Source organism: Ovis canadensis, chromosome 19 (genome assembly GCF_042477335.2).
Source record: "Ovis canadensis isolate MfBH-ARS-UI-01 breed Bighorn chromosome 19, ARS-UI_OviCan_v2, whole genome shotgun sequence".
NCBI lineage: Eukaryota > Metazoa > Chordata > Mammalia > Artiodactyla > Bovidae > Ovis > Ovis canadensis.
This window is the reverse complement of record NC_091263.1, coordinates 49428924-49497856: the sequence shown is the minus strand read 5'-3', so window position 1 is coordinate 49497856 and position 68933 is coordinate 49428924. Positions and strand designations below refer to the sequence as shown.

At 40.6% G+C, this 68933-nt stretch overlaps 1 long non-coding RNA gene across 1 annotated transcript; it reads left to right on the top strand.

The window, feature by feature from the left end:
- The first annotated feature begins 8929 nt into the window (after positions 1 to 8929).
- LOC138424719 (uncharacterized) lies at positions 8930 to 59315 on the top strand. Its single transcript, XR_011250950.1, has 5 exons — positions 8930 to 9000; positions 44565 to 44685; positions 44841 to 44906; positions 49304 to 49530; positions 59276 to 59315. It is a non-coding gene; the product is annotated as an uncharacterized lncRNA (long non-coding RNA).
- Positions 59316 to 68933: the final 9618 nt, after the last annotated feature.

Sequence of the window (68933 nt, the reverse complement as noted above, 5' to 3'; positions counted from 1 at the left end):
TTACCAAATAGGTAGCATTTATGCCTGCAGTTGTTTTAACAATTATATGAGTCTAAGAATTCTTGGGGAACTTGCTAAATGGCAGATTCCTGGGTCCCACTTCTAGGTAGTCATTGATTCAGCAGAGTCAGGGTGAGGCCTGGGAAACTGTTTATTTTTAACATGCAACTTGGTTCAATTTTAAGAATGCATAAGAGTACTTTTCAACTAGGAGTGATTTTTTGTTGTTGCTTCCATGGGACATTGGCAATAGAATGAGAAAATGTTGGTTGTGACAGCTGGGGTGTGTGTGTGTGTGCATGCATGTGTGTGTCTCTCACAGGGATCTAGTAAGTAGAGGCCAGGGGTGTGTGTGTGTGTGTGTGTGTGCGTGCGTGTGTGCGCACACATGCGTGTGTGTGTGTGTGTATCTCACAGGGATCCAGTAAGTAGAGGCCAGGGGTGTATGTGTGTGTGTGTGTGTGTGTGTGTGTCTCACAGGGATCTAGTAAGTAGAGGCCAGGTGTGTGTGTGCGCGTGTGTGTGTGCGTGTGTGTGTGCGTGTGTGTGCGCCCACACGCACGTGTGTGTGTGTGTGTCTCACAGGGATCCAGTAAGTAGAGGCCAGGTGTGTGTGTGCGTGTGCGTGTGTGTGCATGCGTGTGTGCGCGTGCATGTGCACGTTGTGTGTGTGTGTGTGTGTGTGTGTGTGTGTCTCACAGGGATCCAGTAAGTAGAGGCCAGGTGTGTGTGTGTGTGTGTGTGTATGTGTGTGTGTGTGTGAGTGACAGGGATCTTAGAAAGTAGAGGCCAGGGATGCTGCTCAACATCTTACAGCACAGAGGCCAGCCTCTGCAATGAAGAACATTCTGGCCCTAAATGTCAATAGTGCTGAGGTTGAGAAACCCTGCCTTGGGATTCACATCTCTTCTGCATCAATCTCCCTTTCTACTTACCTCAAAGAAAACTCCTTAGAACCCTCTTTAGAACTTCCATAGCTCCTCTCATGTTAAAAATGATCTTTCCGGTTGGTTCCTTTCCCTGGTAGAAGAAAACTTAACTTAGGCCAGGATCTCCGCTTCATTCATTTTTGAGTCTGGCCTCATCCTCATTCACTCCATGAATGTTTATGCCATTTCAAGCAAAATTCATTTACAATACCCTTGGGACTGACCACAAAATGGTTCTATGAGTGATAACCACAACTAGTGTTTACAGAGAGAAGGAAGACTCAGAGGCCTAATTTTCAATCTAAACATCTAATACAAATCTTTCAGGTTTCATTTAAGAAAATGGCTATGTATTTTTTTTTCCTCTTAACATTCACCAGATATCACAGTTGCGTCCGGACCTGCCTGGGGGTGTGCAGGTGAGTCAGCCATGCGAACATGAAGACCACCCATGGTGCTCCACCATCACACGAACAACCTCACTGGCTGTGTCCGCTGTAGTGTCTGGCTACCAGTTGGCAGCTCTGAGCAAACTAACTCAGTCCCTAAGCCAACTCTGAACTCCAGGAAATTAAAATCCAGCGAATAACTCTGTACAGATCTGAGAGGAAACTGAGCAAGGTAACAGCGCCCTCTAAAAATAGCCAGGCAATTACCTTTGAAGATCTTTCAAAAAGATTCACTTAACTGCACAGACTGAAGCAGCAAAGGGCTTATTTGTTTGTTGACAGAAGCTGTCTCTATGCAGTCAGCAGACTTCGGAATGTTGGATACCCAATCAATATTTGGATGCCATGGAGTTACTATGCTACTCAGCTGACCAGAGTTAAAAACAAGATACCAAGAGACTACCTTTGGTGAGGGTGATCTGGCCACAGTTTTTTACTCAGTTGATCATGTGAGTTTTCCTCACTTTGCTCCTTATTCCAGCTTTAGCACTTGGCATGAATATTGCGGGGAAATGCATTCATTGCTCTTTTACTTTACATGTTGGAGCAATCTATCAGCACCATCAATTGTGTAAAGACTCCTTTTAAAGGTATTCTACCTCCAGCAAGTTGGTGAATACAGAAATGATTATATCACAGATTGGTTATAAGTTCAACCAATTTAGCAATTTTCCTCTTGTGGTTAATTATCCACAGAATGTTTGCTCTTTTTCTTCTTCGTCATTTAATTTTCAGTCGTGGCAATCTGCGCTAAAGTGACTGGAAGTTATGAAAAGTATGAAAATGTGTCTGTTTCAAATAGTTGGCTCAGTTCTTCATCAGCTGGAGGCCCAGCACAGGTGTGAATATTTGTTTATAATCCAAACACAGCAAAGTAAACAGTTCTATTTTGTACCTTTTTTTCCTCCATACAATGATATGAATATTTCCTTTGTGATGGTCAGTGACTTTGTTTAACTTGAAAGAAAGCCTGAATGGAAAGGAAGGGCCGAGAGACTCGTAACTGTTTGAACAAGGGCCTGAAGTGACTGACGGCTCAACTAATCTGGGCGTATAGCCCTGACATTTTGTCAGCTCCCCTGAGGAGTCAGACGTGCTGTCCACGACACACCTGTCAACTGCTGATAGAAAAACAACTCTGTCACACATAGCCTTCAAGGCTACATATGTGACCCTTAACCCTGGAACCCCTTCTGGAGTTTTCCACTGGGTATCAAAAGCCTTTCAGTATTTCCAGCTGGACATCTCCATGAGCTGTAATGGCAGCTCAGCATTCTAGCGCTGGTGCTCATTGTTGAGGGAATCTCCCTCTCTCTGGTGGTTTTCTCTCCCACATGGGAAGGCCCAGTTCTGAATCTCTTTGGTAGCAAAAGAGAGGAGCTGCTCTCATCATCTAAAACTCAATCTTTGCCTCCCAGTGTGTCTTCCTGAAAGTGGGATATCTTTGAGGCCACTTAGATTCCTGTCTTCATCTCCAAGGTCTGAAACCCTTGAATGAGCCTGCAAGACAATAAACTTTTTCAGGCCATGGTGCTCAGTGTCTTCCAAGGGCTTGGCCTGGTTTCCCTTCTTACACAAGAGACAACAACAAACAGGAAGAAACAAAGACACCCCTGACGCCAGGGGTTGATGTTAAACAAACTAAGTAATGAATTTAAGACAATTTGCAACTCGTTGCTACTATCCTGATAGCCCCCAGTAAAGATTATGGGAAAAGAAAAAGAAATGATGAAAAAAATGGGAAAAGACCCAATATAGGAGGTATATCCAGGAGAACTGAATTCATAACTAAAGCAATAAATATCCTACAAGGGCAAAGATGCATCTTCATTCAGCATAACAGGAGAATAAGACAGCTGACTGGGTCTATTCAGAATAATTAATCAGTTTCAAGGAGGAAAACAAAACTACCTTCAAACTATGTCAGTTGAACTCCAACAGGGATCTCGGAATCCTTGGGTTGGTTACAGCTTTTCTTAACATAAACTAAAATGGCCTTGGACAGAGTATCCACAAACCAGCACATCAGCAACAGGCTAGTTTAAGCCAGAATATTTCCACAGCTTCTCCCAGGGATGGTTCCTTTTTTCTCTGGTTTTCCAGATTGTCAGACTAAAGGACCCCAAGCATTTGCTGAGCACATTAAAGCTCATATTCATAGTTCCTCTATAGAAATTTCCACCTAAACGAGCTAAAAATAACTAAATGAAAGGAAAATCATGGACTGGATCTTTAGACAGTATTAACATCATTTCCCTCATTTTATAGATGAAGAAACTGAGATCCAAAGAAGTGAAGTGCCTGTGCCCCCAGGTTACTAAACTAGTAAATGACAAACTCTCAAAGAAAACATCAGTTTTCTTCATTTCTTTAAAGCCTTGGGCACTGCTTATTTCTAAAGCTGAATGTACACGTTACTGTAGCTTATAGATACAAATTATTTTATAATGTGTCATTGTTTAGAAACAAACAAGTGGCTCATAATAATTACAGTTCAGGGAAAAATAAACTCTAAAAAATTATTATTGTTCTCAGGAATTTTATGCCATTCATGATAATGTCTCCTTAGGATAGGAATATTAATTCAGCTAGCCTCAGTGCCTGAAGCAGCTGAAGTCACTGTTTAACCAAATACCTCGCATGTTATATTTTTCAGACAGTCTTATTCCAGGACAACTCTGCCTGCAATAGGCTTTGTGACCCATCCAGCTTCCTTGGAAAGTAAGGTTAGCTCCCCTACCCTCTCTGATGGAGCTCAGTCTTAATCTTAAGGCATTTCCCTCAAATTTCCTTTAAATTTTTTAAAAAATTTTATATTGGAGCATAGTTGATTAACAATGTTGTGTTAGTGTCTGGTATACAGTAAAGTGATTCAGGTAAACATATATATTTACCGATTTTTTTTTTCAAATTCTGTTTCCATTTAATTTACTACAGAATACTGAGCTGAGTTTCCTGTGCTATATAGTAGGTTCTTTTGGCAATCTATTTTAAATAAAGCAGTGTGTACATGTCAATCCTAAACTCCCAGTCCATCTCATTTCCTTTTAAAAGACTTGTGTACCATCAGCCTAAGGTAGCTCAGCTTCCTCAGTTGCCAAAGCCCTCAGCAGATCAGCCTAGTTCTTGTCACCCTGTTCAGGGATTTACTTGGGCCGAAAGTCAACACAACTTTCTTGTAATAGAGCAGTGGTCTCTTACCTTGTTATTCAAAGACTTGAGTCTCAAGATCTGGGAAACTGTAAAGGAGTGGGAAGGATCAACCTCTGGAAGGAAGGAATGAGAGAAATGTGCACAGTCAAACAAAATTTTCTGTAGGTCTGTTGGTTTCTGAATACTTTTTCTGGAGATCACATAGTTTATCTTGAGAAATGCTGTTAAAATGTTGACTGCAAAGGATGGTGCACGATCTCACTGCTCCCTACACCTGCAGCACAGGCATCACTTGGGAGTCTGTTAGGAATGCAGTATCTTGGGCTGCAGACCCACTGAATTACAGTATGAATTTCAACAAGATCCCCAGGCAATTCAGGTGCACAGGAAACTTTGTGAAGAGCCCTGTGGTGAAGAGATCCATACAAGTCCCTCTTCATTTTTATCTCCTTTATTCCTGGCATTCAGAGTCACTGGCTAAGAGGTAAGCCTTTTCCAAACATTTCTCTTTTTTCCTCCACCTGCACCTGGCTCATTCTTCACCTCCTCTTTAAGATTCCTTGTTCTGCATGTCCCTCGCCAATCCTCTTCAACTTGAATCCTTAGAATACTATTTGTTTGACATAATATATCACTTTATATTAGTTCTTTTTCTAGAAATCTCTCACCTCTTAGAAATCTTCAAGTATAGGCCAGTCACTCATCCTTCTCTTTTTTTTTTCCTGATGGCCCTTTTCTATTCCTTTATTTTTAATATAAATTTATTTATTTTAATTAGAGGCTAATTACTTTACAATATTGTAGTGGTTTTGCCATACATTGACATCATCCTTCCTTTCTATAACCTATGACAAAAAGATTTCCCCTAACTTATCATGGATGCTTCTAGATCACATTCATTCTAGAACTTTTCTTTTGAGAATTTTTAAAATATGGCTTAGAGAAGCTTAATAAATTTGTCTGGGTTAAAATTAAGAAGATGGGTCAATCAAAGATAGCAAAAGCAAATGAAAAAACAGAAGTTTTCAGTGCATATATCACTCAGGATTAGTCTCTAGAATATATGATGAAATGCTATATATTAGTAAAGAAGTAAATCATACAATATAAAGAAAATGGGAATAAGATACACTGAAGCAATCCACAGACTAGGAAACATGAACATCACACCAAACATGAGGAGATGCTCAACTCCACTTCTAATTAGGGAAATACATGCCAGAACCTTAGTAAGTACCATTTCACACTCAATTAAGAAATTGGACAATACCAAGAGGGGATGGTAATCTAAAGTAATGGAAACTTAGACTCCTGGATGGAGTAGAAATGTTTATGACCACATCTGAGAACAATTTGGCAGTATCCAAGTCAGTTAAAAGAGCCCTTACTCTAGGACTCAACAGTTTCATTGCTAGGTGAGTCTAGAGCAACTCTCACCCAGATGCACAACAAGGTGTGTATAAACTGGGGCAAGACTGGAAATGACTAAAATTGGAAACAACTTAATGTTCACCAAAGAGAATGATAAATAAATTTTATATTCATATAGTGAAAAACTATGCAGTAGTTACATGTGAATGAACCTGAAATAGGTATATGTATATGTGGGTGTATATGTGTATGAGTGTACATATATATATATACTTATATATATATCTCAACTTGAGTGAATCTCACAATTCAATGTTGAATGAGTAAAAGGAAATTATAGAAAAATGTACAGTATCATTTCTGTAAAAGTTTAAAACATGGAAGTCAAAGTTTTAAGGATACATGTAAATTTAGCAAAGACACAAAGAATGATAGGCAATGATAAGACCTATTTAATAGTAGTTACCTTGGTAGGGGCAGGAGTGGGGATGAATCTATGAGGATTTACCTATGGGGCTACAATGGTATTGGTATAGAGCTTTATTTCTTAAGCTGAGTGATGGATACAAAGGTAATGATTGTATTTTCTTTGTAAACTTGTGAGAGTCTAAAATACTAATCAAGGTGAATTAAAACAAAATAACTTTTCTTTAAGACTATATTAACTCGGTCATGTCACCCTCTTCCCACTTTCGTTACCACAGTATACTGATGAACTATCATCACTCATATCCAGCCTACAATTTTCCTCTACATCCTCCCTACCATCAGCTGCATGATTTCAGCAGCCCTGTTGCTCCTGGTCCTCTTCTGCCCCAGCAATCTTGACCATCACTTGCCCTAGGAACTCACAAGATAGATTTTAGATCTTGTCACCCAGCACATCTCCAACCAACATTTCCTGATTATCTCTTCTGTGACATCTTTCATGCTCTTTCCAAGCCTATCTTCAGTCAAACCTCCTCGTGGGCTCAATGTTCTTGACCTACTTTATTCCTAAAATCCTCTCCTGAGTTTTCTTCTTTTTCAACAACCCTGGATCCATACATAGCCAACATCTTAGAGCTTTTATCACACCCATCTTGCCTAACTCTAACCATCTACTTTTTCTACTCCTAACCGAGGATGCTGAATAATGCTAACGGAAATCATGTAACGGTCCTGCCCTGCATCATTTCAAACCCATTTCCTCCAGAGAACCTGGCCTCCAGCCTGACACCAGTTTTTTTATTCACTCCTAGCTGAAATCATTCCCAGCCTTCAATACCAGCACTGGCTTCCCTTTGCCAGGAATGGAAAGTTAACTGTGTCCTGTACAGCCAGGGAGGTGCCTAGGAGGAGCTTAGGAGAAGTCTTCTCAGACCAGTTCAGGGTCCCCTTCCTCAGTTCAATCAGAAGGGTCTGCTTTAATCATTTAAAATATATCTTCTGAATAAGATTTCATTTAATTAAAAAAGGGCAGGGAGCTGTCCTGCTTTTTAAACCTTTGGCTTTCCATTACACTGGGTATAAAACACCAACCCCTTAGCCAGGTGTGCATGGGGCATGATTGCATCTCGCTCTGACCTGAGCTAGTACTACTCAGCCCTGCTTTCCCACCCTGCGGGCCCAGTGCCCTTCTGCTCTCACCTCTAGGCCCACGTGTGGTTCCACCTGCCAACATACCTGCCCCTTTGTCCTTTGTGTGCCTGACCCCTTACTTTCAAATTCCATTTTAAATGTCACCTCCCCTGGCACTTCTCCTTATTCTTTATCACACTACCTTCTTCATCTCTCTCATAGCACTTCTTGCACCTTTATTCAATTTGGGGTTTACTTTCTCATTTAGTGTCTGTTTCTTCCACCAGTAGACTGTAACTCCCTTGCCAGGAAACATCCTCTTTGTCATGGTTCACATTCAGGGGCAGGGCCAAAGTGGTGGCGTGGGGTGGGGGGTGGGCTTCAGACCCTCTTTAGGTCCTCAGAGAGGAAGCTGCACTTGAGACCACCCTGAATAAGCAGGTAATTGAAGGAGAAAACCTGGCTGTGCACCTCTGGCTTCCCAGAAAGGGTCCCAGCCCTCCCTTTTCCGGCCAGATGCCCCCAGGACCTCTGCCACAGAGAAGTCCAGGAGCTGCACCGGAGCCAGCACCTCCCTTGTGGATCCTGTTCCTGTGCATAGGAAGCAGGCAGGAAATTTTTTTTTTTTAGGAAATATTTTTTGATGAATCAATACAGTTGTGAAAGTTTGAGAAACACCAGGCTAGGGAAAAACAACAACAACAACAGAAAAAAAACACGTCAGCTACCTTAGACTGATAGGAACAAGAAAAGTAGGGAGGTAAACCTTCCCCATCCTCTCCATCACTGGCTACTTACCCATAACAGTCTATTTCAGGACAAAGGGCAATAAAGCCAGACCAGCCTTCTGAACCAGCCTGCCTTTCAGCATCTGTGCTACATAGAATCTTCAGATATGAAGATTGGGATACTTGCGGAGGTAAGTGTTGAAGGAGTTTAACTGCTTTTGTAACAAAATGATTATTTACTGAAGTATTTCTGGACGCAGCTTAAGCATCCTTGGTCCATATTAAAATAAGTGGCAAGTCTTTGAAAAGACTGTCATTATATGATGGCTGTCATTATAGCAAGAAGCAACGGCACTATGGGACACAGAACAGAAGTTAGTCACCTCAGATATATGAGACAGGTAGATGTGATTAGGAATAAAGGTTGTCAAACTCCTAACTGATAAATCTCAGTTATCCTCCTGTGTGTACCTGGGTTGCCATGGCTGCACCTTTGCTTGGCAAGTGTGTCCAAGTACTTTTTCTCCCTAAGCTGCTTTGCCTATTGTGCTTGTCCACAAGGCTTGAACAGAACACAGAGAGATAGCAAACATGTAGTCTGTGTGGGTGTATTTGTTCTTCTGTGCAAACATGATTGAGTTATTTAGAAGAAACACAGCAGGAGTTGATTTCAGGCAAAACACAGGGTGGTACAGTATGGGGGAGAGAAGCCGTGTGAAGGTGGGGGCATGGTGGCAGACACCAGGGCATGCAAGCCATCAATCTGGGAAAGCACAGAGCGGTGAGGCGGAGGCTACAGTAGGAGGGCAGGTGAGTGTGACGACTAAGTAGCTACTCTTCCTGAATAATCATCATAAACCAGGTACTGTGCATTTTACATAGAATTGATTGTTACTTTCATAAATACTATGAGACAGGTTGTTGTTTCTAGTTGCTATGTTGTGTCCAACTCTTTTGTGACCTTGTGGACTGCAGCCGGCCAGGCTCCTCTGTCCACAGGATTTCCCAGGCGAGAATACTGGAGTGGGTTGCCATTTCCTTCTCCAGGGGATCTTCGTGAGCCAGGGATGGAATTCATGTCTCCTGCCTTAGCAGGCAGATTCTTTACTATTGAGCTACCTGGGAAGCTCATGAGATAGGTACCTTTTTTAATAACCACTTTTTAAATTGATGTATATTTAATTTACAATATTGTGCTAGCTTCAGGTGTACAGCAATGTGATTCTGTTATACATATATACATATAGCTCTTTTTTTAATATATATACTCTCTTATGCATATATACTCTTTTCCAGATTCTTTTCCACTATAGGTTATTACATGATATTGAATATACTTCCTATGCTATATAGTAGGTTCTTGCTATTTATTTTATATATATAGTTATTATATATATATATATATATACATATACACACACACATATAAAATCCCAAACTCCTAATTTATCTACTTTCCCTGCTATCCCCTTTGGTAATCATGAATTTGTTACCTATGTCTGGGAGTCTATTTCTGCTTTGTAAATAAGTTCATTTATATTATTTTTTAAATTCCACATGTGAGTAATAACATATGACATTTGTCTTTCTCTGCCTGACTTCACTTAATATGGTAATTTCTAGGTTCATTCATATGGCTGCAGATGACTTTGTTTCATTCTTCTTTATGGGTTAGTAATGTTTTATTGCATATATGTACCACATTTTCTTTATCCATCCATTTGTTAAAGGACATTTAGATTGCTTCCATGTCTTGGCTACTGTAAATGGTGCTGCTATGAACATGTATCTCTTCAAGTTAGAGTTTTTCTCTGGATATATGTTCAAGAGTGGGACTGCGGGATCATACGGTAATTCTATTTTTAGTTTTTGAAAGAACTTCCATATTCCTCTTCATAAGGGCTGCACCAGCTTACATTCCAACCAACAGTGTTGTAGACTCCTTTCTCTCTACACCCTCTTGAGATAGGTACCTTTATTATTTCTCTTTCACCTCTAATACCTCAGTGAAGACACTGAGGCTCAGAGAGGTTAAGCAATTTGCATAGGGTCACAGAGTTCACATGAGAGCCTGGATTGTAATCTAGGTTTATCTATCTCTGAAGTCTGGGGTTATAACCACCATTCCATGCTTTGCTGCCAGTTGGCAGAATAGCCTGGAGTCCAAGAGAGGGGTTAAGCTTAGAGCTGTAATTACAGGGAAAATTTCTTAGAAGGTAACAAAGGGAACAAAGAAAGAGCCAATCTCTGGCAGCATCACTAAAAAAGGAAAGGACTGAGCAGCAGATAAAAAACCCAGATAAAAAACAAGATAAAAAACCCAGGTTTTTTTTTTATGGGCGAAAGATGTTCTACTATTGCTTAATTTGAGGACAGAAAAAGGAAAAAACTGTATATCTGAGGCTGTGGTAAAGAAAAGAATAATAAAGGACACAGAAAACAGATCAAAAAGGAAAAAATACTTTAAAAATTACTTTCAGCACCCATCTATGATAGCAACTCTTCAAAAAATGGGCATAGAAGGAATCTACCTCAACATAATAAAGGCCATATATAATAAACCCACAGCAAACATTATTCTCAATGGTGAAAAACAAAGCATTTCCTCTAAGATCAGGAACAAGACAAGGGTGTCCAGTCTCACCACAATTATTCAACATAGTTTTGGAAGTCCGAGCTGTGGCAATCAGAGAACAAAAAGAAATAAAATAAATCTAGACTGGAAAAGAAGTAAAACTCTCACTGTTTGCAGACAACATGATACTATACACAGAAAATCCTAAAGATACTATCAGAAAATTACTAAAGCTAATCAGTGAATTCTGAATTTAGTAAAGTTGCAGGATACAAAATCAATATGCAGAAATCACTTGCATTCCTATACACTAACAGTGAAAAATCAGAAAGAAAAATTAAGGAATTAATCCCACTTATCATTGCAATAGAAAGAATAAAATATCTAGGAATAAACCTACCTAAGGAGACAAAAGAACTATACAGAGAAAGCTATAGGACCCTGATGAAAGAAGTCAAAGATAATATAATGTCTTTGATGAAGAGATATTCCATGTTCCTGGGTTGGAAGGATCAATATATTGTAAAAATGATCAATATTGTAAAAATGCAATCTACAGATTCAGAGCAATCCCTAACAAATCACCAATGGCATTTTTCATAGAACTAAAATAAAAATTTTCAAGATTTGTAATGAAACACAAAAGATCCTGCATAGCCAAAGCAATCTTGAGAAAGAATGGAGCTGGAGGAATCAACCTTCTTGTCTTCAGACTATACCACAAAGCTACAGTCATCAAGACAGTATAGTATTGGCACAAAAACAAAAATATAAATCAATGGAAGAAGATAAAAAACCCAGAGATAAACCCACACACCTATGGACACTTTATCTTTGACAAAGGAGGCAGGAATATAAAATGGAGTACAGATAATCTCTTCAGTAAGTGGTGCCAGGAAAACTGGGCAGCTACATGTAAAAGAATGAAACTAGAACACTTCCTAATATCATACGCGAAAATAAACTCAAAGTGGATTAAAGACCTGAATGTAAGACCAGAAACTATAAAACTCTTAGAGGAAAACATAGGCAAAATACTCTAAGATATAAATCACAGCAAGATCCTCTATGACCTACCTCCTAGAGTAATGGAAATAAAAACAAAAATAAACAAGTGGGACCTAATTAAACTTAAAAGCTTTTGCACAGTGAAGGGAACTATAAAAAGGTGAAAAGACAGCCCTCAGACTGGGAGAATATAATAGCAAATGAAACAACTGAAAAAGGATTAATTTCCAAAATATACCAGCAGCTCATGAATGTTTAAACTACTGCACAATTGTACTCATCTCACACGCTAGCAAAGTAATGCTCAAAATCCTCCAAGCCAGGCTTCAACAGTACGTGAACCGGGAACTTCCAGATGTTCAAGCTGGATTTAGAAAAGGCAGAAGAACCAGAGATCAAATTGCCAACATCTGTTGGACCATCAAAAAAGCAAGAGAGTTCCAGAAAAAACATCTACTTCTGCTTTATCAACTACACCAAAGCCTTTGACTGCATGGATCAGAGTCAAAACTGTGGAAAATTTTTCAAGAAATGGAAATACCAGACTACCTCACCTGCTTCCTGATAAAATCTGTGTGCAGGTCAAGAAGAAACAGTTAGAACTGGACATGGAACAACAGACTGGTTCCAAATAGGAAAAGGAGTATGTCAAGGCTGTATATTGTCACCCTGCTTATTTAACTTATATGCAGAGTACCTCATGAGAAACACTGGGCTGGATGAAGCACAAGCTGGAATCAAGATTGCCAGGAGAAATATCAATAACCTCAGATAGGCAGATGATACCACCCTTATGGCAGAAATTGAAGAACTAAAGAGCCTCTTGATGAAAGTGAAAGAGGAGAGTGAAAAAGGTGGCTTAAAATTCAACATTCAGAAAACTAAGATCATGGCATCTGGTCCCATCACTTCATGGCAAATAGAGGGGGAAAGAATGGCTTACTTTATTTTGGGGGGCTCCAAAATCACTGCAGATGGTGACTGCAGCCATGAAATTAAAAGATGCTTGCTCCTTGGAAGGAAAGTTATGACCAACCTAGATGGCATATTAAAGAGCAGAGACATTACTTTGCCAATAAAGGTCCCTCTAGACAAAGCTATGGTTTTTCCAGTAGTCACGTATGGTTACGAGAGTTGGACTATAAAGAAAGCTGAGTGCCAAAGAATTGATGCTTTGAACTGTGGTGTTGGAGAAGACTGTTGTGAGTCCCTTGTACTGCAAGGAGATCCAACCAGTCCATCCTAAAGGAAATCAGTCCTGAATATTCATTGGAAAGCTGAAACTCCAATACTTTGGCCACCTGATGTGAAGACCTACTCATTTGAAAAGACCCTGAATCTGGGAAAGACTGAAGGCAGGAAGAGAAGGGGATCACAAAGGATGAGATGGCTGGATGGTATCACCGACTCAACTGACACAAGTTGAGTAAGCTCCGGGAGTTGGTGATGGACAGGGAGGCCTGGTGTGCTACAGTCCATGGGGTCGCAAAGAGTCGGACATGACTGAGTGACTGAATTGAACTGAACATGCAACTCAATACCAGAAAAACAAACAACCCAATCAAAAAGAGAGCAAAAGACTTAAACAGACATTTCTCTGAAGCAGACAAAAAGATGGCAATAAACACTGACCAGTTTACCGAAAGACTAGAATTGCTGAGGCTGAGTTTTGAAGTGACTTGCTTCTTACATGGGCAACACCATGGTCCAAGGTGGGTTGCTTAAGGAATGTATGTATTTAGTGAAGATATTCCTGTGCAGGAAAGAGATCAGCTGGTTCTTCATAAAAGAGCAGTCAGGAAATATCAACATAATGTGATACACATGCCTCACTATGGGTAAAATGGAAACTTCATTATAACCAATGTAATTTTTACCTCTAGAGCTTTGCTACTCAAAGTGTGATCAATAAGCCATCACCTGAGAGTGTCACGCAGATTCACTGAAACAGAACTTGCATTTTATTAATAGGATCCCCAAGTGATTGTATCATACATGCATTAAAGCTTGAGAAATGCTTCCCTGCCATCTTGGTAATTTGGTGAACTTCTATTCATCCTTCAAAGTCCAACTCAGATATCATGTCTTTCTTAAAACTTCTCCTACCAGAGTTAATCACTTCTTCCTCTCTGCTATTTCTGTGGACCGCTTACTTATCTTCATCCTGTTTGCATCACATTATGTTGTTGATATATTCTTGAGGAAATGGGTATCTTTGTGTTCTTACTTTTGCAGTCTAGTGGCAGTTAACCATGTTATCTCTATAGATACATCTCTGTATCTCTAAGATAGATTCTAAGGAGTATTCAATTACTCACTTTAGTTGCTCAGTTTAAATCATTCTGGGAAAAAAGTTTTACAATTTTCCCATGCACAAAAATCACCTAATAAGCTTATTAACCTGGGGACTGTGGATCTCTCTGCCATAAAATCTGATTCTGCACTTCTTAGCTGGGCTCCAGGAATCTGCATTTTTAGCTAGTAGCCTAATGATTTCTGATGCATATGGTCAATGTAAAATTCTGGTTTAGAAATATTTCTAAATTGGAGCCTAGGATGCCGAGTCCTGTCTGGTGGGCTGCTACTGTCCTGCTCATTGCACCGGTCTCTATGTCCTCTAAATACCAAAATCATGGACCAAATACATCAGTGAGGGAGCCACCCAAGTTCATTTGGACTATGTTTTTGTAAGGATGCCTCTATAGAGAAATGAAAATGTGCTCAATTTCAGGCCAGATCAGTCTGAGTTACTCAATACTGATGAGCAACTCCACCAGCAAGAAGATCTCCTGGGACTTCCCTGGTCGTCCAGTGGCTGAGACTCTGCAATACCAATGTAGAGGGCCTGAGCTTGATCCCAGGTCATGGAGCTGGATTCCACATGCTACAATTAAGAGCTGTCACAGATCTAGCACAGTCAAATAAATAGTTTATTTTTTTTTAGAAAGGATCTCCCTCATGAAATTGATCCACTGACTCTTAGGATCCATTCCAGTATTTTGGAAACGCATGATGTTATCCACATGCATAGCTCTGATTGTGTGAATCCTGCTATGGCAGGCAATAGATAATTTTCCATTTGATTCACACAATACTAGAAGGCAAAGGACACTATCACCTTTTAATGATAAGGTCATTGAGCCTCAGTGACATTTTGTGACTTTCTTAGTCACAGAATTAGGAAAGGGCTGAGCCAGGAGTCAAAGTCTGATTTGTCTGCTTCCAAAGCTATTGCTTGCTTCCTCTTTGTCAGACTGTCTGTTTCTTTAGCTACATTTTCCACACAATAATCCCCCAGGGGCTGGCACAGCTAGGGATGGTGAGAGCCCTTCAAAACATCCATTCACTGCACTCCTGTTCCAAGTGGTGCATATACCATTCATATACCCATTTATCTCCAGCTGTAGAGTACATCTATACCAATAGAATGCCTGGAAACCCAAGGAAGTGATCTGGCTCTCTCCCTAAAGGAACTTTTAACTAGTTTGACTTTTCCCTTAACCAGTGCTCTGGAGTCAGTGCATACCTCCATGGAGTAAGAGAATCATGGACACATAGTTTCAAGTTGTTACAATAACTTAATCAAATCATTACAGAGTATTTTTGCAGTTGGTTGGGAAGACAAGAAATTGAATGGATGGCACGTATTTAGTTAACTGTCTAAAGCTCTCAGAGCACAAAGCAGTTTTTTTCTTGAGAAGGGTTATTATTTTAGCGGTAGGAGGAAAGAATAGGTTAACTAAATTATGATATATTCATAAAAGAAGACTTTTATGCTGAATATTTTCAGTCTACTACAGCTAGGGCAAAAAATGATCACAGCACATATATTCCCTGCCTCACAGAACTGATTGTATACTTGATGAAGGAGAATAATCTAGATCTATACATTATATCAGTGATTCACAAAATGTAAAAATGCAATATGTGATCTGCAGAGAGTACATAAAAAATTAAAATGCTAAAAAAACGTATGTGTGTATATAAATGATTTTGTCAGAGGGTTGTACACAGTGTTATTCATAGCAGTTATCTTTGTAGACTTAGGAAAGAGTTTGGGTTGGGATGGAGGAATGGATGGGAATGGTGGACTTAATAATGCATTTTTTGTGACAGGGAGACAACTGCCTACCCTCAAATCCCTTCTTCAGTCAAAAAAAAAAAAAAAAAAAAACACAAAACCCAGAATCTTTCCTAGACTCCTAGTGGCTCAGTGTAGGCATGCGACTAAGTTTTGGGCAAGCTGTAGACTAGAAGTAGTTGTGTAGGACACCTAGGAAGCCTCGTTAAAAGGGAAGGGACTAGCCCTTTTGTCTATATTCCTCCCTGCTGCCTGGAATGTGGATTCACGGTATGGCTTCAACAGCCATCTTGGACCATGAGGACATCTTGAGCGTAGAAGCCACAAGCAGGAGGATATTCAAACCCACCACTCCTCTGCTGTCTACTATGGGAGCCATGAGCCGCATGTGAATGTCTTAGTAGATTAATCAAAATTACATAAAATTTTTAAAAGTTCAGTTCCTCAGCCCAAGTAGCTACACTTCAAACACTCAATAATGACCCAGTGCTGACCAGTGGCTACCAAATTGGACAAAATGGATTTTCATCACAGCAGAAAGTTTTGTTGGCTAGTGCTGCTCTACTGCTTGTTTCTAGACTCTAGAGAATAAATCCCCCCAAATTTATGTCTTTTTTACCTGTATTTCAACACACCCTATTCATGTTTTTATGTACCAATTTTATGATATAAAATGAATAGAATTTTAAATATACAATTGGACATCAACATGGATTAAAACAGACAAAGATATACTATAAATAATCTGGTATGATTATTTAAAAATAGAAAAACATTGTATCAAAAATAGATTTTAAAAAACACTAGGTACATGAGAGGTCTGGAAAACTATAAACTTTTAGATTTGCCTCTTTGTTCTGAACTAAAAGGCTGGGCACCTAAAGTTTATACAACCTTCACTTTGAGTTGACAAAGACCACACACCAGGTAGGCACACACATTTCTACAGAGTTGTTGTCTACACACTGAGCCACGGAGCATATTAAGAATTTTCTGAGAGATACAGTTAACATTCATGGGAGACACTTTTATAAGGCTAAGATATGGTCTGGTGCTCTTTAGCTATTTATCAAACTCTCTGCTGTTTGCATTTTGAAAATATACACTGCCATTACATTTTAAATACACTGCATTATATTGTGCTCTCTTTGAACCTGCAGCAAAATTATGATTCCATTGTGTATTTTTAAAGATTAAATATTTCTCATATTTTTGCACTATAGCAAGCAAACTGAAGGCTTTTAGCATTCCAGGTCATGTAGATGATTTCAACAAGGTTGTTTATTCTTTGTTCAACGTGTGTGGGATTTAGGAGAATCATTTGCATTCTTACAAGAAGGTGCCACCCAGGTAATCTTTGGCAAATGATTGTCAGTGCATATTCTGATCTGCCTGGAAAATATGGTATATAACACCCAGGCCAAGGGAACCAAGGGAAGAGAAAGCAAGATTCTGTGGGGGATGTTTATCTCAAAGCAGAATAACCTTAACCTTTCTATCAATGGGGTACCAAATATACTAAGTCTCGAAGCCCCTCACCTGGTACTCTGCCAGCACAAACCAAGGACATGGACCTTCTTCCCCCTCCCCTTCGTGTGTGTGTGTTTATGTATGTGTATTTATCCTGTAGGTCATAATGATATGACATATACGCTGTTTGTGCACATTTTAATTTTCTAATTCCACTGAAAGTCTCAGAGGCTTCTTCAGATGAGAACTGAAAGTCAGGTGAGTATATTCTTGGTGGGCAATTGGTGCTGTTACAGAATCCCTTTTTCACCTTACTAGGAAAGAAGTGGTTTAAAAGGTGGGCATTCTCTGATCGCCATGTCCTTTTTACCTTTGTCTGAGGGATGAAGGGATGAAAGCAAAGAGTAAAGCTGGCTGAGGGGCATGACTGGGAGAGAGGGTTCCAGATACCATTCCTCATACTGACAACATTTCTGAGTGTTGTGTATTTCCTTCTAGTTCCCTCAGCACAAGTGATTTTTAGCGTACACTTTAGGATGATGGGCTACTGTTCATTCAACAGAAAACCAAGTATGACATCCAAAGAATATTAATGAACCACTTAAATTTTTACTGAAGTCTCCTGAAATGTCACAAAAAGGGGATTACATTCCCAACCCACATAAACTTTGGACAGTCCTCTTTCCCCTCTTTGTCCCACTGTCTCTGAAGTACTGCCAACTCTTGCAGCATCCCCCAGAACCCCAAGCTTTACAAACTACCATGAGCCTGGGTCTTCTCTGAGATCTGTCCCTCAGCTTTCACGAGGGTCTTAGTCTTTTCTAACATAAATATTTCTAGATTTTCTGGCTATCTTTCAATTCTCCTTTTGCTATTATTAGCAATAACACAACCGAAGGCCTTAGAGGGTGAGCAGGCAAATACAAAAGCTCCCTGGGAAGTGGTGGGAAGGGGAGAGCCTGAGGAACTTGCCTGCTGATTTTGATATTTTTGGATCTTGATTACAAAAACTCTGAAGACCCTTCTAACTCATTCCCTCTTCTTCCAAACTCCTTGCCCCCTTAACTTTAGCTGATCTTCAACTTCACTAGTTCTTTCACAACCCCACTTGTCACTTGTTCCCTCTTTCTCTCCCAGATCCCTCTACTATGTGACCTTGAGCTAGTCATTCCCATGCTAAACGCTTGGTCCCCTCTCTTACACTGCTGGTGGGAATGTAAGTTGGTACAGCCACTATAGAAAACAGTGTAGAGGTTCTTCAGAAAACTAAAAATAGAATTACCACATGATCCAGCAATCCCACTTCTGCGCATATACCTGGACAAAACTCTAATTCAAAGATACACACACTCCTAAGTTCATAGCAGCACTATTCACAATATCCAAGACATGGAAACAACCTAACTGTCCACTGACAAATGAGTGGAAAAAGAAGATGTCTCACACACACACAATGGAATACTACTCAGCCAGAAAAAGAATGGAATAATGCCATTTGCAGCTATGTGGAGGCAGCTGGAGATTATCATGCTAAGTAACTTCAGAATGGACTGGTTGGATCTCCTTGCAGTCCAAGGGACTCTCAAGAGTCTTCTCCAACACCACAGTTCAAAAGCATCAATTCTTCGGCGCTCAGCTTTCTTCACAGTCCAACTCTCACATCCATACATGACCACTGGAAAAACCATAGCCTTGACTAGACGGACCTTTGTTGGCAAAGTAATGTTTCTGCTTTTCAACATGCTATCTAGGTTGGTCATAACTTTTCTTCCAAGGAGTAAGCGTCTTTTAATTTCATGGCTGCAGTCACCATCTGCAGTGATTTTGGAGCCCCAAAAAATACTGCAAGGGGATCCAACCAGTCCATTCTGAAGGAGATCAACCCTGGGATTTCTTTGGAAGGAATGATGCTAAAGCTGAAACTCCAGTACTTTGGCCAACTCATGCGAAGAGTTGACTCCTTGGAAAAGACTCTGATGCTGGGAGGGATTGGGGGCAGGAGGAGAAGGGGACGACAGAGGATGAGATGGCTGGATGGCATCACTGACTCGATGAATGTGAGTCTGAGTGAACTCTGGGTGTTGGTGATAGACAGGGAGGCCTGGCATGCTGTGATTCATGGGGTCACCAAGTGTCGGACATGACTGAGCGGCTGAACTGAACTGAAGTCAGAAAGAGAAAGACAAATAACATATAACTTTAATGTGGAATCAAAAATATGGCACAAAAGAACCTATCTACAAAACAGAAACAGATTCACAGACAGACAGCAGATGTACAGGTGCCAACGGGGAGTTGGTGGAGGTGGAAGGGTCCAGGAGCTTGTGATTAGCATGTAAAAAATTATATATAGGATGAATAAACAACAAGGTCTACTATACAGCACAGTGAACTATATTCAATGTCCTGTGGTAAACCAGAATGGAAAAGAATATGTAAAAAAAGGAATATCTCTGTGTGTATAACTGGGTCTTGTTCTGATGGGCGGGGCCATGCTAAGTAAATCTTTAATCTTTACGTTTCCCCCTCAGTCAGTCTCTCCCATCAGGAAGCTTCCATAAGCCTCTTATCCTTATCCATCAGATGGCAGACAGACTGAAAATCACAGTCACAGAAAACTAACCAATCTGATTACATGGACCACAGCCTTGCCTAACTCATGCCATGTAGGGCCACCCAAGACGGACGGGTCACGGCGGAGAGTTCTGACAAAAATCGTGTCCACAGGAGAAGAGAATGGCAAACTGCTTCAGTATTCTTGCCTTGAGAATCCCATGAACAGTATGAAAAGGCAAAAAGATAGGACACTGAAAGATGAACTCCCCAGGTCAGTAGGTGCCCAAAATGCTACTGAAGATCAGTGGAGAACTAACTCCAGAAATGAGGAGACGGAGCCAAAGCAAAACCAACACTCAATTGTGGATGTGACTAGTGATGGAAGTAAAGTCTGCTGTAAAGAGCAATATTGCATAGGAACCTGGAATGTTAGGTCCATGAATCAAGACAAATTGAAAGTGGTCAAACAGGCGATGGCAAGAGTGAACATTGACATTTTAGGAATCAGCGAACTAAAATAGACAGGAATGGGTGAATTTAACTCAGATGACAATACATCTACTAGTTTGGGCAAGAATTCCTTAGAAGAAATGGAGTAGCCATCATGGTCAACAAGAGTCCGAAATGCAGTACTTGGATGCAATCTCAAAAACGACAGAATGATATCTGTTCCTTTCCAAGACAAACCATTTAGTATCACAGTAATCCAAGTCTATGCCCTGAGCAGTAATGCTGAAGAAGTGGAAGTTGAATGGTTCTATGAAGACCTCAAGATATTCTAGAACTAACACCCAAAACAGATGCCCTTTTCATTATAGGGGACTGGAATGCAAAAGTAGGAAGTCAAGAAATACTTAGAGTAACAGGCAAATTTGGCCTTGGAATACAGAATGAAGCAGGGCAAAGGCTAACAGAGTTTTGCCAAGAGAATGCATTGGTCATAGCAAACACCCTCTTCCAACAATACAAGAGAAGACTCTACACATGGACATCACCAGATGGTCAATACTGAAATCAGATTGATTACATTCTTTGCAGCCAAAGATGGAGAAGTTCTATATAGTCAGCAAAAACAAGACTGGGAGATGACTGGCTCAGATCATGAACACCTTATTGCCAAATTCAGACTTAAATTGAAGAAAATAGGGAAAACACTAGACCTAAATCAAATCCCTAACGATTATCCAGTGGAAGTGACAAATAGATTCAAGGGAATAGATCTGATAGACAGAGTGCCTGAAGAACTATGGACAGAAGTTTGTGCCATTGTACAGGAGACAGGGATAAAGACCATTTCCAAGAAAAATAAATGCAAAAAGGCAAAATGGTTATCTGAGGAGGCCTTGCAAATAGTTATGAAAAGAAAAGAAGTGAAAGGGAAAGGAGAAGAGGAAAGATACACCCACTTGAATGCAGAGTTCAAAAGAATAGCAAGGAGAGATAAGAAAGACTTCCTCAGCGATCAATGCAAAGAAATAGAGGAAAACAACAGAATGGGAAAGAGTAGAGATCTCTCTTCAAGAAAATTAGAGATACCAAGGGAACATTTCATGCAAAGATGGGCACAATAAAGGACAGAAATGCTATGGACCTAACAGAAGCAGAATATATTAAGAAGAGGTGGAAAGAATACACAGAACAACTGTACAAAAGAAAGATCTTCATGACCCAGATAATCACGATGGTGTGATCACTGACCTAGGGCCAGGCATCCTGGAAGGTGAAGTCAAGTGGGCCTTAGGAAGCATCACTACGAACAAAGCTAGTGGAAGTGATGGAATTCCAGTTGAGCTGTTTCAAATCCTGAAAGATGATGCTGTGCAAGTGCTGCACTCAATATGCCAGCACATTTGGAAAACTCAGCAGTGGCCACAGGACTGGAAAAGGTCCATTTTCATTCCAGTCCCAAAGAAAGGCAATGCCAAAAAATGCTCAAACTATCACACGATTGCACTCATCTCACATGCTAGTAAAGTAATGCTCAAAATTCTCCAAGCCAGGCTTCACCAGTATGTAAACCATGAACTTTCTGATGTTCAAGCTGGTTTTTAAAAAGGCAGAGGAACCAGAGATCAAACTGCCAGCATCCTCTGGATCATCAGGAAAGCTAGAGAGTTCCAGAAAAACATCTACTTCTGCCTTATTGACCATGCCAAAGACTTTGACTGTAGATCATAACAAACTGTGGAAAATTCTTCAAGAGATGGGAATACCAGACCACCTGACCTGCCTCTTGAGGAATCTGTATGCAGGTCTGGAAGCAACAGTTAGAACTGGACATGGAACAACAGACTGGTTCCAAATCAGGAAAGGAGTACATCAAGGCTGTATTTTGTCATCCTGCTTATTTAACTTATACGCAGAATATATCATGAGGAATGCCAGACTGGATGAAGCACAAGCTGGAATCAAGATTTCCAGGAGAAATATCAATAACCTCAGATATGCAGATGATACCACCCTTATGGCAGAAAGCAAAGAACTGAAGAGCCTCTTAAGGAAAGTGAAAGAGGAGAGTGAAAAAGTTGGCTTAATGCTCAACATTCAGAAAACTAAGATCACGGCATCTGGTCCCATCACTTCATGGCAAACACTTCATGGCAAATAGATGGGGAAACAGTGGAAACATGAGAGACTATTTTTGAGGCTCCAAAATCACTGCAGATGGTGACTATAGCCATGCAATTAAAAGATGCCCGCACCTTCAAAGAAAAGTTATGACCAACCTAGACAGAGACATTACTTTGCCATCTTAGGTCCATCTAGTCAAAGCTATGGTTTTTCCAGCAGTCATGTATGGATGTGAGAGGTGGACTATAAAGAAATCTGAGCAATGAAGAACTGATGCTTTTGAACTGTGGTGTTGGAGAAGACTCTTGAGAGTCCCTTGGACTGCAAGGAGATCCAACCAGTCAATCCTAAAGGAAATAAGTCCTGAATATGCACTTGAAGGACTGAGGCTGAAACTCCAACACTTTGGCCACCTGATTCAAAGAATTAACTCGTTTGAAAAGACCCTCATGCTGGGAAAGATTGATGGCAGGAGAAGAATGGGATAACAGAGGATGAGATGGTTGGATGGTATCACTGACTCAATGGACATGAGTTTGAGTAAACTCAGGAGCTGGTGATGGACAGGGAGTCCTGGTGTGCTGTTGTCCATGGGGTCACAAAGATTCAGACATGACTGAGCAACTGAACTGAACTGATGTGTATAACTGAGTCACTATGCTGTACAGCAAAGACTGGCACAGCGTTGTGTATCAACTATACTTCAGTTAAAAAACATGAAAACTAAACCACTGGTTCGCTCAGCTGAGACAAGGGACCTGTTCTGGAAGGTCTCTCACAGCATGTATATTCTGAGGTTGAAGATTCAGGTTGTGCTGCTTAAGAAAAACACATCTGACTTGATTAAAAGTGAGCACGTGAGCACAGGTTATCCTTTTACCTTTAAACTATTTTTTAATCACGCAAATGACAGATGAGTATTTATTCCTGTACAAAATCAAAACAGAATTAAGACTCAAATGGTTCCTACCTCCTACCCAAACCCTATCACCTCCATGCTTTAGGATAAAAGAAACACAAACAGACACACACACAACCCCAAATTTTATTCACTTCACTTCTTTAGGGGTTTGATCTGTCCTTTTCCTGGTGATTTCCTGCTTTTATACACATACAAATATCCAAAGAAACTGTATAGTATTGTTTTGTGAGGTTTTAAAAAATGAACAGATGCTGTTTCTGCACATTTTAATTTTCATACTCTATTGAATGTCAGAAGCTCATCAAAATGAGAGTCGAAAGCTGGGCAACTGTATTCGTGGTAAGCACTTTGGTGCTGCTATGAATTTAATTATAAAAGTTTAAATGGAATACTGTGTTTAGTGCCTTTCACTTGTTTTTGTCCTTAATATCAGCTGCTACAGAAAAACCATAGATCATTCTTTGTAACAGCTGTATAGTATTCCCTGTAATAATAATAATTACAATTTATTGACTTGACATTTTGCCAAGAATTGTTCTTACTTAATCCTCATGAAACTTCATGAAATAAGCAGCCAATATTGTTCCCACTTCACAAACAAGAAATCTTGGAACCCACATAAAAATGCCATGCTTTATTTCATCTGCTGCTAGATGTTTATGATGTTTCCAATTCCCTACTATAACAAACATGCTACCAAATCTCCTTGTCCAGGTGTAGGTAGGATGAATAGGAGCAGGCAAGAGCTGAGGGGGAAGGTATGTGCATTCTTAGGTTTAAGACATACTCCAAACTGTGATGGGGTATGGAATGGGGAGTGTGCTGGCAGGATGGCCAGAAAGGGGGTGGCTGCAGGGACAACCCAGATTCCAAATTCATCCACTTTTCAATTGTTCCTAAGAACAATCCTGGGTAGAAGAAGGAATTTGTCAGTATTTATCCTAAGTCCCCTAAGCCCCAGGGCATCATCTCACTTCTCTTCTTTCTCCCCAGCCCTGAGGACCTTCCACCCACCCAGCTGGTGCATCTGGGCACCAGCTGTGCCAGCTTTGTTAGGCTTAGGAGAGATGTCAAGCCCTTCAGTATTTACTTTATCCCAAGAACATTAAGGAAGGTAGACAGGCCTCCATCCCTGTGTACCATTTATACAGATGTCAGGCTGGGGATGTGGGTTCATTTTTCATTCTTTAATCCGCAGGTATGAATTAAACCATAACTTGCCTCACTGACACCATGGCATCAATATTTTCTCAGACTGGAACACGGTCTCCCTGTTCTTGCCCACTCTTTAAAAATAAACTTAACATATGGCGTTTGTCTTATGGCAAATCTTATGGCAAAGGAATGCAATGTGTTTTTCTTGACATGTGACTCAATTCAAACACTCAGGAAAACTTTGATATTTCAGAGGAAGTTTGCATTTGGAGGGAATATGCTTGCTACCTTCCCCATTAAACAGGGTCATTCCTGGAACACAAGATGTCCCAAGTTTCTCAGATAACTGAGTACCTTAAATCATCATACATGTCATGTAGACCCTAAAGTAGTGCTGTAGACTCCATGTGATGTCTTAAAATAGTCAGAAACTAACAGGTAAAATGCATCCAGTTTGAGAACAACCCTGATGATGTTTATACAATTTTCTCAATGACTGTACAATGCCTGACCAATCATCAAACACACCCCAATGTCACAACACACAGCACACAGTAAAAGCTTGAAGGCAGAGACAACATTAAAATACAAACAGAACAATGATTTTTTAAAGTGACTGAACAATCATATTGGGCACAATGCTTAATTGCTACTAGAGCCTTTCTGGGTCTTTGAGTCAGTTTCTCTGAGCTCCCTGCTCCTTTCTCCTCACTGAAAAGTATATGGTATATGCATGTGATGTTGATCGAAGGCTTACATAAAGAAAAAGCAAAATTATTTTGATAATTTAAGATGCTTTTTATCATCTTCAGAAAGGGTAACACCATAATGTAAGCCAGCACTTCATGGGCCTTGTCTTGAGCAGTATCACACTGAAAGAAACCAGAAGTTTAAGTCAATCTAATGTTAACTCACATCTCTTGAGAAAGCTTAAAGAAGATTTACTTCCTAAGTGAAAGCAGCATTTCCTCACAGATGCTAACTTTCTCACAACTTCAAGCTGGCTCATAATTTCCTTCTTCCTAACACACACTCTCTACTTTCTCCCCAGACTCTTCTTTGATATTCTCAAGTGGTAGCTCAGTCTTTTCTGCCTTCACTCTTTGCTCTTCCAAGTGAGTTTTTCTTTGTTTGTTTGTTTGTTTGTTTTCCCCTCTCTGGAATTGGCTCTCAGAGCTCTCAAAGACAAATCCTCACTGAGTCTTTCTTCCTGTTGATTAGCTTATGGTTTCTTCACTAATGACACTTGGGTCCATACAATTCCTCATTGCGGGGATGTCTTATGCATTGAAGGATGTTTGTCAGCATCCCTGGCCTCCACCCATTCGATGCCAGTAGCACTGCCCCTTAGCTGTGAAACCAAAACCGTCTTCAGACACTGCTCAATATCTCCTGGGTGGTAAAAAGCAATCCCAGTTAAGAAAGAGTGGATTACTCCAATCTGTGTATTAAAAGCCCTGGGAGATTGGGGAGGAGTGGCCTTGCCAGAGCACTGGCTAATGCCAGAGCTTTTCATGGTGGGAGGGGAAGGGAAATAAAATAAAAACATATTTAATAATGTGTGTCTTTATTAGAGTACATGATCCGATACTGTGGTCAGGAAATGAAAATGACTCAAATATGAGTGAAAATCACGAATTCTCAGTCATCAAGACAGTATGGTACTGGCACAAAGACAGAAATACAGGTCAATGGAACAAAACAGAAAGCCCAGAGATAAATCCACACACCTATGGTCACCTTATCTTCGACAAAGGAGGCAAGAGTATACAACAGAGAAAAGACAGTCTCTTTAACAAGTGGTGCTGGGAAAACTGGTCAACCACTTGTAAAAAAATGAAACTAGAACACTTGCTAACACCATACACAAAAATAAACTCAAAATGGATTAAAGATCTAAATGTAAGGCCAGAAACTATAAAACTCCTAGAGGAAGACATAGGCAAAACACTCTCTGACATAAATCACAGCAGGATCCTCTATGACCCACCTCCCAGACTATTGGAAATAAAAGCAAAAATAAACAAATGGGACCTAATTAAAATTAAAAGCTTCTGCACAACAAAGGAAACTATAAGCAAGGTGAAAAGACAGCCTTCAGAATGGGAGAAAATAATAGCAAATGAAGCAACTGACAAAGAATTAATCTCAAAAATATACAAGCAACTCCTGCAGCTCAATTCCAGAAAAATAAATGACTCAATCAAACAATGGGCCAAAGAACTAAACAGACATTTCTCCAAAGAAGACATACAGATGGCTAACAAACACATGAAAAGATGCTCAACATCACTCATTATTAGAGAAATGCAAATCAAAACCACAATGAGGTACCATTTCATGCCAGTCAGAATGGCTGCAATCCAAAAGTCTACAAGCAATAAATGCTGGAGAGGGTGTAGAGAAAAGGGAACCCTCTTACACTGCTGGTGGGAATGCAAACTAGTACAGCCACTATGGAGAACACTGTGGAGATTCCTTAAAAAACTGGAAATAGAACTGCCTTATGACAATCCCACTGCTGGGCATACACACAGAGGAAACCAGACTTGAAAGAGACACATGTACCCCAGTGTTCATCGCAGCACTGTTTATAATAGCCAGGACATGGAAGCAACCTTGATGTCCATCAGCAGATGAATGGATAAGAAAGCTGTGGTACATATACACAATGGAGTATTACTCAGCCATTAGAAAGAATACATTTGAATCAGTTCTAATGAGGTGGATGAAACTGGAGCCTATTATACAGAGTGAAGTAAGCCAGAAAGAAAAACACCAATACAGTACTGCTGCTGCTGCTGCTAAGTCACTTCAGTCGTGTCCGACTCTGTGTGACCCCATAGACGGCAGCCCACCAGGTTCCCCCGTCCTTGGTACATTAACGCATATATATGGAATTTAGAAAGATGGTAACGATAACCCTGTATGTGAAACAGCAAAAGAGACACAGATGTATAGAAATCTTTTGGACTCTGTGGGAGAGGGTGAGGGTGGGATGGTTTGGGAGAATGGCATTGAAACGTATATTATCCTATGTGAAAAGGATCGCCAGTCCAGGTTCGATGCATGAGACAGGGTGCTCAGGGCTGGTGCACTGGGATGACCCAGAGGGATGGGATGGGGAGGGAGGTGAGAGGGGGGTTCAGGATGGGGAACACATGTACACCCGTGGCGGATTCATGTCAATGTATGGCAAAACCAATACAATATTGTAAAGTAATTAGCATCCAAAAAATAAATAAATTAATTAAAAAAAAAAACCAGCCCTGGAAGGACAAATTACCTGGTCAGTCATTCCCAGTGTGTTAAAGTATCATCTATAGCACTGTCTTTTCAAACTATGGCATGCAAGTCAAATCCAGTCAGCCATTTGTTTTTGTAAGGTCTGCAAGCTTAGAAAGCTCATTATATCTTTTTGTGATTTTTTAAACCAAAAGAGTATTTACTAACACGTGAAAATTATATAAAATTCCAATGTAAACGTTCATAAATAAAGTTTTATTGGAGTAAAAAAAAAATCATGTGTTCTGGGCTCCGTGTGAGAAAAGCATGTGAAGCTAACCTAGGGTTATCACCTGGTCCTATATAACAACCAGGGACCTTGGGTTCAGGTCGGAGAGCTGTCAATGAGCAGGTGTGGGCTGGGTCTTGGGCATGAGTACTTGAAAAGGCACATTAGGTGTTTCTGATGTGCACCTCTGTTTAAGAACTTCACTTCAAAGGACTCAATAAATGGAGGCAGCTACGGCGCAAAGCATGTTAGAATGCAGGATCTCTATCAGGTGGATCACTAAATGACCTTGACAAAGGCACCTCACCCTCTGGGACTCATTTTTCTCATCATCTAAACAAGGGTGTTAGACCAAATCAGTGTTTCTTCAAGTGTGGTTCAGGATCACCTTGGCTGTTGGTCAAAATGAAGGTACTAAACTTCAATGAACACTGAAACTGGAACTGCTCAAGGTGAGGACCTAGAGATCTATATTTTTAAAATGCACCCTAAATTGTTCCTATGATAAGGCACTTAGAGATTATTTATAGGTATCAGATTGTATAAGCTTTGTTGTCATTATACTTACCTATGATGTAAAGTGTTATGTCCACGTGACAGATGCAGGAACTAAGAGTCACAGTGAGTAAGTGATTCTTTCAAGGCATAGTCACTGTGGGGAGCCAAGTACCAATCCAAGCAGAACTCCAGCTGCTGCAATGAATGCTCTGTCTCTCTTGAACACTGATGTTTCACAGCCTCTGGGTCCTAACAATTTCTAAGGATCCTGATACCTTGCAAATTTAAAGACTAATTAAAATTCTTTCCAGTGACCTGTCTCTACTGTAAGCACTGATAGATTAATGAAAAGGCAATGGGGGGGGGTGATGAAGAGGATTTACTAACATAAACATGAGAAGAATGTGGATTCTAAATATGCACAGTTTTTCTTATTAACCACCTTTCTTCAGGCCATCATGGCTAATTCATTGCCATATTTCATTATAGAAACTAACTGAAAGGTTATGAGCAAATGCTTTTCAGTCAGAGGTTGCAGTTATTTTCAACTTCAATACTTATTAATATTTCTGACTTAATGCTGATGGATGGTGAAATTCCAAGAAGTCACATGGAGACTGGTTCACAGTTTTATACTCATGCCCATCCTCTCTCCCATTTCAAACAGCTTTATTGGAGAGTCCAGCAGAGGCATTTGTTTTGATTTCCCTCATTAATGTTTTCTCCTTTTAGGATAAATCACAGAGAATGCATACCAGGCTGAACATTTGCAAGCAGAATCCACAAAATAAAGTCAAACTCAGGAATAATTTGGTTATATCTATTCATCATGTCTAGTATTACTGACAATATTCAGACAATGTAATTCCTATTACACCTGCTTTCAGAAAAAAACCTAGTCAGTAACCCTAAATTAAATTAACATTTTTAGTGTATATAATTTGTAGTTCAGAATGAGCTATAATTATCATTTAGGGAAACCATATGGAAAACATTACCAGCCTTTACTAAGTCTTGGGTTTTAACAGTGATCCATGACTCAGAATGTTTTATCCAAACAGGTTGTAAATTCTAAGACAAGCAAGATGCATTTCAGTCATTTTTATATTAATTCCAAATGAAGAATTCATTGTCTTTTCAAATTATAATAAATTGGAGAGCAATTTCCCGCTAAGCAAATCAAGGAAATTGAAAAATTACTTCTCTGGGAGCTGTTTTCTATATCCTTTTTCTTTTTTAAAGGCTCTTTAAAAGACCTACTTTTATTATTCTTGATGTGTATAGTAATAGGCATTCGCATTGCCACAACAATTTTCTTCCCCTTCTTTAAACTGGAACGTACACTCTGAATAATGTTTAATGTTCAATGTAATTTCATTCTGGGGGGAGTCTGGAGCCTGCAATGAGAGCTCACATTTAAGAACCTCAATTAATATGTAGAAAATGAGCTTCCAAAGCTACTGCCCTTCTCTCTCAATGATGCACTTTACTTCTTGCGGAACCACAGAACTGGTAGTGTCACGGTGAGGCCAAGGATTCACCAAAGCTGTGCCTTGTGGGCACTCAGGTGTCCTTGAAATTCTTGGGATTGTTAAAAATGAATCTGAGGTTTAGAATCTTGTACATAATAATCCCTCAAAATAGAAAGGAAATGGTAACAAACAAAGGACACTACTGAAAACCAAAATGGGGAGAAGAAAGAAAATACAAGAAACAGTGTTGTTGCATAGAAGACCACCGAAAGCAAATAAAACAACCCTTAAAAATGAGGTTTGCTTTGCCTTTTGAAAATCTATTCCTGCCCCTGCTCTCCTCCACCCTCTGTACCTGCTCTGTATAGAAACATGGGAAGATTCTCTGATGAGAAGAGAAGGGGGCATGTCTACAGACTGATAGTTTTTGCTCACCCGGCAGAACATTTTGCTTTACTCAAGATAGATGTGATCTCTGTTTAGGTTATCTGGACCCAGAACTCTCTGTACAAGGCCTATTTTAGATGAACACTGACACGGATTCTTCTGACTTAGTTTCATAGGGTTTTTAAAATGAGTCAGGAGCTTTCCATCCTACAGCCTGCAGTTTCTGCACAGAGACTGGTTGGTGAGTCAGGACCAACCAGAGCGCTCTTACTCTAAAGAAGAGTTTGTTCAGGAGCCGGTGGGGGTGGTGGGGTGGGGGGTCTCTTGTGGTAGGAGGAGCTTATCAAATTTTAAAGATCTCTTCTGAAGGTTTCGTGTGGTTTCTCTGAAGGCTGCCCTGTTGGCAGGATTTGGGCTTGGGTTAGTCACTGAATACTGGAATTTTTTTTAAACTTGTTGGTTCCCAACTCAGCACAAATCAAGAACAGGATATCAAACTACTGAATGACTATTGTCCTGTTTCTGTAGTATAAAATACTCGTATTTCATTTTGTTTTTATACTGTGGAGTTGGATAAAGAAGGGAGAAAACTAAGAATAATTTTTATACAGTAATGAAGTGATAGTCACCATTGTGAAAAAATTTCCTCATTGTTTCATCATTCACATCAATTCTCCCAATACTTGTGGCCAATACATACACAGACACAAACTTTGTAGGTGTAATGGTCAAAGTCACCTCAATCCTCTCCATTTGTGCCAATACAAATACAGACATAAACTTTGTAGATGTAATGGTCAAAGTCACCAATATACCAAGGGCAACTAAGTCCAAAGCCAAGTCACAAACTATCTTAAAGATCAGTTGAAGAACAATATTGTCTCCCAAACTCAATTCCAGAAGGAAGCCAAAGAGAGTTGGCCTCAGCTAAGCACAAACATGGCCTCATGCTAGCAGATGCTCCCGGTAGGATTCTATGCAGTTTGGAGAAAGATCATGAAAAAGTTCATTGTAGATCTTTACCAAGCACAAAGAAGAAGATATCCTTTCCTAATCTTTTTCCTTTCTTGCCTCCTTTCCTTCCTCCCTTTCTCTTTTTCTATTCTTCCACATATTAAGCACAGTTTACTTATAGTACAAATTTAGAATCACTGGAAAAATGTTGAACATTTTCCTCTTGATGATTCTCAGAATAGAGATTCATCCAAAGATTCCATCCTATTTCTTTTCTGTCTATATATAAAGTAGATCGGTGCCTGCTACATAGCAAGTATTAGAAATATGTTTATTATTTTAATGATTACTGTGAAAAATAAATGAGATGATGTATGCAAATCCGTTGGCTAAATGCCAGCCATATAGAATGTGTTCAGTAAAGGGTACTGGATACAGATACAGTTACAAATTATATAATAAAAATATAAACATATTATTACTATTGTTTTCACTTGGCAAGCTTCAACTTACCCCTAAAACCCCAACCTGAGTTCAACCTTCTCATCACTTCAAAATAGACCTGATTATTCTATCTTCTACAGCATTCAGGTGCTTACATATTAGGAACTTATTCTATTGTATTATAGTGAGTTGTCACTGGTGTGTCCCCTTTGCTAGGTCATGTGGTCCTTGAAGACAAGGATTCCATCCTTCTCAGCATCAGACTTCTACAGCCCACAGCGCAGTGTCTGGCCACGTGGCAGGTGCTCACTGACATCTGTTAAACTCAACAACAGTACTGGCTAGAGACAAAGGGAATGTTCCCCTCTTCATGCCCAAATGAAGATGGGAATGTAGAGAATGTTTTTCTTCGCAAAAAGAAATCTCAGGGGCTTACATGAAAATAGGTTCAGTGCTTACAGAAATGAGTGCCAAAAGCAACGCATAAGCAACTCAGCCTGGTGCAGCCCCAGTGCTAGAAACTATCCCAGCTTCTTTCTTTGCCTCAGCAGCTGCAACACAGATGGGGAAGAGTGTGTCTCAGTCACGCTGCCACTGGGCTGGGGAGAAGGGGCCAGATTCCAAAAGGAAAAGAATATTTTCTCCCACATGTTCATTTGAAAATACAACTTTTTTAAAGATCACAGTGCCTGTATCAACATGATTCCATGTGAGTTTGGGGCTCATGGGGTGGAGGGAGAATGAAGAGTCTCCTGAGTGCCGAAATGATCTCCACATCCCCTCACAGCAGCTGTGAGGCTGCCATGGAAGCCATCTTACCTAAAGATGTCCTTTCATCTTCCCCAAGGTCTTCCATTTTCTTCAACCCACAGAGTGACGTGATGGGGACAACTGTAGTCAGAGTGGCGGGAAGCATCTGAGCAGAGAGCTGTGAGCCAGAAATGTCCATTTATGGGGCTGAGTCTGCAAAAAGTGCAATAGCTTGGCCCCACATGACTGCTACACGGGCAAAATTCTGAGCAGCTGTGTGTGGTATGCCCTATGCCTACTGCCTCCCAGGCTGAGAGAATGGTCTTCATCTCTACTGCCTGGCTGCAAGAAAATTCTCCAAGTCAGCTGGCTGATGTTACCCACATCTTCATGAGTTCCATCCCCAGTCCACAAAACAAAGGGCAGCTTTTCTTCTTTCTCTGAGTAATGAACTAGGTGATGCATTCACTCAACATTAACAGGGGTGACCATCAGGCCAACAGGTTCAAATAATTACTGACAGGGCACAGGAAGAAGAATTCTGTCTATTCTCCTGCTGAATTGGTTAAGATGAGGGTCTTTGGTCCACTGGCAGCCTCTGAAGGTCATTAATACCAAGTATGGATTTTAGAAGAAGAATTTAGTATCAGTGGAAACCATTTTTTTTTTACAAACTGTTCAAACAGCCAACAATGATCTGACATGTCTCAGAGAAATAACTTGTTTACACTGAGTTTTTCCTTATAAAAATGGGTGGGTTGTTTACTAGATTTTAATGGTATTTGTCTAATATCACGATAGCCTTAATTGCCTCCAGGTATTGGGCATCTACACACATGGTTCCAGTCAAGAAAAAATTCTGTATGATAACCATGTTCTTATGCCTCCCATTCCTTGAATAGTCCAGCAAAAAGCATCTAAGCTTGGCAGTCCATCTCCACACTTTCTGGATGGCCATTTACTCTAGCACTGTGAAGGTGTTTCAGGCACTGTGAAAAATGTTTCCCTTGGGAAGCTGATAGTGAGGGCAGAGGAAATTCAAGATAGTTGGTAAGAAGAATGGGTTGTCTTGACCTCCAAACACAAACTCTGCTAATATCACAAGGGGAAAGAGGAAGATAGAAAATGGTCCACGGATAGAGGAGTTTGGGAACCTAGTCTAACCTCTCGGTTGGCCTCAAACTATAATGGGTTTGTGACCACTGCAGATTATTGTGTCCCTGAGAAGTTCTGATTTGTGTCCATTGCAGTCTTTATATTGAAGCATCTTTTAGGACAAATATATCCATGGGCAGTAAGAATCATCTTTTATAGAAACTGCAGTGATAAAATAGGATGTTACCATGCCTTTGTTTTGTTTCTGTGTCTTATCAAAAAAAACCTTTTCAGATGCTCAGCATCAACAATCATCAGGAAAATGCAAATCAAAACCACTGTGAGCTATCATCTCACACTTGTCAGAATGGTTATCATCAGAAAGAAAACAAACAACAAATGTTGGTGAGGATGCAGAGAAAAGGGAACACTGGTACCCTGTTGGTGGGAACGTAAATTGGTGTAGACACTGTAGAAAACAGTATGGAGATTTCACAAAAAGCTAACAATAGAGTTACCATATGATCCAGCAATTCCACTCCTGGCTATATATCCAGAAACCCCCCAAAACACTAATTTGAAAAGATACGTGCAACCCAGTGTTCACAACAGCATTAGATAGGGAAGTAACCTAAATGCCCATTAACAGACAAATGTACAAAGAGAGGTGGTGTACATATATAAAATGGAATATGACTGAGCCATAAAAAAGAATGGAATTTTTGTCAGCTGCATCAACACGGATGGACTTGAAGGGTATTATGTTAAAGTGAAAAAAGTCAGAAAGAGAAAGACAAATACTGTATGGTATCACTTAGATGTGGAATCTAAAAAAATGCAATCAACTAGTGAACATAACAAAAAGGAATCAGACCCATAGGTAAAGAGAACAAACTGGTAGCAGTTACCAGTGGGGAGCAAGTGGGGAGGCAAGAAAGGGGTAGAAGGTATAAAGTACTGAGTGTTAACATAGGCTCAAGGGTGTATTGTACAACGTGGGGAATGGAGCTAATAGTTTTTACTAACTGTAAATGGAGAGTAATCTTTGAAAATTGTACATATTAAAACTCTCTTTACCAAGGATACAGAGGTGGGTAGGAAGGAGTAAGACAGCTGGAAAGAGAGCGCAGAGAGAGGGACAATCAAAAGGAGAGGGAAACTGGAGGTGGTGAGAAGGAACAAAAATGCCACATTTACCCAAATGTATTACACGGTAATCTTGCCAGAGCAAAATACTGTAGCCACAAGGATGGTCCTTTTCCAAAAACACAGCCAAGAACCTGGGGGAATTAGATATAATTTTCCCAGCGGACACATGGTCTAGTTTCTGTCCCTGTAAGAACAGCTCATAATGTGGCTTCTCATTCTCTCACTAGAAATTTTAACCTTCAAAGACTACTTCACTTGAATTATATATTTATGCCAAAGTGTGTCCTTAAGCTCAGTGAAATTCTGCATCAGTCTTCAATTACAGAACCTAGTTTGCTAGTGGAGAAAATATAGGGTGGGAAAGTTGAGAGAATGTCTCTTTTAGGGGATTCCAGAAAAATAGTGTCCTGAGCATACTGTAAACCATCCCTAGCACTGTCTCTCTGGCCTTTGCTTTTCCTTCAGCAGAGATGTTAAATTAGAGGGACCTCTATGTCAGATATAACCTATCTGAATTTAACCAATTCAAATTACTATGTTGCAGAGATAATCCATAAAGAGCAAAAAAATATTTCCAAGCTTCAGCCATTGGTCTATTTACTTAAAACAATATTACATAAAATAAAATTCTTGCGCAAGAAAAGGATTCCCACAAGAACATCTGAGGTAATTTCAATAGGATTTCTGGGCCCTGGCAAGTTTGAATGGTCCGTGTATATCAAGAGAGACATTTCAAAGAAGAATTTTGTTTTAGTCACAGCAGTGACTCACTGTGAGAACAAGCAGGGACAATGGTAACCCAAGAACCTAGCAGTTATCACAGCAAGGAAGGGACATTTTGACACACAAAATCCTTTCATGATAATCTCAACAATGTAATCTATACATGTGTGTGGTACTCCACCTCGGAGACAGTGTGCCAAGTTTAGGGGCTGCCCAGAGGATGTGCTGGCTCCAGAACTCTGTAGGTCACACACTTTTATTTTTTCACCAAATTTCTGCCTCTAAAGATGAACAAGGAAATTTCTCATCCAGATGACATTTTGCAAAATCTTCCTTAAACTTCAGAAATAGCAACAAATATTGGAAAAGAAAGCTTATTGTTGGAAAATACTGCAATATTGTATGGACCCTTCTAGCAGCCCTATCAGTGGTTGAAATTTCTTTTCTATTCTCAGTTCAGTCACTCAGTCGTGCCCAACTCTTTGCAACCCCATGAATCGCAGCACGCCAGGCCTCCCGTCCACCACCAACTCCCGGAGTTCACTCAAACTCATGTCCATCGAGTCGGTGATGCCATTCAGCCATCTAATCCTCTGTCGTCCCCTTCTCCTCCTGCCTTCAATCTTTCCCAATATCAGGGTCTTTTCAAATGAGTCAGCTCTTTGCATCAGGTGGCCAAAATACTGGAGTTTCAGCTTCAACATCAGTCCTTCCAAAGAACACCCAGGACTGATCTCCTTTAGAATGGACTGATTGGATCTCTTTGCAGTCCAAGGGACTCTCAAGAGTCTTCTCGAACACCACAGTTCAAAAGCATCAATTCTTCGGCGCTCAGCTTTCTTTATAGTCCAACTCTCACATCCATACATGACCACTGGAAAAACCATAGCCTTGACTAGATGGACCTTTGTTGACAAAGTAATGTCTCTGCTTTTTAATACGCTGTCTAGGTTGGTCATAACTTTCCTTCCAAAGAGTAAATGTCTTTTAATTTCATGGCTGCAATCACCATCTGCAGTGATTGTAGCCCTGTTAATTATTTTTCAAGTAAACTTTATATATACGGGAGACCTGTGCAAAACATAATTGCTTGGCTCAAATTTTTAGCAAAGCGAAAACACAAAATTAGCTGGTATCAAGATAAAAAAGCATTACTATCACCCTAGAAATTGCCCTGTGGGCCACTCCCTGCTACCCCCCACTCTTCTAACATTGTGGATTGCTTTGTATAGGATGCTCAACTCAGGGTGACCTTCCCCCCCAGGGTATTTGGCAATGTCTGGACACACTATTGGCTATCAAAACTGGGGAATGGGTGCCACTGGCATTAGTAAGCACAGAGATGTTGCTACACATCCTACAATGCACAGCACAGCCCCCAACAACAAAGAAACACCTGACTTCAAATGTCAAATGTCAGTATTGTCAAGGTTGAGAAACCCTGGTTTACAAATAGAATCATACCATATGCTTTCTTTTGTATCTGGTTTCTTTTGTTCACCATGATTTCTGTGAAACTCACCCCAATGGTCATGTGGATCATGAGCGCATTTATTCTCATGCTTCCAGGTAGTCCCTCACTCACTCTTTACATGGTCCCTCCACCTCCACATTTTCACTTGAAGATATTCTTCAAAATATGCCAGTCTTTTTAAAAATTGCAAATCTTCATTTTATGCTTTGCTTTTCAGTTCAGTTCAGTTCAGTTCAGTCGCTCAGTCGTGTCCGACTCTTTGCAACCCCATGAATTGCAGCACGCCAGGCAATAGCACCCCACTCCAGTACTCTTGCCTGGAGAATCCCATGAATGGAGGGGCCTGGTGGGCTGCAGTCCATGGGGTCGCTGGGAGTCGGACACGACTGAGTGGCTTCACTTTCACTTTAATGCACTGGAGAAGGAAATGGCAACCCACTCCAATGTTCTTGCCTGGAGAATCCCAGGGACGGGGGAGCCTGGTTGGCTGCGGTCTATGGGGTCACACAGAGTCGGACACGACTGAAGTGACTTAGCAGCAGCAGCAAGCCTCCCTGTCCATCACCAACTTCTGGAGTTCACTCAGACTCATGTCCATCGAGTCAGTGATGCCATCCAGCTATCTCATCCTCTGTCGTCCCCTTCTCCTCCTGCCCCCAATCCCTCCCAGCATCAGTCTTTTCCAATCAATCAACTATTCGCATAAGGTGGCCAAAGTACTGGAGTTTCAGCTTTAGCATCATTCCTTCCAAAGAAATTCCAGGGCTGATCTCCTTTAGAATGGACTGGTTGGATCTCCTTGCAGTCCAAGGGACTCTCAAGAGTCTTCTCCAACACCACAGTTCAAAAGCATCAATTCTTCGGCACTCAGTGTTCTTCACAGTCCAACTCTCACATCCATACATGACCACTGGAAAAACCATAGCCTTGACTAGACGGACCTTAGTCGGTAAAGTAATTTCTCTGCTTTTGAATATGCTATATAGGTTGGTCATAACTTTTCTTCCAAGGAGTTAAGCATCTTTTAATTTCATGGCTGCAGTCACCATCTGCAGTTATTCTGGAGCCCCCAAAAATAAAGTCTGACACTGTTTCCACTGTTAGGCACCTTAAAAAAATTAAGTCCTAGTATATTTTGCCATAATATTAATACACTGCTTGACTGCTTGTTTGGCTTAGTGACTGATTCACTTGTTCTTTTGTTTTTTCCATTTAATCAATAACCAATAAAAAGCCATTCTATGTCAGGCTGGAGGAAATAGAGATGACTAAAGAAGTTACATCTTTAGGCCAACAACAGTACTCTCAAGTGCTAGGATCGGGGAAATCATGCTTGGGAGAAGAGCAGGGTGGTGTTGGTGGCTGGTAAGCATGTAAAAAGGATGCCACCCTTGGTTACCTTCTCAAGATAACATGAGTTTATTTTCACATGGTTTCCTCTTACATCTTCATTATTATCTTACATACCACCTTAAAACTATTGAAAAGACAACACTTTTGGAGTATATACTGAGGGAAAAGCATCACTTCCCAGAAGATACTTTCTACTCCCTGGCCACATGCTTTTGAATCTATACAATGGATTTTACCTGATAGGCAAAATAATGAAGTTCATTGGGTCCTTCAGTCTCTAGATGACCAGAGGGGATGCCAAATTAACTGTCTGTGTTTAAGTTTTATGTGAATTCTTAAAGCAAATTGCATTGCTGTGATGTTCTAGACCTGGGTTTCTTGACCTCAGCACTACTGACACTTTGGGCCACTGAATCATCCACTGTGGGGAGCTGTTCTGCACAATGTGGGATAGTAGCATTATCCCTGGCCTCTACCCACTAAATGCCATTAAGATCGCCTCCTGTACCTACTTGTAACAACCAGAAATGTCTCCAGACACTGCCCAATAACCCCTGGGTAGGCGGGGCAAAATCAAGCCCCATTGAGAACTACTGCCCTAGCGGACGGGACACATTTCTTTGCCAAACAAAAATTCCCATTATTATTCTACTAGTAAATAGTCAGCTTAATAAAATTTTGGGCTTCAAATGCCAGCAGAGGGAGTATCTTTAGTATTCATTCTCTTTAAGACACAAAGCAGATTTAGGAACTGGAATAAACACACTAATCAATGAAATTATCATCTGGAGATCAGAGTTGGAACAGCTATGGCCTGGCTCCATGGTTGTTTTCTTCCATGGGCCTTTGGAATGTTTAAAGGTCAGCTTTGGAAGATAAACCTTTCAATTCTTAGCCTCTGTTTTGGCTTGGACTCAGGTTGAGTCTGGGATGGCTGGAAGCCTGATATCTGAGGACACTTCCCTTTCACTTAACATTTTGGCAGAGAGCATTCCTATTATGCTTGAATATTGCATCCTAGGGACATGGTTTTCAATGCGCAGGCTAGTGACCTTCATAACACTGGGGGAAATCATCTCTTCGTAGATAGGGAAGAAAAGAGCTAAAGTTTATTGAATAGTTACTATCTTCCTGACACTGTGCTCATCACTTCATATGCTTAACTGATTTAATCCTCAAAGCAGTCTAAAGGAGTAAATATTATTATATGTGCATTATTCCTAACAAGGGAACTGAGGTTAAACAATTTTTAAGGAGAAAGAGTTAGCACATGGTAGAGCTAGAGGCTGAACCTAAGTGTGGTGGATTCAAGGAGACTGCATAAAACAAACGCTCACAGACTTACAGAACAAAGTTACTTGGGAGTGGGATGGGGAGGGGAAAAAAGCCAAAAGCTCACCTGACACCTCCCCACACCACACATAGCCAAACAGGTGGTTCATAACAGAGTGGGGCAAGAATCCTCCTGCACTAATTCTTGCTCCTGCAGAACTTGTCACTTGGCACCACAGACACTTCACCTTGTGGATTAGGAGTATCCAGCACTGGTTGTATTCTGAAATGGACCCCATGCAGGAGACTCCTTCGCCCACTACAGCAATCTGTCCACCAGTCACACACAGCTACAAGTGAAACAGCCCTTCTTCTTCCATGCAGAACCTGATCCCTGATGGTTATCTGTGCAATGTCTGCCAGGTCATACTGGATTTTGCAACACGTTGGCCAGTCATGCCCTTAGTCCTCCAGCAAAACTAGCTGCTTTAGGGGAAAAAAATGAATATACAGACAAATTTTGTGTTTTATACATGTATACACACATATATAATTTTTTCAGTTGATTTGCCTATAAAGTACATGAAGTAGAGAAATCACAGTCTTTCCGTGTAAAGGCTTCTGAAGAACTTATTTTCTAATGGTACCACACCTTCTTAGGAATGCACTGTCCTTTGGTATCCAGGGGCCAGCCCCTCAACAAAGAATTGTCCAGCCCCAAATGTCAACAGTACTGTGGTTGAGAAACCGTGATATAGATCAACTATTTTGAAACACATATATTCCACATATATATATACATTTCATAAGTATATAGATAGATAAGTTCTACTATATAAAATAGAACTTATAATTCATTTCCAATAAAGATCCCTGAACACACATAGGATAGAAGTGGAGCTTCTAGCATGTAAAAACTGTTTAATGAATATGATTACGAAGTTGAAAAGATTTCTTAAAACAAAAGATACTAAAATTATTAATTCAGATAATAAGACGGAAGATATGTACAGCTGCAAACAAACTGCTATATAGTAATAGTCATGCTGTATGTGAACAATGTTTTCATGTTATTGTGCTGAATTTCCCAATAATCTGATCACAAAGAAAATGAGAACCACATATTTAGATAACCAAAGACCTACTGGTTCCATAACATTGGAACACCACCATTGCATATTCTGGGGAGCTGAAATTATGAAGTCCAATTTCTGTAAAATCAAGGAATCTCTGTAGGTAAAACTGATAACTCAGTAAGACAGTGGCATAGCTGATTCTACTGTTTTCTTTTTCAAGTAAAGAGAGAAAGTGGAACTGAGGTTATCATCCTGGTCCTTGCAACTATGACCCTGTGGGCCATCTGGTTACCAAGGATGGGGTTGTTAACCAGGGCTCGGTGCAACAGCTTTCTCAGGCCAGGACCCTTAAGAAGTGGCTGGCCCAGCCGAATTTTTCTTTTTCACTGTAACATGCCAAGTTTTTTTCTTAATTACAAATTTTGAGATGTTCATGAACTCCCATGGAAACAATGAGCAGGAAATTAAATAATAAGGAATCAGCAGCTGGGAATAAATTTTAACTTATTTACATTCAGAAACATGCATGACTGTAGATAAGTTATTTCCTCTCTTTGGCCCTTAATCTCCTCATAGATAAAATGAGAGAGGTGGATTAGATGCCTTACATGTGCATGCTAAGTCCTATGCATCACATGCTGACAGAATAAATTATATTTATTGTGATTTAGAAGTGATCAGGATGATCCCTCTTCCTCCTCACACTCTTCCTCTGCTTGATTTTAAAGAATTTGTTTAAAAACCAAGTAACTTTTATTTATATGTTTTTATTGAAGTGTAGTTGATGTATCAATGCTGTGTTAGTTTTAGGTGTAGAGCAAAGTGAATTGATTCAGTTATACATATACATGTTTACAGTAGATACATGGATATCTACTCTTTTTCAGATGTTTTTCCATTAGAGGTTACTGCAAGATATTGAGTACAGTTCCTTGTGCTATATAATACGTCTTTGTTATTTATCTCTTATATACATAGTAGTGTGTATCTGTTAATCCCACATTCCCTAATTTATCCTCTTCCCTCCTTCCCCTTTGGTAACCACGTTTGTTTTCTATATCTGTGAGTCTATTTCTATTTTGTAAATAGACTAGAGAGTTCCAGAAAAACATCTATTTCTGCTTTACTGACTATGCCAAAGTCTTTGACTGTGTGGATCACAATAAACTGTGGAAAATTCTTCAAGAGATGGGAATACCAGACCACTTTACCTGCCTCCTGAAAAATCTGTATGCAGGTCAGGAAGCAACAGTTAGAACTGGATATGGAACAACAGACTGGTTCCAAATAGGAAAAGGAGTACGTCAAGGCTGTATATTGTCACCCTGCTTATTTAACTTCTATGCAGAGTATATCATGAGAATCACTGGGCTGGAAGAAGCACAAGCTGGAATCAAGATTTCCAGGAGAAATATCAATAACCTCAGATATGCAGATGACACCACCCTTATGGCAGAAAGTGAAGAGGAACTAAAAAGCTTCTGATGAAAGTGAAAGAGGAGAGTGAAAAAGTTGGCTTAATGCTCAACATTCAGAAAACGAAGATTATGGCATCTGGTCCCATCACTTCATGGGAAATAGATGGGGAAACAGTGGAAACAGTGTCAGACTTCATTTTTTCGGGCTCCAAAATCACTGCAGATGGTGACTGTAGCCATGAAATTAAAAGACGCTTACTCCTTGGAAGGAAAGTTATGATCAACCTAGATGGCATATTCAAAAGCAGAGACATTACTTTGTCAACAAAGGTCTGTCTAGTCAAGGCTATGGTTTTTCCAGTGGTCATGTATGTGAGAGTTGGACTGTGAAGAAAGGTGAGTGCCGAAGAATTGATGCTTTTGAGCTGTGGTGTTGGAGAAGACTCTTGAGAGTCCCGTGGACTGCAAGGAGATCCAACCAGTCCCTTCTAAAGGAGATCAGTCCTGGGTGTTCTTTGGAAGGAATGATGCTAAAGCTGAAACTCCAGTACTATGGCCACCTCATGTGAAGAGTTGACTCATTGGAAAAGACTCTGATGCTGGGAGGGATTAGGGGCAGGAGGAGAAGGGGATGACAGAGGATTAGATGGCTGGATAGCATCATCGACTTGATGGACGTGAGTTTGAGTGAACTCCGGGAGTTGGTGATGGACAGGGAGGCCTGGCATGCTGCAGTTCATGGGGTCGCAAAGAGTCAGACACGACTGAGCGACTGAACTGAACTGAAATAGACTCTATTTTGTAAATTTATTTATACAAATAAATTCATTTGTATAATTTTTTAGATTCCATATATAAATGATACCATATTTGTCTTTGTCTGACTTATTCCACTTAGTATGATAGTCTTGAGATAAGGTTTTTAATAAAATGAACAATTTCTTTGGAAAAAGCAGGCTGACAGCACTAGGTTAGAGGAGCTCTTTGGGTCAAGTGCTAAAATCAAAATCAACAAAAATATATAAAGAAAAAAAGCTGAGAGTTCATAAAACAAGGCCAGGGGTTGTGCCCCTATCTTATTTTACTCTGTTTATAGTCAAGGTTGCTCTTTTTCACAAGTGAGGGTTAAGAAAATTGCACTGAGGGTACTGTTCAATCCCTTTACCATGACTTGAGAATCACTTGAAGACCCTCTAAGTGGAGCCGTGTTCATCACCCATCAGGGGAAGAGGCTGTGGGTCAGCAGAGAGGCACATTCAAGTTCTACCCGGAAGAGTTCTCTTCGCTTAGGTGTTTGTGTTTTTGCTTATAGCTGGTTGATGTTGTTGCTTTATGAAGGTGTGTGTGTTTGGCATGGGGCTCAAATCCAAATCAGCAACTTCTGTTCATGGAATTCCAATCTGTATGTTTTTTTCCTGGGGAATTTTTTCCAACTCAACTGAAGTTCTAAGGAGATTTCAAAAAATGACCACCAAGTTCAAGAGGAAAGATGCTGTCACTGTGTCTGCTGGAGGTGACAGGGGTTCCTCCTTGCATGTAAGGAAGTGTCCTGGCCAGTAATGGCCTCCCCTAGTCGCACCAGTGTGAGTACAGGAGGTGGGACATCCTTTGGGACATTCTTCGTGTTCAGGGCCCTGGGTTTGTTGCCCCACAGCTGAATTCCAGAGCCTTGGTTCTCATATCCTCATTGAGGTCTGGAGAATTTCCTGGAGGAGTTCTTCCAGCAGAACAAAGGTTATTGCTTGTCCAGATGGTGTTTCTATCAGTCTCCAGACCAAAGCAGTAAGGAAGCAACTCTCACTTTAAAAATTAATGAGGAAAATAAAGTTTGCCTTTCCTGGGGAAGGAATATAATAGGCAATTTATCATCCAACAATAAGGCCCAGGTAAATAAATACCAGTCATGAGCCTATGACTCTTAAAGAACCAGGTCACGTGAACTCCATGCTCCAAGTAACCCCCAAACCAGGTGATTCCAGCTTTTTAGGCTCCTTTCCCAAAATCTGGTACATCAGCTTCCTGGAGCTGGCTGGAAGGAGCTGAGACTGTTGGAATTTGGCCTGGGTTTGTAAATCTTTAGCTAATTGGGGCCTATTTTCATATTTCTTTAAAAATTTGGAGAGATAATGAGTATTATTTTAAATTACCATGGCAACGTTTTTGACTTCTCACTTTCCCTGTAGAAGACCTTGGTTTTCCGCACCATCTGTGGCACCTTTGTAGGTGAGCTGTGGAAGGTGGCCATGCCTTTAAAATAAGGTCTTATTGTTTGAGTCTCTCATCCTTGTCTTTCAACATGCTAATGTGCTCTGGCTATACTTTTGGAAACTGGCAGCCTTAGGGAGGAATTTGTGACCTGTATTATGATTTTTGCTGTGTTTGCCAGTCCTCCCCTGATTCTAGTCGAGTCAGTCCTGTTGGGTCTTGATGCTTATTCTTTTTTTGTTTACTCCACAGGGGATTTCATCACAGGGCCTCAGGGCATGGACTGCATATGATTTCTCTATATATGATGAGACTCAGCCTCAAAGTGGATTCCAAGTATTGGGCAATCTCTCTTCAACCGCCTTCCCAAATGGTACGTTTACTCTACTTTTTACCTGAGTTCAATGGTAGGTTTCACTTTCTTGCATATAAAAGAAGCTTATGGTGAATTTTTTAGCCCTGAATTGAGAATGATTGTGTGGAGGGCTGGAAAGTGACTTTCTGAGTTTTTTTTTTTTCTTTTTTCAGGTCATTCTTTGAGTTGCTTTCATCATGAAGAATCTAGTGTTGTGACCAACTTGAGAAGTAACCACTGTAATTTAATGGTTGGGCTCAAGCACTATAGATTTGGTAGAATAAGGACTGTAGGCTGACTCTTGGATTAGATCCATCTAAACTGGTTATCACAAAAGCTGGTATCTTTTTCTATTGTGACCTTCTCCTTCATGACAAACTATAACCAATCCACAGATCATAGCACCTGAAGATGGGGGATTTTTCTTTTACTCATAGGAACAGAACAGAGAGACCTTTTTATCATTCATCAACATCAAGTGTACTTTGGGAAGTCCCAGTTGGTATTTCTGGGCTCACAAAAACCAAGACTGGGCTAACTCCAAACCCCAAAGGATCTTGCAACAAGAATGCTTCAGCCTATTTGAAATACTTTCCAGGAATCTGAAGCGTGCCCTCAGTTCAGTTCGGTCTTCATTTCCTGAGTATGATGAAGGCATTAAGATTGATATTGTGGACTTAGCTCTCTGTCTTATTTTTCCTCTTCTATTCCTACTCTTCCTTTTAGAGAGATTTAAGTCTTCTTATATGGCTTTGGAAACAATCATGAGCTCAGGTTACTTCTTCCTTTTAGCTCCAAAATGTAATACATAAAAGTGAATTCACAGGGTGAAAATTCCTAAAACATGTCAACAGTCGCTGTTCTGTTATTATGCTGCTCCAAATTCCTCAGTGCTTCCCTGCTTCACTCAGGGTAAAAGCTACAGTCCTTACAGGGGTGTCAAGGCTCAAGGCTTTTGACCATGTTATGCCTTCTGACCTCAATTTCTTTTCTGGTTCATTCCTTGCTCTTCCTTGAACATCCTAGGCAGGTGCCTGCCTTACAGGCTGTGCCTTAGCTCTTCCCTCTGCCCCACTCACATAGTTCACTTCATGTCTCCTCCAAGGCTTTATTAACATCTCACTGTCTCAAGGAGCCCTCACCACCTGACCAACCTATTTAACTCTGCATTATGTCTCCCTAACCTTCCTCAGGACTCCTGATTGCTCTACTCTGCTTTATTTTTTCCAAAGCATTTAGAAATACTGTGTAACATTTTTTAAAATGCTATTCTCTCACCCACTCAAGTATTAGCTCCATAAGGGCAGCAATTTTTGTCTACTTTGTTCAAGATAAATACAACATGCCTAGAATAGTGTCCTAGTACTGGGTACGCAGAAGGTACTAAATATGTTTTAGTTTTTATTTTACATTAAAAAAATTCCTAAAGTGAGATCATGTAGTATTTATCTTTCTCTGACTTATTTCACTTAGCATAACACCCTCAAGGTCTATCTATGTGGTGGCAAATGGCAAAACTTCCTTCTTTTTATTTTAGTGGTTAAATAGCTTTCCATTGTGTGGACACAGATACAGATATATGCACATTTTCTTTATCTATCCATCTGTGGATGGACAGTTAGGTTGCTTTCAGACCTTAGCTACTATAAATAATGCTGCAATGAACATGAGTGTGCAGGTATTTCTTCTGCATAGTGATTTCACTTCTTTTGGCTATACAGCCAGAATTGGAATGCTGGACCATATAGTAGCTCTATTTTTAATTTTTTTAGGAACAGCCATACTGTTTTCCATAGTGGCTATATCAGCCCCCCCACCCTTTTTTTTTAAAAGAGATTCAGTTTCTTTAAGCTATAGGTCTTTTACTTCAAAACAACCTCTCTGCTCCTCTAAGCTTTAGGGAAATTCAGAATTTCAGGGTTCTGTGCAGACACAGTCGCTTCAGACTGGGGTTACCCTTGTTAAAATAAAAAAGAAACAAGAAAACCTTCTTGCATTTCTCAAATGAATGCAAAACACATAGTAAATAGTGTTCTTAGTAGTGTGCCAAATAGAAAGATTTTTATAACTTTGAGCACACATATCTCTAACGCAAAACCATCCGGTGGCTTCCCACCTTGCCCTTACAAGCTACAACTCTGACACTGACAGATCTGGGAGTCTGCATCTTGGCAACTTGATTAAGCCAGAATTAATTTTCACAGAATCCTCTTCCCTAAATGGTTCTCGGTCAGAGTTGGCCAGAGAGGAATCTGAGCAGGATCTGGAAGGCAGAACAAAAGTGGCCATTACTGGCGGTCTTTCCAGTCAAATACGGAGAAGGACAAATACAGATGAGTCTAGAAGACTCCAGGTGTTTCTCACTCTCCTCTGTCATACACCTAGCTTTTCTTGGCTACTGACTGACAGCCGCCCCAGGTCCAACTCCACATTCTCGTTTGTGGATACTCAGAGGTAGGGGATATGCATGGGCTATAGCCTCCTGTGGACTTCTTTGCTAGCTCTTCTCTGTAGTCCCATCCCAGCATCTGGACACACACCTGGATCCTAGCTCAGATCCCCTTGGCAGCTCCAACTTATTCCCTATACCAGGCTGGTTAGTGACTCTGCCCTGACAGACAATACTCCTTGCCAGACTTTTACTTACCCAGCTGCTCCCACAAGTGTGAAAAGTCTAATTTCTATAATAAAGCCCTTATTTCAAAGTATTCATAGGGGTTCTGCTTTTCTGACTGAACTTTCACTAATACAATCAACAATACCCTAAGAGGTAGGATCACATCTGGGGCTTCCTCTACCTAGAACATTCTTTCTACACATGGTCACAGGGCCAGATCACTGTTCAAATGTCATCCTAGAATGTCAGTCCTAAAGTAAGAGGGGGATCATCCTAGAATGTCAATCCTAAAGTAAGAGTGGCTCATCCCCCTCCACACGCTTGGCTCTCTCTTTCTCCCTTACTTTGAGCTATTTTCTGCCATAATATTTATCATCAGTTGGCATGTTATTATTTACTTATTACCTGCCTTCTCACAAAGTCAAACTGGGAGTCTAGGAGTCCTTGGACAACAAAATAATCATATCCTTATTTTTACTGCCCTCTAACTGTGAAGAAAGCTGAGCACCAAAGAATTGATGCTTTTGAACTGTGGTGTTGGAGAAGACTCTTGAGAGTCCCTTGGACTGCAAGGAGATCCAACCAGTCCATTCTGAAGGAGATCAACCCTGGGGTTTCTTTGGAGGGAATGATGCTAAAGCTGAAACTCCAGTACTTTGGCCACCTCATGCGAAGAGTTGACTCATTGGAAAAGACTCTGATGCTGGGAGGGATTGAGGGCAGGAGGAAAAGGGGACGACTGAGGATGAGATGGCTGGATGGCATCACTGACTCGATGGACGTGAGTCTGAGTGAACTCCGGGAGTTGGTGATGGACAGGGAGGCCTGGCATGCTGCGATTCATGGGGTCGCAAAGAGTCGGACACGAATGAGCGACTGAACTGAACTGAACTGAAACTTAACATTTCTTTCAATTATAAGTACAGACAGAAAACTGAATGTGTAGCAGTGCCTGTGACTTGTTAGCAGCAAGAAATTGCAGGATGTTTCCCATGACATTACAGTTGTTGACAATATCTTAAACTAGCATTTATGCCCAACTACTTAGAAATTATGGTCGTCAATGGGCTTGCAGCTAGGTGGCATGTGATAGAGTCTTCCTGGATACAGATGCTCACAAAATGGCTGATTATAGAACAACTCTATGCTTGGCTGTCATTCAGCTACCAGTGAAACCAGAGTTTCTTATGCTGGTGACTCGGACAGCTTCTTGCATTCTGGTATTTCTCACTTACAGTGTTAATCAATATGTAGAAAGACTGACAAGCAAGACTAGCAAGCAAGACTATTGCTTGTTAAAAGAGTCTAAGAATACACAGTTTACACAAGAATTCTTAACTCTCTATAAGGTTGCATGGCCTTCTGTAATAAGGACAGGCATGCAGTCTAGGAAGAAAGACCAGATAACTTCAAATACATGTGATGGTTGAATTAATTATCTCAGTTATTTAAAGTAGCCTACAGCTACTTTAAAGAGTGTGCAGTAATAGAGGTCAAGTACAGCGCAAGTTACTGACTTTCAATATAATTGCTTTTCTTTGAATTCTGTGTATTTTTATTTTCTACATTTAAAAGGGCTTCCCTCATAGCTCATTTGGTAAAGAGTCTGCCTGCAATGCAGGAGACCCGGGTTCTATTCCTGGTTGGGAAGATCACCTGGAGAAGGAAATGGCAACCCACTCCAGTATTCTTGCCTGGAGAATCCCATGCACAGAGGAGCCCGGCAAGTTACAGTCTACAAGAGTCAGGCATGACTGTGCAACTATATACACATTCTGAGAAAGGATCTCTAGACTTTACCAAACCACCATAGAATTTGTGGTGCAGGAAGAGATTAAAATCCTGAACTAGAATGTGTTACAAGAGGGTAGAGACTTTTTCTAACTGTTCGTTCCTTTTGCTCAGGAATCTACCATTTGGCAGGACTTGATTAATTTCAAGAATAAGCTAGGGCCACACAGGACTCTGTTATTTATATTCTTTTCTCACCTTGGCATCCACCCTTTCGCTTTTTCCCAGGGCCACCCTTCCCCGTATTCACTGCTGCTGCTGCTACTGCTGCTAAGTCACTTCAGTCGTGTCCGACTCTGTGCGACCCCATAGACGGCAGCCCACCAGGCTCCCCCATCCCTGGGATTCTCCAGGCAAGAACACCGGAGTGGGTTGCCACTTCGTGGCATATTCATGAAAGGAAGGCATCTCTTGGAAGTGACAGGAGACAATGTTCCTGAAGAGTCTACTGACAGGTAAAGGGCTTTCAGGACACAAAGCCAAACCTTTTTTTTTTTTTTAAAAAAAAAAAAAGCTTAAAATATCCTAACAACAAGAAAGAAATCCCGTAATAGCTCATACTTTGGGGATTTCCATGTTGCTCTTTTTTCTCCATGAAAGATACAGGACATTGTACTCAGAAATGGCACTTGCACTGTTTTAAGAACACTGACTCACTACGTCCTCTCATAAAGGTCTCAGGAATTCTGAGATGATGGATTTTTCTCTACTGAAAACCACTGGCCCTTGTGAGGCCCCCAATGCTCTACTATTTGGATAAGAAACTTGTGAACATTTTGCATATTAAAAGAAAAAGCCATAGGAAAACAGTAGTTTTAAAGTACTGTAGTTCACATCAATGAATGCAACCAAGATGCACAAATCAATTCACACAGCCAGAGTGGGATGTAAGTGGAAACCCCACTGTCACTCCATCTGTGTGAAGACTTCCCAATGCACTTCCAAACCTGCTACCTCACGTGATCTTCCCAAAGTCCAGAAAAGATGGGCTGAACAGTTCCAAACATATGAAAAGGACTCAGTTTCTTAGGATGGGACAAAATTATAAAAAAGGGAATTTTCTAAAGAAAGCTATACTAAATTTGATTAACATCTGATTGGCAGGGTTCTATTACCCAATTAATAGCTTTCCAAAGGCCTATTAAAAGATTTCTTATTTACTTATACATATTTCAAGGGGAGAGAACCAACATTTATTGATTTTTTTTATTACTTCTAGGCAGAATGCTTGTTGCTTGACAAACATTTCATTTGAATTTCCCAGCTACTTTAAGAGGTCAATATCAGGGGAACCAAAGCTCAGAGGGGTTAGGTGTTCTATGCACGGTCACACTCTTTCCATCCATCAGAACAGGCTGTTCCAGAGCTCACAGAATTTCCTAGACTTGAGCCATTTCATACTATCTTTACAGTTCTATTGTTTGCTTCATGTTGTTCTTTACACTGGCTTTGAAGATTAAATACATGTATTTAAAAAGGAAACTTTACATTGTTGCTGATAAATAGCACCACTTGTCACAGATTGAGGGTAATTGTAAAAAATAAATCAATGAGAACAGGACAATGCTGGCACATTTCATCCAACTGCAGTCAGTAGTAAACGTTCTGAGCCCGAGGCTGACGCTCCTCAACCCGAAGCTAGCGACTGCTGGAGATGGATTAAAGCCATCATGACTGCATTACTTTGCTGGGTTGCCATAACAAAGTATCAAAGCCTGGAGGGATTAAACAACAGAAATTAATTTTCTCACAATTCTGGAGGCTGCGGGTCCAAGGTCAAGGTGTTGGCAGGTTCATTTCTTCTGACACCTGTCTTGGCTTCTACATGGTCTCCCCTCTGTACTTGTGTGTGTGTGCAAATCCCCTTCTTTTATAAGGACACCAGTCATACTGAATCAGGGCCCACCCTAAGGATCTCATTTAACTTATGTCTTTAATGACCCTATTTCCAAATTTAGTCACACTCTAAGATTACTGGGGGTTAGGACTTCAAATTATAAATCTCGGGAGGGACTCAATTCAGTCCATGTGTACTATGCTTAGTCGCTCAGTTGTGTCCGACTCTGCAACCCCATGGACTGTAATTCACCAGGCTCATGGGGGTTCTCTAGGCAAGAATAATGGAGTGGGTTGCTGTGACCTCCTCCAGGTGAGGCTTCCTAACCCAGGGATTGAACCCAGGTCTCCCGCATTGCAGGTGGATTCTTTACCATCTGAGCCACCAGGGAAGCCCAAGGATACTGGAGTGGGTAGCCTATTCCTTCTCCAGGGGATCTTCCCAACTCAGGAACTGAACCGGGATCTCCTGCATTAGAGGCGGATGCTTTACCAGCTGAGCTGCCAGGGAAGCCCAAGTCAGTCCATAACAGCAGCAAAATGAGACATTCTCCTTGGAATAATAAGAAAAGTTGAACCAAAAGTGAAAGGGAAGAACTCCCTCATCACTTGATAAATATTATTTAACGCCATGACCCAAAACCATCCAAAGCTGTCTCTTAAACCACTGGTGACGCTCATCCTATGTTTTGGAGAACACGAATCATGGCTCTGTGATAGATATCTTTGTCACATGCTCTCAGCAGATCCTTTGGCTGTCAGGGTAGATGTCACTTGAAATTTTCTTAGCTTCCCCTGCATACTGCTGGCTTCTGAACTCAGCCTGAGGCTTTCTGTGGCTTATAAGAGTCTGCTTGACAAGCTCACAGGGGTGGCAGGCCAAGGTACAAGGAGTTAATTTTCCCAAGGAATAATCCTTAAATAGTTGATGAAAAAGTACTCCTGCTTCCTTATGATTTGCCAAGCCAGTTTCAAGGGTTTTCTATACAGACCCTCAGAGTCTCCAGCAAAATGTAGCCCCAGTTGCCCAGGGCATCAACCCACTCATTAACTCACCTCTGATGACCTTCTACGCCTTCTTGGTCTCAGCCCTACTCCCTCACTGTGCTGTCCCCAGTAAAATAACTTCATCTAAATCCTTTTCTTAGGGTCTACTTTTAGGGAATACCATCAAAGAGTACATCTATGATTTTCATCTAAAAATGAATAAATAATATGAAACTTTATTTCTAGCTAATCCAACTAGAAATCCAGCTAATTCCAACTGTTACTTCCAGGTGATCAAGCCCAGTCCTGTATTACTCTTGCTCCTAGAACAATGAGGTGAATGCAGATGTAGAAACCAACATGGAAATACTATAAAATGACCTCTTAGATACTTTTCAATGACCAAAAATTTCTACAGTCCTAATTCAAGTCTTGATCATCCCCTTTGATGATTCAATCTCCCTCCTCATGCTGGAAAATTGAAAGCTTTTAACTTGGCCTTACTAACCGCTGTAGGCATACTATGTATTGCTTTTCTTTTTGGCCTTCAGGCAATTTGGGGGATAATCTGTTGACATCTTATCTTTCTTCTGCAGACTGGACTCCTTGGAAGTGGATTTTCTGATGATAAATTTAAAAGAAAACCCTATCCCTAGAAGGGGAGAATAACCTAATTGCTCATTTTACTTAAAAATGAGTTTGCTGATGATGTGTAGATGTGACTTTGGAGAACAGTAAGACAAGAATTCCATGCACACCTTTAGAACATTATCAGCAAAAGTTGTGTACCAAATGTATAGCTAGATCCACAAATAAGGCAATAAACCATATGGACCACTGAGGCTTCTGATTCTTATTAAGCTTTAAAAAAATATATGTCAACAGAAAAGCATAGAGCATGATGTATTGGGCGCCTACTTACCTACAGCAAAACTTAAAGAAAGCTTAATTTGAAATAGCCCTCTTTCTCTTTTTAAAGAAATGAAACATCACAAATATGCTTGAGACTCCCTAGTATCCCTATTTCTATCTCCCTCCTTCCCCAGATGGATTTTGTTTTTATCATTCCTAAGTCTGTTTTAATATTTTTATTATACATGCAATATTATAAACAACAGTATTATTTTACATATTTTAAAACTTTCCATAAGTGGATCATTCTGTGTGGATCATTTTACAACACGATTTTCTTTACTCATATTTTAGAAATTTATCCATGTTTACATGTCTAATTTAACTCACTCATTTTAGCTGCTATAAAATATTCCACTGTATGAACAAACCACATTTTGTTTTTCCATCTTCCAGCTGATAAACATTTAGATAGTTTCTAATGCTTTCATATAGCAAACAACACCTCTACAAATATTCCTGGATATGGTTCTTTGTGTATATGTGCCTAGAAATGTAAATGCTGCTTATTTACAATGGGTGGTTCAACTTTATTATACTCTCACTAGCATGTATGAACTTTTTCTTTTCCCCACACTCTCACCCATATTTGATATTAACAGATTAAATTTTTGCCAATTTGTGGTCTGTGAATGATATTTCATTTTCATTTGTATTTTGCTAATTATTAGTGATGGGAAGGAATTATTTATGTAGTTTGGATGATAATCCCTTATGGGTTTATATACACTGCAAATATTTTCTCTTAGTGGGTAAGTTTCTTTGCATCTTGCTTTTGGTGTCCTTAGATGAGGAGAAGTTATAAATTTTAATATAATCAATTTTATCCATTTTTTTCTTCATAGTTAGTGATTTTTGTGTATTGTTTAGAAAATCCTTCTTTGATTTCTCGTCTCAGGAAATTCCTGAGGTCATTCAGACATCCTCCTATTCTGAAAATTTTAGTTTCACCTACACAATTAGGTCTAAAATCCACCTGAAACTGGAATGGAGAATTCTGATGTAATTTTTCCTTTATTGATAACCGAATGTATCAGGGCCGCTTACTGAAAGCACTTCATTTCCCCACTGCTCTATCTGGCTACCTTATCATAAGTCAAGCAGCATATGTACATGAGTATGTATCTCTTTATTCTCTAGTCTGTTTTGTTGGTATCCAACTATCCATGTACCAATTCCACAATATTTAACTGCCATAGCTTTATAATGTTAATATACCCCAGTATAAATATTTCCCTCTAAATCTTACTCTATTCTTATTCATAATTTCCTTAGTTTTTTGTGGTCATTTCCTCCCATGTATGAATTTTAGAACCAGCTTGGCCAGTTCTATGAAAAGTGCCACATATTAAAATGGTAATTACAATTTTTTGAATGTATAGATTAATTTACACATAATTAATACTTTTTATGACATGGAGTCTTCCTATCCATAAACACATCCTCTTTTATTTTCATTCCTTTTCAATGTTTTAATAACTCTTTAATTTCTACTATATGGATGCTACATTTCTCAGATTATACCCAAACAAAGGATAATAGACCTCACCTCTTAATGGGAAGTGGTGAAGTTATGAATGAGTATGTGGGACCATAAATATTGCTAAGGCCATTTTTGAAACTGCCCACAATCTTCCCTATGGCTGCAGTAATTCAAATTCCTCTCATTAGACAGACAAAAAGAGGCTACCCTCTCCTCCCAGGTTTAATTCATAGCTTTAAGTTCTAGCTTATAGTCTAGGACCTTGCCATATAGATTATGATCACAGGCAATTGAGATTACTCAAACAGAGCTTCTAGAAGAAGTTTCACTGATCTTCAGACTAGTGAATTGGAGAAACAATTTGGCTCAAACACACACACACATACAACATACAATGGTGGAAAAGGTACACAGTAAGTGCACAGATTCTTTTCTTAAAAAATGTAGCCGAGTTCCAAAGGCAAATGTCTAGGAACAGAGAGCACCCAAAGAAATGTATTACCTTTTATGAACTAGCCTTGGAAATTCACAGAATTACTTCCACTGCAATCGATTTGTTGAGGCACTCACAAGTCTGACCCCAGGAGAGGGAAAACAGACTCCACCTGTTGATGGATGAGCAGTGGCAAGTTTCTGGAAGATCATGTGGGACAGGAATTATTGGTATGGCTCTTTCTGGAAAACACATTTTGCTATAATTACTACTTTATATAGAACTTCCAGGTAGGCTTCTTTAAAGGTGATATTTGAACATATAAAAGTATAGGAATGAGTCATGCGTATATTTGGAAAACAGTAGTGAAAACAAGTGCAAAGGCCCTGGGGCAGATTATGATTGATAGATCAGAAATAGTGTGCCTGAAGTCAGGTGAGCAAGGGGAAGTAGTGGTAAGTTCAGAGAATAGCCAGCGGCCCATTATCCAGGGTCTTGTAGGCCATTATAAAGACTCTAATTCTTAATCCAAGACATAGAGAAGGGGGTGGTTGACAGAGGGGAGGCATTATCAGACTCATGTTTTAAAAGGATCACTCATCAAGGCTCAGTACCCAGGAGTCTGACTGTGAAGACCAGTCACCTGAAGATAAACAGGAATGGAGTTTATTGGTGCACACTCAGAGTACTCAATTACATTTGAGCCAAGAAGATGAGTGATAAATCTTAGGCTCTTGTAAATGTCTTTCTGAAATCTTTATTTGGTTTAACATTGAATTCGCACATTTTAGGCATTACTAATAATACTTAGCTGGCTTCCCCGGTGGCTCAGGGTAAAGAATCTGCCTGCAATGCAGGAGACAATGATTAGATCCCTGGATCTGGATGATACCTTGTAGTAGGAAATGGCAACCCACCCCAATATTCTTGCCTGGGAAATCCCATGGACAGAGGAGCCCGGTAGGCTACAGTCCATGGGGTAGCAAGAGTCGGTATTACTTAGCAACTAAATACAACAATAATACTTAGCAGTTCAAGCAAGCATTTTCTCAAATTTGAAAACTTTTACATGTGTAGGGTGGCAAGTGTGCTAGAGACCTCTCTTTTGCTCTCCAGACCCACTACTCTCTTTACTCTGCTGTCTGCTCAGGAGCTGACATATGTGGACTTGTGTAATAGCCTCTGATAACTCTGGGGTCCAGGGAGGTAGAGCCAGTGGAAATTTCCAGCAGGTGAAAAGGAAGGAGTGAGATTTGGCTGTTAATTTCTCTGGCCCCCTTTGAAAGTTCCTCAACTGTGTCTCAACAGAAAGTCCCTCAACTGTGTCTCAACAGAAAGTCACAGTGCTCTCAAGGGAGCTGTTCTATGCGACCGTCTCTTTTTTTCAGTTCCAGCAACCTCACCCTCCCTTTTAGGCCATGATAGTGACAACTTCACTCCAGATATGCCCCAGTTTCTGCACCATCCCCTGTGGTACCCTCCACCCACACCACCTTAAGTAGACCTTTTGTAAATAAAAACTTACCAAATGATTTTATTTAGCATGTGTCATCTGTTCTGATTGGGACTCTGAGCTAACTTGGCAATATTTAATCTCTTAGAATTCAAACCTGAGTATCCATATATTTAATTTTTATCCATTTTCTCCTCTATTTGTGCTTTCTTTTTTCCTCCTAGCCCTATGGCCTGTAAGTATGGAAATATGAAAAAAAAACACAACATATATAGAGTTTCAGGAGGTAGTTTGGTGTAACATTTAAGTTACACAATGTAACAAAAATAGATGTCCCCCTAAAAGGACCAGTTTGGGCACATACATTTTCCTTATACAAATGGGAGAGTTGTTCTTATGCCTTCTCCCCATTCCCCACACCAAACTAAACTATATCACCACCTTATGGACCTTTTATAAGGATGCTTGAGCAGAGGGCTAAAAGAAATGAGCCAGGTTCATATCTGAGAAAAAAATGTCAAAAAACAGGCACAAAAGCGCTGGTGTCAGAGACTAGCTTGGCACCCTAGGTTCACAAATTTTAAACATCCTGAATCTCTCCTGAATCTCTCATCAGACAACATGAGCCTATTTTTTCACCTAGTATTTAAGCCATTACATCTTTCTCTTGGTTTGTTGGTCTTCCCACCTCCCTTTCTTCTTCTGGAGAAGAGGATTACAGAGAGGCTCAAGGAATCTCAACTTCAAGCACAGGGGGCATTTCTTTTTTTTCTTTTCCTTGTTTTTCTTTTTAAGAAAACCTTCATACGCATCTTTTCACTTAATAAACTCCCTTGGACAAAGCCCAGTATTGGTTTGAGTAATTTCTTAGTCAATAACTGTTGAAGGACTGGCTAGATCTTTCCTGAAGAGGCCAATTTAACATCTGGCTTAAAATAGCATTTGGCTTGCAGTCTCTGAGGCAGCCTCTTAATTCCCAACAAAAGACCTGGGACAACTGAGGAAAATGCAAAAAGTTAAAGAATAGAAAGACTGATGGGAAAAGTTCTCCTGACAGAATTGGATAAAGAAAAACCTATGCAAGAAACATCAAGCTTGGTGATACACCAGAGTGGATCAGAATAAATGTGGGGATGGAGAAGGAAATGGCACCCCACTCCAGTACTCTTGCCTGGAGAATCCCATGGGTGGAGGAGGCTGGTAGGCTGCAGTCCATGGGGCCACAAACAGTCAGACACGACTGAGCAACTTCACTTAGAGAGTCTCAGAGATCTTATTCCAGTCTTGCTATAAGAGTTAGAGCAATATTCCAGTTACTCTGGCTACATAGCAAATTTCCTAAAACTCAGTGGCTCAAAGAATGGTCATCATTTTTGTTGCTCACAATTTGTGTGGCTCAGGAATTCAGACAAGGCAGACAGAATAGTTCATCTCTGCTCTGCATGGTCTACAATCACAGGAGGAGGTTTGGGGCTGCCCTAATCTACAGTCCCATGCACCCAGTGTCTGGGGGTCGATGCTGGCTCTTGACTGAAGCCTCACTGCCCCATTAGTGAGAACATCATACAAGGCCTTTCCACGCAGCAGGGGTTTTGTTTTCATGAAATGGTGACTTGATTCTAAAAGGAAATGTCCCCAGAGAGAAAAAGAGCAGGGAAAAATTGTATTGCCTTTTATAACCTGGCCTTGAAAATCAGACAATGTCACTTCAATGCATTCTATTATCAAGACAGTTACAATGGTTCACTCAGTTCCAGGAGAGGAACACAGATTCCCCACTGCTTGATGGAAGAGTATCCATCCAATGGTTGTACTTGTACATGGTCTACATTATGGACATAGAGAAATTGCCTAATTGTCTACTTTTCTAGCCAGAGGAAAAGGCACCAAAATATTAACATTGGTTTTACTGGGTGATGAGTTAAAAGTGATTCTTGTTTTATTTTTTAAAAACCTTTTTGCAAATCTTCCATCATTTCATAATTTGAGTAAGTTTTAGGGGAAAATATGACCTCTGGACACACAACAGCTGTGTTTCCCTGTCACTAAATGCTTCTGAGTATCAATTACTAACACACTCTCACCAGCATTTCAACAGGAAAAAATGGGCTGAACCAACCTCTGGAGCTTTCTTTCCTCAAGAGAGGGAAAAGCTTCCTGATCTTCACTTGAATCCAAATCTACAGAATAACCATGATGGGGTGACTTAAAGAAGGATGAAGAGGTTAGCTTCATGGCCTAGAGTGGGGTGACCCTAGTGACTGACCCCCAGTAAGACCCAAAGACCCTCTGGGTTTGCCTGATGACATTTGCTGAAGAGCCCAACGGATTTCCCAGTGACCCAGATCCCTGTGTTGTGAACATGACTTCTGAAATTTCAACAGAAACCTCTGTAGCCTATAAAAAAAAATACAGGACTGTGGGGGCGGGGAGGTGTATGAAAGATCGCAGAGCAAAGCCTGGCTGCACCCCCACCCCTCCTCTTTATTTCGAACAGCACACCCAGAGGTCCTCAGGGAGGGCAAAGCACAATAAGAAAACACCTGTGAATTCCTTGCAGAACTCCCCCAATGGCTACATTCCACACTTTCCTCTTTTATAAAAGATTCCAGTTGCTCCATCTCTGACCCCAGGGCATGGAGAAATGGATGGAGATCTGGTGTGGTTTCTCTGCTCTTGGCTGTGTTCCCTGTACCAATTAATCACTGGACCCCACTCTGACAGGCCCAGCTCTATGCTTCTACTCATCCTCTGGCTGTTCTGGTGATTATTCCAAAGCCTACCCCAGATGCAAGAATTCCTCAAAGTTTTTTTTCTTTCCCACTGCTCCATCTCACATGCTGGCTCCTGCACAGAGAGGGGCCAGTGTTCCCTCCCACACTGATGACTGTGGTCGGTTGGGAACCCTGAGCATCCCATAGGAGCTTGGGCTCTGTTACCCACTACTGCCATCTTGGGCATGTCACTTGACTTCCCTAAGCTTCCTCATCCTTTGAAAGAGGACAATAGTAACTACATCTTGCCATCTTCTAGGAGTCATTGTGATAATGATAATCTCACCAGGTGTTAACCTTTTTGTTTTGTCTTTTTCCACAGATCCCATCTGCAGTCCAGGAAACCTACAAATCCCTTGTCTGGATTTTATTTTTTATTTTAAATATAGTTTAAAATTTATAGTTAAGTTACAGTTAAGTTTCAGGGCTACAATATAGTGAGTGATTCACAATGTTGAAAGGTTATACTCCATTTATATTTATTATAAAATATCTGATATATTTCCCGAGCTGTACAACATATCCTGTGGCTTAGTTACTTTATACATGGTAGTCTGTACCTCTGAATCCCTTACTCCTATCTAGCCACCCCCTTCTTTCCTCTCCCCACTCGTAATCACTAGTTTGTTCTCTGTATCTGTGAGTATGCTTATTTTTTGTTATATTCACTGATTTATTTTTTCTACATAAAAGTGATATCATACACTATTTATTTTTCTCTGTCTGACTTACTTCATCAAGCACAGTATCTCCCAAGTCCAACCATGTTGGTCCAAACAGCAAATTTCCATTCCTTTTTAGAGCTGACTAGTATTCCACTGTATATAAATACCACATCTTCTTTATCCATTCATCTGCCAATGGACACTTAAGTTGCTTCCATGTCTTGGCTATTATAAACAATGCTGCTATGAACTTGGAGTGCACGTATCTTTTCAAATTAGTGTTTTTGTTTTCTTCAGATATATACCCAGGAGTGGAATCAGAATTGTATTTTTACAGAATCGTGGAAATAGAGATTAGACTGGTGGTTAGGCAAAGTGGAAAGAATGGATTGAGGGAAGGATGGAGTGGGAGATTGGCATTAGCAGATGTAAACTTTTATATACAGAATGGATAAATAACAAGGTCCTATTGCATAGCACAGAGAACTATATTCAATACCCTATGGTAAATCATAATGGAAAATAACATTAAAAAAGAATGCATGTATATGTATAATGGAATTACTTTGCTGTACAGCGGAAATTAATAAAACTCTGTAAATCAACTAAACCTCAATTGAAAAAGAATTGCATTTTTAAATGCATAAAATACCTAGGATTGTAAACAAAACCAATCATGTTGAAGTAAAATTATCAATGTATTAAATTGTATTAAATTGTATTAAATGCATTTTAATGTATTAAAATCAATCGATCTAGAAATAAGTGTGGGACTTCCCTGGTGATCCCACATGCCATCAGGCAGCTAAGCCTGTGTGCTGCAACTACTGAGCCCAGAAGGTACAACTACTGAAGCCCATGTGCCCTAGCGCCCATGTGCCAAGGCAAGAGAAGCCACCACAATGAGAAGCCCATGCATCCCAACTAGAGAATAGCCACCAATTGCTGCAACTAGAGAAAGTTCGGGCACAGCAACAAAGACACAGCACAGCCAAATATTAATAAATAAGTAAATAAAAGAAAAAAATGTGTTTCCATAACACATTAAATGAGAAGACTAAGCAGTGGGTCTAAAGACCACTGTGATTTCAGACTAGTGATAAGACCAGGTATGTTCAGATATGTGCAACAGTGTTCTTGCCTGGAGAATCCCAGGGACGACGGAGCCTGGTGGGCTGCCATCTATGGGGTCGCACAGAGTCGGACACGACTAAAGTGAATTAGCAGCAGCAGCAGTGATGCAATATAAACATATCTGTCATTTCATCTGGTGATCAAGTCACAAGTACCTTTGAGATAACAGTTTGTTACCTGGATTCAAAATGGAAGAAAATACTGAATTTTAGTAAGAGGTTAGTAAAACAACAACAACAAAAAGAAACCTTTTCCCATTCAAAGTTCATAGTCCCACCCAAAATCTATTTACATATTCTGTGAGTCCATGGGCTTCAGATCAGAAAAATAAGATAAATATAAATGAGATATGCATGTGAAAATGCACACCAGATTCAAGCCTCCTTGAATCTTTAGACTTCTTCCCTTTTGGTTGAAGAATTTCAACCAAATTTCAACCTTGAAGAATTTTTCAGTAGTTGGTTGGGGGAGAATGATCCTTAAGACACAGCTCATTAATATCCACCTAAGGACTGAGGAATCATGTCTCAGAGTTAGCCCATTATAAACTTTGTGTTCGGGTTAAGTAAGTATGTCTCCAGCTACAGTTTCTAGCTCATTCACACTGCCTGAGTGGTGGAGAGGGTAGGCAGTGTATACATGGTAAAGACAGAGCCTCCGAGGACCTGTCTGAGCCCTATTAAATTAGAGGTGGGCCCAAGTGACTTTCCTTTTCTCTCTTTTTTTTTCTTTTCAAACACCTTCTGGATGATTCTAAGGCACACCCAAGTCTCAAAACCTCCCGATCAAGGGGAATTGCATCTATTATTATCAATCTTGGGGCTTCCCTTGTGGCTCAGCTGGTAAAGAATTTGCCTGCAATTCGGGAGACCTGGGTTTGATCCCTGGGTTGGGAAGATCCCCTGGAGAAGGGAAAGGCTACTTATCCCAGTATTCTGGCCTGGAGAATTCCATGGACTCTACAGGCCATGGGGTCACAAAGAGTCGGACACAACTGAACCACTTTTATCTATCTATTGATCTATTATCAATCTTGTTTGAAGAAGCAGAGCTGTTATCTGGGCAGCACAGAGGATGGGCAGATGATTTTCTGAAAATTTCTCAGCTTGATTATGACCTGAAAGTGAAAGCTGCTCAGCTGTGTCTGAGTCTTTGCAACCCCATGGACTATACAATCCATGGAATTCTTCAGGCCAGAATATTGGAGTGGGTAGCCTTCCTCTTCTCCAGGGGATCTTCCCAAGCCAGGGATTGAACCCAGGTCTCCCACACTGAAGGCAGATTCTTTACCAGCTGAGCCACCAGGGAAGCTCTGAACACACATCAAATAAACCAGAATCCATGCTCTAAAGTGTCCTTGTAATCTTCTCCTCAACATCTACCCCAGTTAGGATGGCAGGAAAAAGAAAAACATCTCCACTTAAGATGGAATCCAAATTTCACTGTCAGCATGATCTGCACAGACCCTTCTAAGAGTCAAAAAAAAAAAATCCTCATATTTAAGTAAGCAAATCACCACCAGCTTATGTCTAGCATCCTACTATGGAGATATGTCACATGTTCAGTATTGGTTGGAGGAAAGCAAAGAGTGGAAGGAAGGCAGATCTCACCACAAGAAGCCTCCACCCAGTTTGGTGACCTTTTTCCCAGACACAAAGAGCCCAATTCAGGAACTTTTTTTTCACAAATCAGGCACTCAGAGCTTCCTGATGTTTTCCTGATCTCAGAAACAGGGCAGGTGGAGCACAAAAGAGCATTAAAGGTAGTACCTTCCGTTAGAAGAAGCTGCCCTGGCTCACTCTGAGAAAGTATTTCTTTCTCTACTCAAGAGGTTGATGGGAGGAGAAGAGACTTTTCTCCTTCTAGAGAAAGATGGAGACAGAAGAGAGGCATGACTGATCTCCCTCAGTAGGAACTGGTGATTTGAGAAGATACTTCTCCCTGCAGAAGATGTGGGGGAAACTGAAAGTGTATGGGGGCAGAGGGGACAAGCAAAAATGCTACAAAGTATTTTTTTCAGGTACTCCTTTCCTGATGATTTCAGCAAGCTTCTAGGAGGAATATTTGAGACCTTTTCCATATGGCATAAACAATGATAGAACCATTTCAAAGCTTTCCTTGGTGCAGACATTTGCAGGCTCTGAGCCCCCTACCCCACCCCAGCTGCCAGGGATTTTGAGCACTGTGGGCAAACAGCCTGGAGGGGTGTGAGGGGAGCACTCTCGGGCATCGGATGCTGTGCCAAGCACTGTTTCCATCCCCTCCCCCCAATATACAGACAGAGGCATTGTGCCTTCTACTTTGAGACTGTCCTGTTGTACAAAGAGAAGCTAGCTAACTTTCTGCAGGGAGAAAGGACTCCATTTCTCCCATTTCCCTAATCCATGTAAGCCCAGGCTCCTTTCTCTGGTTCCTTCTGGAGCACGCATGCTAAGCACTTGGTTCTCCCAGTGGCCTCTCCTGCCTGCTTTGTGCATCTTTGGAGGAGAAACAGAGCCTAAATCTGAGGGCAGAAACTTTGGCCTGAGGGCCGCATCCTGCTGCCGCCTATTTTTTGTGAGTCAAGTTTTACTGGTGCACAGCCGCACCCATTTACTTCTGTATCCTCTATGGCTGCTTTCTAGTGACAAAGGTAGACGTGAGTAACGGTGATGGAGAATTCACAGTCTACTAAGGAATGCATCTGGCCCTTCACAGATAAAGGTTTCTAACACTTGGTTGACGTAATGGAGATGCGGGTCAGAACAGCTGAAAAACAGGGGATTCAAAGAGTTGAAGGAGGACATCCACATTTCTGATCATGAGAGCAGAAAAGCAAGAGAAATAACCCCTTCTTTGCAATACAATAAGTAATATGTGCCGGACACTTTTCGTGTGCCTAAACAGCGTGGCAAGTGCTTTACACACATTTTGTCTTCTCAGCTCTGTGAGGGAGGTACTATTACTACAGAACAGAAAGCTGAGGCCTGGAGACACTGTGTCACTTGCTGTGGACATCCAGCCAGTAAGTGGTAGAGTGGGAATTGGAACCCAGGGTGATTCAGAGCCCACAGTTTTGACAATATGGTTGTCCTACTGTCTGGGTCCACGTCATAGAGAGCACTGGAATGGTTGCATCATTTGCCCAAGTCTATGGTGCCCAATGGTAAGAAATCTCAGTTGACTTCACAAGCAGTTACTCTTCACTATAATGTTCCTCTCTCAGGAACTAAAACACAATGAGACTCCTTTGAGACTCTTCGAGTCCCTTCACAGTTGTCTAATTTTTTCCCAGATCTTTCTGGTTAAAGCAAGACTTCAATATTTGAAAAAAAATGCTGTGCACTGATTTCTCTCTTTGTACAAATGGACATTTACCTAAGGAAGTATTTCAGGCAGATCCTGGATTCCAAAGACTGTTGTTTTATGGTACTGGGCATGAAAAGTTAAAAGAAAGGAAAACTAATCTTCAAGAGTCAAGTGAAAGCAAAATAGTGCTTAATTCACAATCTGCTTGCATGGATGGAGGAGTTCAGATACACAAGACATTTAGCTCAGGGTTGGCTACAGGCATGGTGGTTCTGTGTTCAGCTTTTCTTTAACAAAGAAGTTAGACATCTTCATATCCAAGCATCAATAATGACATGTAAGAGTTAAGTCCTGAGCCCTGACCAGGTGCCAACTCTGTACAAGAAGCTGCCTCAGTGGCCCCTAGAGTGAAGGGTGGAGAGTAAAACTTCTGATTCATATTTATTTTGAATCTCATTCTGTTAAATTATTCTTGGTTCATGCTTTTTAATGATGATTCAGTAAATCATGGACATAATTAATAAGCAGATGTCTATGTAATTTGTAAATGAAGGGGCCTGTGGACAAAACATTATTTTACATTCCATATCTCAGCATGTGAAAAGCAATAGACTCTCAGGAGTCGCAGACTGGGATATCATGGGGCCATGGACTGAGCAGAGAGCTCACACCCCATCTAAAGAAGGCAGCTGCTGCACAGCTCTGCCCACCCAATTTCCCGCCAAGTGTTACCACGTGGAAGTGACCCAGCTTGGCCCAACCTTTATACTTTTCAAGAGAAGCCAAAAAGTCAAATTTTATGTGTAATCTTGCCATCTGTATGTGAAATCTTGCTATACTTGAGTAGAGGAAACTTTTAAAAGCAACAATGCACTGGCCAAAATATCTCTCCATCTGTTAGCCAGATCTGACCCATGGACCGCCAGTTGGTAACCTCTACCCTGAATGTTAGATCCAAAAATTGCTGTGGTTGAATAAATTTGCAAAATGCAATAGAAAATGGTTCTTCTTAGATATTCTTAATGCAAGTCAGTATATTAAATGCCCTGAAAAGCAGTTCAAGAATAGAAGCTGTTTTTAGCTTTGTTGAAACCACTGCTCCTCCAGATCATCTGCCTCTTTGCTCCTACATCACAATAGCCTGCAGGAGTGTGGTTGCAGTGTGTGCAGGCCAGCGGTGCACAGTCTCACTTACTCTTGCCAGGAACTGCTTTTACTCCTATACTGTACACGAAAGCAAGTGAAGCTCTGGAAGGTTAAGAAAATTATTTAGGGTCGTTACTGAGAGAGAGATTCTGTCTCTGATTTTAGAGCTGAAACTGTGTCTACTACATTTCACAACTAAAGTCCCCCTGACACTCCCACCCCCACCCTCCTCACCCCCGCCAAGAGCCTGTGGACTTGTTTTTCCCATGATCAGTATAATAACAATTCCAGAATTCAGGGTCTATTCTTTGGTAAGATTAAGAAGAAAGTCCATATTCTACAGAAATATTTCAAATGGCCCCAGCTCTGTAAGCCACACAGGCCCAGAGGTGTCATGTTATGGCCAGGTGCTCTGAGCAACATCCCCTCCCCTGGGGAGACTTTGTGGATTCTGCCCTCCACACCCTGCCCTGCCCTGGGTGTTCTGAAATAGCTCCTCTGGCCTCCCCCAATCTCCTTCCTCCCTCCCTGGACTTCATCACCTTTCTTCCCACCCAAAGCCAGCCCTGGTTTCATTGGCCTCAGTCAGTTCCCTCTGCAGACACCCACGTGAGAGCCAGAGGGAGGGGTCGGTCAAGGTCGGGGATGGACAAGGAGGAGGTCTGGTAGGGCCAGCTCTGTGGCACAGGGGTCTGAATACAGCCTGGGGTAAGGTCAGGCTGAGAAGGGTGAGGAAGGCCTGGATCGTGGCCTGGCTCTTCTCACACCATTTGGACACCAGATGCAGAGTGAAGGCTGCCATTTGGACAGCCTTGAGCCAAATTCCATTCCCAGGAGTGAGACATCCCTCCCTACTATGTCTTAAAGGTCCCCACAGAGGATCCTTCATGTCAAAAGGGGTATCCACCCCTCCCTTGGCAATCACTCCCAAGATTAACTAACCAGCCATGATGGAGAAAGTTCATCCTCAGCTTGCATAGAAACTCTTCCTGCTGTATTTCTTTTCAGTGTCTCTCCAGAGGCCCCGAGGGACACGAGTTCTACCTTTCACATATTAACCTTTGATAAACAGAGAAGAGCAGCTAAAAGCATCAGGCAGAACTCACTTTGAGTCTTAGAGCATTAACTAGCTGTGTGTCCTTGGGCAAGTTACTTAACATCTCTGTACCTCAGCTTCTTCATCTGTGAAATGGGGTAAAAACACGGTACCCCCAAGATAAATGAAAGCATACATCCACACAAAAACATGCACATGACTATCCAGAGCAAAATTCTTAATAACAGCCCCAAAGCAGAAACAGCCCAAATGTCTATCAACTGATGAATAGATAAACAAAACGTGGTATATTAATCAATGGAATACTATTCAGATATAAAAGGAATATGGTAGCGATACATGCTCCAATGTGGACAAACTTTGAAAACATCATGCTCAATGAAAAAAGTCAGTCACAAAAGACCATATATGATGATTCTTAAGAAATGTCCAGAAAATGAAGATCTATACAGACAAAAAGTAGATTGGTGGTTGCCTAGGGCTAGTGGAAGTGGGGAATGGGGAGTGACTTCTAATGGGTATAGAGGTTTTTGGGGAGAGGGTGAAGATATCCTAACGTTGACTGTGGTTATGGTTGCAAACTCTGAATATACTAAAAACCACTGAGTTATACTCTGAATGAGTGAACTGTATGGTATGTGAATTAAAATACTGCACATGCATGTAGGCATGCTAAGTCCCTTCAGTTGTGTCTGACTCTTTGCAACCCCATGGACTCTGACCCACCAGGCTCCTCTGTCCATGGGATTCTCCAGGCAAGAATACTGGAGTGGGTTGCCATTTCCTTGTATATTATATGGTTATTATAAAAATTAAGTCATATAATGCCTGTAAAGTGTTTAGCACACTGCAAGGTGGTGCAGGGGTAAAGAATCCACTTGCCAATGCAGGAGATGCAAGAGACTTGGGTTTTGTCCCTGGGTCCAGGAGGATCCCCTGGAGAAGGAAACGGCAACCCACTCCAGTATCCTTGCTTAGAAAATTCCATGGACAGAGAGGCCTGGTGGGCTGCAGTCCATGGGGTCTCAAAGATTTGGACACAGCTCAGTGACTGAGGATGTAAGTACTGGTAAATAATCAATAAATATTATTTTTAATTATAATAATAATGCCAACAATTATATATTTATATTTCTATAATGTTATAGTATATACTATAATAACTATGATACAGAATGTATATGCAACTGTGTTAAATATAAATTATCATAAAATAATTACAAAATAATTATTATTTTACCCTGTCTCCTCTTCCTCTCAAACTTTTCTGATCTTGGAATGATTATCCAGTCTATAGCTATATGGCACTGACCATGCCTGATCTCATTTGGACAGTCCTCCAATTTTATTTTTTTTATTCATTTCAGTTCAGCTGCTCAGTTGTGTCTGACTGTTTGCAACCCCATGGACTGTAGCACACAGGCCTCCCTGTCCATCACCAACTCCCAGAGCTTGCTCAAACTCATGTCCATCGAGTCCATGATCCCATCCAACAATCTCATCCTCTGTCGTCCCCTTCTCTTCCTACCCTCAAGCTTCCCCAGCATCAGGGTCTTTTCCAATGAATTAGTTCTTTGCATCAGTTGGCCAAAGTATTGGAGTTTCAGCTTCAACATCAGCTTCCAATGAATACTTAGGACTGATTTCCTTTAAGACTGACTGGTTTGATCTCCTTGCAGCCCAAGGGACTCTCAAGAGTCTTCTCCAACACCACAGTTCAAAAGCATCAATTCTTTGGTGCTCAGCTTTCTTTAGAGTCCAACTCTCACATCTATACATGACTACTGGAAAAACCATAGCTTTGACTAGATGGACCTTTGTTGGCAAAGTAATGTCTCTGCTTTTCAATATGCTATTTAGTCTGATCATAGCTCTTCTTCCAAGGAGCCAGCATCTTTTAATTTCATGGCTGCAGTCACCATCTGCAGTGATTCTAGAGCCCAAGAAAATAAAGTCTGTTACTGTTGCCATTGTTTCCCCATCTATTTGCCATGAAGTGATGGGATGGGATGCCATGATCTTTGTTATTTGAATGCTGAGTTTTAAAAGCCAGCTTTTTGACTCTTCTCTTTCACTTTCATCAAGAGGCTCTTTAGTTCTTCTTCACTTTTACATTACTAAAATTATTTTTTAACATTTTGAATATCGCCATGTTACATGTTAATGTATATATATGTGCCATAGCATACTATAATAACTACCACAACATATAACACATCTATAAGATTATTACTCTATTATACATATAAGAATACATATGTCATTGTATATGATGTACATATTACATTGTATATGAGATATAATTATTATGAAAGATTATATTATTAGTAGTATTCACCCTGTGACTTTTCTTCCTCTTTAACCTTTCTGAATTTGGGCTGGTTTCTCTAGTTCTTTGAACGTTTCCTGGCTCCTCATATATTTGGAAAGAAAATAGCTCTGAGTTTGGAGAAATTAAATTACAATCATGACTCTAATTCAACTGCTTTGTGTAGCTGTAGCCAGAAAACAGAAAAAAATGCCCTGGAGTTTGCACTCCCCGCTGGGGCCTGGGAGAGTTGAGGAGAGTGCAGCAGAGCAAGGGAGACCCTTGGGTATCCTGCTGGTCCTGCAAGGCGGCCCACAAAGGGCTCTTTCCTTCTAGCCCCTGTGCCCTTTGTAAAGGGATCTCAGAGTCCAGGCTGTGCTCT